The 71,788-nt window shown below is 40.5% G+C and overlaps 2 protein-coding genes and 1 long non-coding RNA gene across 4 annotated transcripts in view; all 3 read left to right on the top strand.

The window, feature by feature from the left end:
* HBS1L (HBS1 like translational GTPase) overlaps positions 1–25,747 on the top strand; it is an 87,438-nt gene extending 61,691 nt beyond the window's left edge. The window contains exons 6-18 of one of the 2 annotated variants that reach the window (XM_040239275.1): positions 1,007–1,269; positions 1,728–1,893; positions 4,846–4,963; positions 5,860–6,006; positions 7,908–7,982; positions 8,664–8,781; positions 9,167–9,235; positions 12,764–12,868; positions 15,871–15,961; positions 16,360–16,468; positions 20,398–20,498; positions 23,053–23,197; positions 25,086–25,747. In XM_040239275.1, coding sequence (XP_040095209.1) covers positions 1,007–1,269; positions 1,728–1,893; positions 4,846–4,963; positions 5,860–6,006; positions 7,908–7,982; positions 8,664–8,781; positions 9,167–9,235; positions 12,764–12,868; positions 15,871–15,961; positions 16,360–16,468; positions 20,398–20,498; positions 23,053–23,197; positions 25,086–25,097 — 1,519 coding nt within the window. In that variant the 3' untranslated portion in view covers positions 25,098–25,747. The remainder of the gene's footprint in view (positions 1–1,006; positions 1,270–1,727; positions 1,894–4,845; positions 4,964–5,859; positions 6,007–7,907; positions 7,983–8,663; positions 8,782–9,166; positions 9,236–12,763; positions 12,869–15,870; positions 15,962–16,359; positions 16,469–20,397; positions 20,499–23,052; positions 23,198–25,085) is intronic. The other variant, XM_040239276.1, reaches the window with a different exon arrangement.
* Positions 25,748–34,184: 8,437 nt separating this feature from the next.
* On the top strand, positions 34,185–62,186 carry ALDH8A1 (aldehyde dehydrogenase 8 family member A1). Its single transcript, XM_040239274.1, has 7 exons — positions 34,185–34,353; positions 39,677–39,824; positions 42,639–42,794; positions 44,408–44,557; positions 51,036–51,292; positions 53,215–53,376; positions 60,959–62,186. Exons 1-7 carry the CDS (start codon positions 34,216–34,218, stop codon positions 61,409–61,411), a joined length of 1,464 nt encoding a protein of 487 aa, XP_040095208.1. The 5' UTR covers positions 34,185–34,215; the 3' UTR covers positions 61,412–62,186.
* Positions 62,187–66,980: 4,794 nt separating this feature from the next.
* On the top strand, positions 66,981–68,964 carry LOC120863054. The gene is made up of 3 exons (XR_005720911.1): positions 66,981–67,256; positions 67,338–67,684; positions 68,510–68,964. It is a non-coding gene; the product is annotated as an uncharacterized LOC120863054 (long non-coding RNA).
* The last annotated feature ends 2,824 nt before the right edge of the window (positions 68,965–71,788 follow it).

The raw sequence follows: 71,788 nt of genomic DNA, 5'->3' as shown, positions 1-71,788 counted from the left end.
AGCTTTGTATTATAATCTGAAGTCAGGAAAGTTGATTCCTCCAGCTCCATTCTTCTTTCTCAAGACTGTTTTGGCAGTTTGGGGTCTTTGGTATTTCTATATGAATTGTGAAATTTTTAGTTCTAGTTCTGTGAAAAATGCCATTGGTAATTTATAGGGATCACATTGAATCTGTAGATTGCTTTTCGTAGTATAGACATTTTCACAATATTGATTCTTCCTATCCAGAAACATGGAATATCTCTCCATCTGTTTACGTGATCTTTGATTTCTTTCATCAGTGTCTTATAATTTTCTGTGTACAGTTCTTTTGTCTCCTTAGGTAAGTTTATTCCTGGATATTTAATTCTTTTTGTTGCAGTGATGAATGGGATTGATTCCTTAATTTCTCTTTCTGAGTTTTCATTGTTAATATATAGAAATACAAGGGATTTCTGTGTATTGATTTTGTATCCTGCAACTTTGCTAAATTCACTGATTAGCTCTAGTAATTTTCTGATACTATCTTTAGGGTTTTCCATGTACAGTATCATGTCATCTGCAAACAGTGAAAGCTTTACTTCTTTTTCAATCTGGATTCCTTTTATTTCTTTTTCTTCTCTGATTGCTGTAGCTAGGACTTCCAGAACTATGTTGAATAATAGTGGCAAAAGTAGACACCCTTGTCTTGTTCCTGATCTTAGGGGGAGTGGTTTCAAGGTGCTACTGGTGGTTGGGTGATGCCAGGTGTTGTATTCAAGTGGTTTCCTTTTTGTGAGCTCTCACTATTTGATACTCCTTAGGGTTATTTCTCTGGTAGTCTAGGTCTTGGAATCAGTGCTACCACTCCAAAGGCTCGGGGCTTGATCTTGGATTATTCTCTATGTTGGCATGTGACTTCACTACTTAGATTCTCTGCCAGCACTCCCAAGGAATATCCTAGCACCTCTGGGAAAGCAGCAGCTCTTCAAGGGTGGTCGCCAGCCTTGGTTTAAATATTCTTTATTCCTGTCTCTGCCTTCTGTAGAGTAACTGCTGAAGAAAATGGTCATAGTTTCCACACACCTCAAAAAGGACATTCTAGTGAAGATACCAACCTTGTTTCTTCTGATGTACTTGAGAGTGCTTCTAAATCAGCTCTTCCATCCCACACCATTCAAGCATCAGAAGAGCAGAGTTCAACACCAACACCAGTGAAAAAGTCTAGCAAGCTGAGGCAACAAATAGATATCAAAGCGGAACTGGAGAAGCGGCAAGGAGGAAAGCAGCTCCTCAACCTAGTGGTCATTGGTAATGCCTTTTGTTCCTCTGGATTGTCAGTCAGCTGCTCAAACCCAGTAATTGTCTAGTGGCAGCATGGGAATACGCTCCACTCTGAGTTTCTGTGTAGGTGTGAATAGACATGAAGCAAGAGGGCATTGAACCATAATGTTGAGTTGTCAAGGTCACTTGGGGTGAAATAATGCCAAGTTGCCAAAGAGGTCATTAGACTTGGTTGTGGCCTTTTCATTTTGTGAATATTGGAAAATGGCATCTCTTGTTGATCATTTTGATTTCCAGAAATCAAGGAAACTTTCTCCCCTCTAAAGAGATATGCTCTTTTTTCTCCATTACTTGGCAAACTATTATTTGATAAAAATTGGTGTCTATTGCTCTAAACTGTTGAATTACAAATTCATGCTATGCCTCAATGTGAACAACATCTGGAAAATGTACCTAGTATTAAAACTTGAATCAATTTTCTTTAGGTCATGTTGATGCTGGGAAAAGTACTCTGATGGGACATTTGCTTTATCTTCTGGGTGACGTAAACAAAAGAACTATGCATAAGTATGAACAAGAGTCTAAAAAGGCTGGCAAAGCTTCGTTTGCATATGCATGGGTCTTGGATGAGACTGGCGAAGAAAGGGAAAGGTAGTCATTATATATAAAATTTTCATTCTGAAATTGTATATACTCTTTAAATAATTGTGTAATATGCTTTGAGTATGGATGAAACAAATCATGAAATTTTTAGATACTATTTTTAGAAAACTCAGTTATCAGGGAAATATTTTTATTGTAGTTTTGGTTGTAGTCTACATACAGTGTTTTACTTCTTTAAATTCTATGGAAATAGTTTAAAATTATATTTATTTAAAAAATTGAAAGAAAAATACATACACATAGCAAAAGGCAGTAAAATCTCATAGTTAATTATTCTGTGGGAGAAGTTTTGCTTGTCAGTTCCCTGAGTATATGTCAAATTGTCTTGATTTTGAATTAACATTATGAGAAAGACTCTTAACTTAAAATTAGTATATATAGTGTTATATGTATATATATTCTTTATATATATGTAGAGTTATTACAATATCAGTTTATAAAGGAAAAGTAACTTTTTGTAGTATACTATCTTCTGTCTAAAATCAAAATGACTAGTAAATTCACTTGCAAGATTTAATTCGTCTTTATACTTTCTTACTATGTTTTTATGAGACACAGTCAACAAACAATTAGTTAAACCTATCTCCTGCTATACAAATCTAATCTAGTGGATTACTCCTGAATGTATAACTGTGTTCAATGCTAACTTTGGGAAGATTCTAGGAGAATATAGCCACTCATATTCCTCTGATCAAAGTATTTCTTTTGAGGTCTTTTTAGAGTGGTAATATATTCCATGTTAGAACTGTTAAGAATGGGGGACCCAATGGCACCTTTGTCTGGAAAGAAAGAGGATACCTTATAATTAAGTGAAATGGCAATTATACCTGCCATCTCAAATTAATACTCTACAGCCTTCTGAAAGTCGTAAATCAACTAAGAAATTACTCTGTGTCCTGTGATGTCTTCATTTTGAATATGATTAGAGAGTATTAAAAATGTGTGTTTATTTTCTTGGAGTATTGGGTAATCTACATTATAATATATAAGATAATTTTCAATAAAGTTGGTCACAATATTCCTTACCTCTTTTGATAAGTAGAATTTTACATCATAGTGCTTTGAATTTTGTTTTGTTTTTTCTTGTGTCTTCTTTATTCTTGCAGTATCACAAGCTTGTTTTCCAACTTAGAAAAAATAGTTGGACAGTTACAGATTTTTGGAAAATGAATATTGGAAAACAGTGGAATTTTGTATGATATCTGCATTAGGAGACTAAATAATATTTACCTGTCAGCACATCAAGTAGATTATTGAAGTATATCTATAGCTTTTTAGTTTTCTTTATACCATCTATCAAGTGGGTAGAGAGATTGAGAATTTTATCGTTTAAGTGAGAAGTGGCTTGTTTTAATTTATTTCATATGTGAGTTGAGCAGACAAGTGAGGTAATAATTTTTCTCTTTCTTAGAATAATTAATAATTTTAATGTATTTAAATAATCAACCTGCTGGTTGGCTGTTATACTTTTGCTACTGGTAGTTCTCTGTTGCTCAGCATGCTACAATATTTAGAACATTCCTTCCTCCTGTAGATCATAGAAGCTTCCATATACATAATGGGAGTTTTACCTTACCACTATATTCCTTAGTAACGTTTTGAAAATGCAGTGAATTGCATATCCCACCATGTTAAATGCTTGTAAATCCTCTTTCTGCTTGTGTGTTGAACAGAAATTAGTAGCCTGAGTGACATTTTCACATTCTTTTGGTTACACATGCAGAGTAAAGATAGGTCTAAAGCGTGTGGTCAAAGTGATCCAAGGAGGAGCTTAGGCTCAGTCTTGGTTCATCATATTCTCAGATAATTATTTGGGGATTATTAAAGAGAATTAAGTATCATTTTTACAAGCTTAAATGGCCCATGGTTTCAGATTAAACTAGAATAATGTGACTAAGGAGACCCACAGTTACCTTACTGCTAAGATGAACATGTAATTTACCAGCATAATTGTTGGGATACTGGTAGTAAAAGAGTGCTCATTCCTTATTGTGGAATTTTCAGGGCAAACCAGGATGAATAATTACCTAATTTATTGCCCACTTGACTTCACTTTTTAAACTCCTAAAGTTTAGAAAAACTTGCTACTTTTGTAGACATTCCTGGACTTTCTTATAGTCTGACTCTGTTTTTGTGGCTAAGAAGAGTACTTTGTTTTTGGGTTTCCCTGGTGGCTCAGAGGTTAAAGAGTCTGCCTCCGTTGCGGGAAACCTGGGTTCGATCCCTGGGTCGGGAAGATCCCCTGGAGAAGGAAATGGCAACCCACTCCAGTATTCTTGCCTGGAGAATCCCATGGACAGAGGAGCTTGGTAGGCTACAGTCCACAGGGTCACAGAGTCGGACACGACTGAGTGACTTCACTCACTCACTCAAGAAGAGTACTGTGTTGGACTCTAAGAAGATTACATGGGATGCAAAACCTCTGCTCTGTCTCTCTCAATTTTTAAGAAATTGTGCATCTCCTTTGTTATGTCTCGTTTGATATGTGTGTACCATGCTGACCAGCCTTGCAAATGAAAGTTTCACAAGTTTATTTCTATAATTAATGAAACATAAATGTAAGAAAATAAGGAAAAGGTCTTCTTGATAGTACCTCATTCTTCATTTTTATCTTTTCTCCTGTGTAGTATTTGTTTCCCACTTCAGAGATGTCTCTATATTTCTTTCTTCCTTCACAATTTATGCTGCTTCTTACTAAAAAAAAAGAAGGGAAACACCAATCATTTTGATTAAGTTCTTGTTATGTCCACAACCTTGTTTTGAAGCCATACCAGCAGAAATTCCAGATAGCCTAATTATTCAGAATAACAGACTGTATAATAGAATTCTCAGTATTACTTAAGAATTTAGACTGTTATTTTTCCTATATTATTAAATAACTTAATCTCTAAAACTTGATTATTTCTATAGTTGTTCTAACCATTTTATGTTTTCTTTAAGGGGGGTAACAATGGATGTTGGTATGACAAAGTTTGAGACCAAAACCAAAGTTATTACATTAATGGATGCTCCAGGCCATAAGGATTTCATTCCAAATATGATTACAGGAGCAGCCCAGGTACCAGATATTTCCTTAACCAAAGTACAGTGAATGTAAATAAATTTCCTGATGCTGAGGTTATAATTCTAGGATTATAACTTAAAATACTAAAGTTCTAGCTTTTTAAAAAATATGAGAAATACTATATTTTTCATTGTCTATTTATTGGTACTTGATAAAACCTTAGAATTCTAATTTATTACAAAGTAGCAAATGTGTAAAAGCCACGACTTTCTTTAGTAAAAATAATGGTAGGGGCTTGATAAGGCATAGCTTTATATTTCATTTATTAATAAATTGGAGTGAATATTTCAACATAAGCCTTTTTGTTACATTTATATTTGTATTCGAGTCCTGTATCTTTTTAAAGAGCTTATTTATGCAGAAATAGGGAACCTTGGGAGTTTTCCCCCTGTGGTCTTAATGGGATTAGAAAACAATTGTAGTTTGTAGATGTACATGATTCTTAATAAGGATACTGAAAAAAAATTCAAAGACAGTAACTTTAAATAATTAAAACAATGAAAATAGCATTAGATATATGGAACATTGATTTCTTCTATAATAGATGATTATTAGAAAATATGGAGAGTTCACAACACAATTATTTGTCCCTATTTACGTAGGTTTTAATTTTATGTTTTTCTTCTTTTGCCTAGTTATCATAATTGTTAGGTAATCAAACATGGGAAGGTTTTGTTCTTTATGACATTATTTTTTTGATCACAAGCTAGTACTTTCTTCTATTTAAAATTTTAATCCATCTGTGTGACTCCTTTGATTTGCTTGTGTTTGGTGTCAAGTTACAGTCTTCCTTTAGAATCTGACCTACAGGATAACTTCAGTAGTCTATCCTTTGAATTAAAATGCTGTGACATTGTTTCTAGCTTAGATTTTTTTTTTTTTTTTTTTAGGCAGATGTAGCTGTTTTAGTTGTAGATGCCAGCAGGGGAGAGTTTGAAGCTGGATTTGAGACTGGGGGACAAACACGAGAGCATGGACTCTTGGTTCGTTCTCTTGGAGTGACCCAACTCGTAGTTGCAGTCAATAAAATGGATCAGGTATTTAAAAGCTTTTTGAGTATTCATTTTAGATGCTGATTAAGATGATGTTCTGCCATGTTGATGACCTCAGATGTAACTAGTATACATTTTCTTAGCCCAGTTGTCATATTTTAAAGAATAAATACATGATGCTGATATTAAATGAGGTATTAGTAGTATTAAGCAAGAAGATAAATTTTTACTTTATCTTCTAATTCTATAAGAATTAACATAAATCTTAAAATCATTTTTAGTTATAAAAATACTTATTTATTCTGGTGTGAGGAAAACCTGAAATAAATATTTCCAGCCTCCCCCTCCTGCAGATTTTTAACTTTTCATTTTGTACTTCCATTCAGTTTATTTTTGCACATAAAAATCTTTTTCTTTACAACATTGGGTTCTAGTCTGCTTCATTATCTACTTTTTTCAAAATATTGGCAATATTCTTGTTTTTGTTTCTAAGTTACTAATAATTTTTATGTAAAGAGGTTTCTATAGCTTTCTTCTAGTATATTTTGAAGATATACTTTATTCAGACAGCCCCCTACTTTTGAATATTTTCAGTTTTGTGCGTGTATTTAGAAATAGTTTATTCTGTGGAAATTTCTGGGCCCAAGGATATATATGTTTTTTAAGTCTTGCTGTACATGATCAGAAGGGGTTCCCAGGTGGTGCTAGTGCTAAAGAAGCTGCCTGTCCATGCAGGAGACATAGGAGATGTGAATTTGATCCCTGGGTCTGGAAGATCCCCTGGAGGAGGGCATGGCAGCCCACTCCAGTTTTCTTGCCTGGGGAATCCCATGGACAGAGGAGCATGGCAGGCTACAGTCCTCATGGTTGCAAAAAGTTGGATATGACTGAAGTGACTTAGCACACACACATGGACACACATTCTTTGTGTATTTATTTATCATTTGTAGTTTTTTGAATTTATATAATTTGATTTTTTTAAGTTTTAAAACTGAGTAATATGTAAGCATAATTTATTTATTAAAGACATTATCGTTTCCTTTTAATTTATTTCTTTATGCTTAGGTATTTTCTTATCCTGGTATCAAATACATATTCACCTAAATTTTCTACATGTTTCTTTTATGGTATTATCATTACATATACCTTTTATTTTTTCCCCAACATTTTAGTATGAAAATATTCAGACATAAAGCAAAGTTGGAAGAATTTTACAGTAGACACCCAAATTATACCTCCTACATAATATTCTTCCACTTGCGTGATCTCATTTTTGTCTGTCTACCCCTGTATCCATCCATTAGTCCATCTTACTTTGACATGACTTTCCATGTAACTTACAAGTTATAGTCATTTTTACATTTACCCTTGAATACTATAGCATGGGAATAGTTATCTAGAATTCATATCACATATGAACATTACATGTACTAAGAAGTCTAGTTGACTTGAATAGGTGTCAATAATTTTGTCTTATTTCAGTTGGTCAAGCAGTCTTATTTCAGTTGGTCAAGCAGTTGGTCCAAGCATAAATTTAATAAGTATCTCACTTTTTCTGCTCACTTTTGAATTCACTTTTAGAGGCAGCCCATCCCAGTATTCTTGCCTAGAATATCTCATGGACAGAGGAGCCTGTTGGGCTACAGTCCATAGGTTACAGAGTTGGACATGACTTAGCAACTGAAAACAAAAATGAAATTAGCATACACAAAAAATTCTATGTTTTGGTGTTTGTTTCTAGGCTTTCTGTTGTAGGAAAAGCTATTTTTAGATCATTTTAATAGTAAGATCTGACATTCTGAGCTTTAATTTTAAATAGATTTCATATTTTCATAGATTTTATAATTTCATAGTCTTAATTATTTATATTATATTTCAGAAATTAAAAATTTTTAATATAGCATGGTCTTAAGAACAGTTTTAAAAATAATTTGGATCTTTGTCAGGTTAATTGGCAACAAGAAAGGTTTCAAGAGATTACTGGAAAACTTGGGCACTTTCTTAAGCAAGCAGGTTTTAAGGTAAGATCATTTTAAATTTATTTGGTTACTTTTCCTAAGTCTCATCTTACTGATATGAGAGAAAAAACTACTTTAGTATTCTTGTCTTGTTCAGTATGTTTAATTCTTTTTGTTTTTATTTCTCCCTGGTATTATATGTATATTATGTTCTTTAGATTACTTTGTTTTAGAAAATTGGCTTGGATTTAGTATAAGTAGAAGACTTTTTCTCCACTTATTAGATGTATAGGTTTAGGAAGGTCACCGAGGAGTGTAGAAACTAGTAGAGAGAAATTTTTCCAGCAACAGTGTGAAATATACCTATGTTACTAGGTAAAAATGTTTGAATGCTTTGGAACAGACTTGTAAGTTTCCCACAAAATAAAAAAGGCTGGAAACTGTTGGATCAGATAACATCAGGGCAGTAGTTCTGTGATTTAAGTTACTTTTTGAAAAGTACATTGTTACTTTTGCAAACTTGGTACAGTTATGGTAAGAGTGAACCTTTTAGCTTTTTAAAAATAATGCTGTATTGGGAATTCTCTGGCTGGCTGGTGGTTAGAACTCCTTGCTTCCAGTGTAGGGGACATGGGTTCAGTCCTTGGTTGTGAAACTTAAGATCCCACGTGCCTATGGCACAGCCAAATAAAAAAATAGAAACAATGTTGTGTTGAGTTTCATGGGTTCAATCCTTTTTTATAGGAAAGTGATGTAGCTTTTATCCCTACAAGTGGTCTCAGTGGCGAAAATCTAATCACAAGATCTCAATCAAGTGAACTTACAGGATGGTATAAAGGACTATGTTTATTAGAACAAATTGGTAAGACTACTACCATATTAATTTTAATACATTATAAACTTGATAGTAATTATTATTTAGAGTTTTTATAGAGGACAGTGATTGATGTGAAAATGGATAGCATTTACACTAGGAGTGAGATTACCAGTTTTAGAATTATATGAATATTCAAATTGGTGCCAAATTTTTCTTGTTTAATTAATGCCTACTCCACTTACCTGACGGACTCTTGTGACATCAAATAAATGTGTGAAAATATTTCATAAACTACAAAGTATTATATGAATCACAGTCAATTGGCTATTAGTATTAAAAATATTTTCTAGGAGACATACTATAGTGGACTCCACTGGACATGAATCAAAAATTACTGTTAAACGTTTCTATTTTTACCATTTTTTCCCAGATTCCTTCAAGCCTCCTCAAAGATCTATAGATAAGCCTTTTAGATTATGTGTATCTGATGTTTTCAAAGGTAAGTGCTACCTCTGTTGGCCTTCTTCAGTATGGCCCCTGGCTTTTCGTTCTCTCTCGACCTCTGTTATTGGACAAAATTATTATGTTGTCTTCAGATTCTCCCTTTATGCTGTTGCTGCTGATGCTGCTAAGTCGCTTCAGTCGTGTCCGACTGTGCGACCCCATAGACGACAGCCCACCAGGCTCCCCCGTCTCTGGGATTCTCCAGGCAAGAATACCGGAGTGGGTTGCCATTTCCTTCTCCAATGCATGAAAGTGAAAAGTGAAAGTGAAGTCACTCAGTCCTGTCCGACTCTTAGCAACCCCATGGACTGCAGCCTACCAGGCTCCTCCATCCATGGGATTTTCCAGGCAAGAGTGGTACATAATTCTAGTTACCTAATGACCCTGCCCAGAAAAATTTTCAATTTACTTCCCATTTTCTCATATCTTTACTCAGGCTTCCCTTGTGGCTCAGCTGGTAAAAAGAATCTGCCCGCAATGTGGGAGACTTGGGTTCGATCTCTGGTTTAGGAAGATCCCTTGGAGAAGGGAAAGGCTGCCCACTCCAGTATTCTGGCCTGGAGAATTCCATGGACTGTATAGTCCATAGGGTTGCAAAGAGTCAGACATGACTGAGTGACTTTCACTTTCACTTTTACTTTTATATTTTACTCATCTTCCGAGGGTTAAAAAAAACCTAGTCTTTTATCTTTCTAGCCTTGTAGTTTTGTTTTTTCTCCCATTAGATTCCTTTAGTTCTGTATCCTTCAGCCAAACTGGATCATTCAATGTTTCTTAATCATATAGGGTTTTTATTGCCACTGTGTCTACCCATCTTGTGCTCTTTTCTCTCTTCACTTGTGCATTTCCTACCCATATGTAACAGTTTCAGTCAGGAAATAGATACGACATATAGGTAAAATAGGAGGTTTAATACAGAGAATTATTAATATGATAAAAAAGAGTGAGTATAAGATACCAGGGACAATATGGCACCTTAGGACTGATGAAGTGAGCCCACGGAAGGACAAACTTAGAAGAGATGCTAGAGGAGATATTGTATTAAATATCTAAGAATACATCTAATTTAATGTTTACAAGACCTTACATTAAAAAAATATAACATGGAAATGAAATAAAAGGTCTTAATAAATAAAACAATATAATGTACTTAATGTATTGGAATAATCAGTACGGTAAAGATGTCAGCTGTTGCCCAAATTTTCATTACCACAGGCGTGAAGTCACTCAGTTGTGTCTGACTTTTGGCGACCCCATGGACTGTAGCCCACCAGGCTCCTCCCTCCATGGGATTCTCCAGGCAAGAGTACTGGAGTGGGTTGCCAGTTCCTTCTCCAGGTATCTTCCTGACCCAGGGATCGAACCTGGGTCTCCCATATTCCAGGCAGATGCTTTAACCTCTAAGCCACAGAGTAGATTTGGAACTGAGTAGCAATAAATTGATAATCTGGAGGTGATAAGTGAGGTCCTCCACACACATACCCTAAGGTGTTCCTCCATGGTCTCTGTGCTCTCATTGCATTTTCCATGCAGTGTTATACTTGTTTCTATGCTTATTATTTCCTTTAGATTGTGAACTCGAGAGCAAGTACTGTCACTTCTATTTCATTATTTGCAGGACCTAGCTCAGTGGTTGGCACATAACACATACTTAATAAATGTTTAATGAGTAAATGAAGGTGCTTCACAAAAATCATTCAATGAAATTGAAATTTATTATTATCATCTTCCAGCATTCTAGTAGAAGAGAAATGATGGTAATATTTTTCAAAATGCTACTATTATCTATTTTAAAAATAAGATGTGCTTAATTCTTTTTTTGACTAACAGCATTTGCTGACTCTACTTTTTTACCTCCTCTTCTTTCTTCAGGCTGCTTCCTGGCTTCTGCCTGCATTGCTCTCCTCAGAGTTCCCACTGAGATTATCAGTGACTTCTTGGTTGCCAACGTCAGTATGCATTTTTCATTTCTGTCTTACTTCCATCTCACTTGAATTTGGCATTTCTTCTGAGGCTGCTAGCCACATCCACCCTGAAACTTTTCCCCCTTGGTTTCTGTGGCCCACTTTCTCTCGCTCCACTGTTCCGCCTCTCTCTGTCTCCTCTGGCCTCCTCTTTCTCTGTCCTTTTATTTGTGTTCTCTCACTTCACTTCTCTTATTCTACATGCTTCCTTTTGACCAACATCCATGATTTCTTCTATCTCCTACATCTTGATGCACCCCAGATCTTCAACCCAAACCTGTTCTCACCCTGCAGATACATCTGCTAACTGCTGCTGGGCATCTCCACAGAGAGTGTGCTCCCAGGGTCCCATTCTCGTGGATTTGGTATGATTGGGGCCCCCTTGAATGCATCTTCTTCACCTGTCTGCCTTGCAGACACTTCAAATTGACCAAGGCTAAAATCAATCTTGTTCTTTAATTTTCTATCTCAAAGATTAATACACATCATCTCAGATTTCTCTTATTTTTGCCATTATTCCCCACTTACCTTATCATGTTAAATCTGTCATACCTTATTCTCAGATTCTTGAGTTTCTTCTCTTTTTGCAGTCAACATGTGCATTTCAGTCAACCTCTCCACTCTGACACAGAAATACCATGATATCACTTCTCCATTTCATAATTCTTTACTAGTTTCCAGTTACTTAACTGAGGATGAAATTCAAACCCTAAGCATGATTTATGAGGCACCAGTATTATTTGCTCCGTGTCTGCATCCTTTGCTTCCTCTCTTGGCTTTCCCTCATTATTCCATATGGTCCCATAGAAATTCCATATAAATGATACATGGGTCTTAGCACACCCCACATTCGTTTATGACTATGCCTTTGCACATGCATACAGGCTGCCTGGTAAACTCCTGGTTCTTTTTCTTCTAAATGCCTGGCTTAAGTGTAGTCATTGCCCATTATCATGGATTCTTTGATGCGCCTTGTTTTGTTTCTGTTGCACATTATAAATAACTTTTGTCTTGGGACAGTGTAATTGTTTTTGCCTTTCTCTCCACTGGTGTAAACTCCTTCTAGGTAGAGGCTTATATTTTCATCTCTTTATTTCCAGAGTTTAGCACAATGCCTGGTATTTAGTAAGCATTAACAAATATTTGAAGAAGGAATTCCTACTTTTTCTAATATAAATATTTTTATTTAGAAGAAAATAGAATATGGTGTGCCATATTTAGTAGATACATTAAAAATTCTGAAATGATCATTGCTTAATGTTCATTGAACTACTGCTTTCATATAACTAGTAGGAAGTGGGAGACATAAGAGAGGCAGGTTTGACCCTTGGGTCAGGAAGATCCCCCGGAGGAGGGCGTGGCAACCCACTCCAGTATTCTTGCCTGGAGAATCCCATGGACTGAGGAGCCTGGTGGGCTACAGTCCATAGGGTCACAAAGAAGCAGACACAACTGAAGTGACTTAGCACAGCATACAGGGAACCAAGTGTGGCTAGCAGTGTTAAGCATCAGATGATACTGTTAAGTAAACCATAACAATATTTTGGCATGTTTTGCAGATCAAGGATCTGGATTTTGTGTAACTGGTAAAATTGAAGCTGGTTATATCCAAACTGGTGACCGACTACTAGCAATGCCTCCTAATGAAACTTGTACTGCAAAAGGTATTCCTCTGCAAAATTTTTTTGTTAAACAACCCTATATTGAGACAGCAGATTTTTTAAAAGTAGTTTAGTTATTAACTCCAGAGTAAATAACCTCTTACTGAAATTGTAACTGACTGTCAGAATGATACTAACTGTTGAAGATAAAAATGTGAAAACATTAAACGATTTTTTTCAGTTGTGACTATGTGTGTATAAATGTACATATAACATTCTTACTGTGGTAGCATTTTTCTTTTTTCTTGACATTGATTTGAAAAGCCTGGATAGGACTGAACCAGATGTATAGACACCTGTCAGATACATTTAAAATAGTATTCAGTAGCAGAAATTAAGTCTGACCCCATCCTGGTACTGAATAGTCAGTGGCAAAGCAGACTGCTACAGTCTGTTGTTTTGAAATGTGTATTTCAGAATTACTATGTTATCAACCTATATCATGTTTATACCCCTAAAAGTTTTTTACAGGAAGACCTAAGTAAGAAAATAAGATGCAAATGCAGAGAATCCTGATGTTGAAAAGAGAAATTGAGCTAGTTTTAAATGCCACAATTATTGCTTTTGCATGCATGACCTTTCATGATAGCTAGTAACTGTTTCTTCTAATCATTTGACCATATGTACATATTCTTCTTTTTTGAATTCTGCTTTTAAGTTTATAATTCTATTCTTACCTTAATCTAGCTTCCAACTAAATCTCTGACTTCAGCGTTAAACTGAAGATCTTTATATGTAAATATTTGTAACAATTTTAAGCTAATTATTACCTACTGGTAAAGTTAAAATTAAAAAAAAAATTTTCTACTTTTCCTTCTGTTTGTTGTTGTTCAGTTGCTGAGTCATGTCCTTCTGTTACTCTTATTTATAGTTTATAACCAGAGTTGTACCTAACTAGCTTATGAATTCAAATGTATATTTTTTGAATTGCTCTGTTTACTTTAAAAACTGCTTCCTTAAGGATTAGAAGAAATTAATGAATATCTGCTAGGTAACAGAGTTTAATCTAAATTTAAAGATGAATAAGGGGATGAAAGCCAAAGTTATTTTACACTTTTTAAAAATGAATCATTTTTCATAATCCTGTTTTTGCAAATTTAAATCTCTGCTTTTGTCTCTTAAAGTAATCAAGAGCTGAAATACTTTTGAAATACTGATTTCTTTATATGTTAAGAAGCTTTTTAAGAGTAAAAATTTTTTTAATATAATAATTTAGACATGAATTCAAACCATGATCATAAACCATGGTCATGGACCTTACAGATTGGCTCCTTTTTGAACTCCAGAATTATAATTTGATCACTTTTGAGAGTTCCGTGTTCTTTGGCTCTTTCCATCCTGTTTCTACCCCACAAGAAAAATTCCAACCACTTATCTTTAATCCAGTGGTTCTTAAAGGGAAGCCATGGCAGAAGCACCACTTCACTTTGTGAGAATCACCCTTCTCACCTGATTTCTCACTCTAATGCTTTTGCTTGATTTACTTGATTGTTTAATGCACCTTCTATCTGAACACTTTAGGTACAGCTGTGGCTCACTAACCAGTAATATCCTAAAAAAGAGAACTGACTGAATCTGCTACTAACAAATGGAAATTCTAAATTACATTTTCACTTAGAGTGTTAAAAAAGAACTAACTCCAATGAAAAATATTCTTAAGAAAGTAAATATCATGGTACAGGACAGTATAACATGTTTGGGGGAAGGAAATCAGATTATATATTATCTTGAGAAAATTTTATAATTGAACTTCTAGTATGAAAACTCTTAAATCCTAAGCTGAAGGCAATCTTTAGTCTATGTGAGTAGCTCCTGATTTCAATTCCACATTTCAAACCAAAAATCACATATGGTCATTTTAAATTTACATGAAAAAAACTAAATTTAATTAGTTTAAATTGTAGCCAACATTTAAAAATATCATAATTGTTAACATTTTTGGAATCAGGAACCTCTTTGATACCTTGATGAAAGTTATGGCCCCTCTTCTCAGATTAATGCAGATGTATACCTACATGAAATTTTGAATAAAGCTTTAGGTTGTCTCAGAGCCCTTAAAGTTCTCCTTGAACTCCCAGAGAGTCTCAAAGAAACTCACTTAAGAGGATGCTACATGGGAAAGGTAAGTACTTTGAGGAATAGATGGGTGAATTGTAATTTACTAAAAACATGTCAATCAAGAACTATTCCCCAATGGTTGGCCTACATACTTTTTTCCGCAGAAGACTCAAGTTACAATGAAAAGGAATTTACCCCACAGAATCAGAAAATATGAACAACTTTTAAAAAGCCTTTTTTAAATACCTGAGTATTACTGCCCTTTGCATTTGTACTCCAGAATTTTCCCTAGGTAATAAAGGCATATAGCAACAACTGGGATCATTTAAAAATTATTTTACACTATGAATCTCCTTTTCATATAACTGTTTATTGCTGTGGATCTCTCTCTGAGAAGCAGTTCTCTTGAGCTGGGAATAGTGAAGGGGCATGCTAAGGGCACCATCTGACTGAGTACTGACACCCTGTAGGTTACTCAGAGAACATAGGAGATTGTTGACATGGTTGTCTAATTAAAGCAGTGCTCAAGAGAATAAAATACTGTTAAGCATCTCCCCCAGTCTCATCTTTGATGTTATTAAAAATAATTGGAACTGTACTTTCATGCCTGCATCCCTTAATGTAAGAGAAGTATTGCAGTGGGGCCTATGTAATGAGTATACTAGTTGTGTAAATGAGTTTTTAAAATTTTGGTTAAATAAGTAGAAATCAGCCTTTTATGGACAAATGCAAGTCACTCTGTGTTTAGGGTGGTGGTCCAGAAGAGTCAAGTCTGGAGGAAGTGTGTTTTCCTCAACGCTCACAGTTAACACTTCTCACTCTCAATCCATTCATATTGAAAATGATGAGTAGTGACTGATGAGGTACAGATCAGCCAGACTCCTTTGGTTGTTATGGTTTGATATTGAGGTGTTTCACTGTATGCTTTAGTTCTTACTCATTTCCAGGAATCACTCTGCACGATGAACCTGTCGACTGGGCGGCAGCAGGGGATCATGTTAGTCTTACGTTGGTTGGAATGGATATCATCAAAATCAAGTGAGTGACAAAATGAGTTTAAGCAATCATTGTTTTGAATATAGAACCTCAAAACACTTAAAGTTTGCAGTTCACCAGCCCAAATGAAAGAATGAGTGTTAATTCTCAATCTCCTTTGGCCAAAAATAGGCACTTGTGGAAGCATAAGAATAAGTAAAACCTACTAAAATTTAAATTAGTACATATCAGCATATATACCTGACATGTTCTTTGAGGGAAAACTGTAGTGTGTGTTAATAATGGTGTAAAGCCATGCTTTAACCTAGAAGGGAATATTTAAAAGTCCCTAATTTACTTGATTGTTTTACTTTGTAAATGGTTTTAGAGGTATTCAATATGTATTTAATTATTTGCCCAACTTCCTACTCTCCTTTTGTTTTGTTTTGTTGTTGTTACAGTGTTGGCTGCATATTTTGTGTCCCCAAAGAACCCATTAAGGTGTGCACTCGTTTCAGAGCCCGAATCCTCATCTTTAATATTGAAATTCCTATCACTAAAGGATTTCCTGTAAGTTTCAAAATGTTTGTTATTGTTTTTATAAATTCACTGTAACTTTGTCCTAAGAAGTGGTAACTGTCTTTATAACTGATGATGCTATTGTTATTTCCAGCTACCATTGTATTACTCTAATCCAGAAAAACAAGAAATTAGAATTTGAAAATCATGTTTTGCTTTTTATTTTGATCCATAAGTCTGGCATTTATTTTCAAAGAGGAAGTGAGAAGAAATTTAATAATCAATAGGATACAAACTGATGATAGTAAAAAGAAATTCACTTAAGGAAATTAGTAGATACGTTTTGCTGAGTTCTAAAGATTACTTCTTAGATTGTGTCTTTGTTTTTTTGAAATTTTGGAAAACACAAAAATAAAAACAATAATATTCTATAATTGCATAACCTATAAATATCTACTCTCTACATTTCAGAGTATTTTTTTGTGTACATTGGTATCTGGTATATTCTGGGGATACTTGACATAAGGTAAACTTTGTGCTGAAACTGTGAGGTTGGTTTGCAGGTCATCATTGACTAGCACCATTTGAACATACACGTTTATGGGGAGAGGGATGGTGGTGGTGGTGTAGTCGCTAAGTCGTGTCCAATCTTGCGACCCCATAGACTGTAGCCTGTCAGGCTCCTCTGTCCATGGGATTCTCCAGGCAAGAATACTGGAGTAGGTTGTCATTTCTTTCTCCAAAATCAGCTCTTACTATGGATCTATATATTATATTGATGGATCTATAAATTATGTATATATGGATCTGTATATGTATAGATGGATCTATATATGTGTGTGTATGTATATATAGGGTTTCCATGGGATTGCAAAGAGTCGGACACAACTGACCGACTTTCACTCACTCACTCACTCACTCACTCGTGTGTGTGTGTGTGTGTATAAAACCATGGATCAATATACTATATTGTTACTTATCCAGGAAAGGTCTTTGTTTTATGTGTAATTTTTTTTTCAGATATTTGGGACCATGCTCTGTTTATAGTTTGGTACCTTGCTTTTGCTGTTTAACAAATGGGCATTTTTCCTACTACGTTTATCTTTCTTTTCTTGATCAGCTTATATAGTACAGGTCCTCCACGACAATAAAAAATGTTTCTCGGTGGAATTAAATGGCTTGCCTTTGAAAATGTAGACAGATCATTTTCTCCATTTGATGCATCTCTGAAATAAAAGTAAGGCAGTAATAGTAATTGACCTTTAAACTTTATTTAAATTAGTGATAGTATTTTAAAGATTGGGAATAAATTTATTTAGCTCATTTAAATCTATTTTATACCTCTGTGCCTTTGAGATAAATATATGCTTTGCTATAATTCTTTATAATTTCTTTGTAAACTTGATCTTATGAAAGTTTATTTGTAAGGTATCATTTAAGCATTTTAGTTTTATAATCATATTTCATTTCTCTCATGCTAAAAAAAAAATAGGAACAAGTTTCTTTCCAAATACTTGATTTTTAAATATTCAGAAATCACATGTTGATAGGAAATAAATTGCTGTGAGTGACTTGCACTCATTCTTAGAAAGCATGCTTGCCCAGTGAGAAGCTGGAGAGGTTGGTTACTGTGTTTTTACTCATGCAGCAATAATCTTTGCCAATGGAGAGGTAGAGCGGTCAGGAAGTCAGTAATTACTTTGAATAGTAATATTGTCTTCCTGTGTACTGTAGTTTTTTTTATGAATTAAACGTTTTTCAGTGCCGCTTTATGAGATTCCACTCACATATGTTGATTTACAAATACCGAGATAAAATTTGTCTCACAAAACAATGGTCACGTTTTGTCATTTAATCCATTCTCTGTGGGAAGAAACTCACAATTTTTAAAAGTTTAACCAAGAAAAGGCTTCCTGAGCAATTAAAATATCACCGTTTAGGGACTAGTTCTTTAATACATATTTTTTGTTTCTCTTGTTTATATGGTAAACTCTATATGAAGGAAAAAAACATACAAATGGATTAGACTTTAAATCTCATGTTTTTATTTTTATTTTTTTATTGTGATAAAATATTTATAATGGAAAATTTACCATTTTATCATTTTTAATACAGTTCAGTGTCATTAGAGTACATTCGCCTTGTTGTGTAACCATCGACATTATCCACCCCTAGAACTTTTTCCTTATCCCAAACTCTGTACCCATTAAATAGTCACTCCTGCTATTATACTTTCTCCCATCCTCTGGTAACCACAGTTCTATTTTATTTCTCTTGAATTTGTCTGTTCTGCATCCCTCGTGTAAGTGGAATTATACAATATTTGTCCTTTTGTGTCTGAGTTGTTTCACTTAACATAATGCTTTTGAGGTTCATCCATGCTGTAGCATGTATCAGAGTTTTGTTTCTTTTTAAGACTGAATAATATTTCATTGTAAGTATATACCACTTTTTGTTTATCCATTCATCTGTTAATGGATGTTTGGGCTGTTTCCATCTTTTGACAGATGTAAATGATGCTTCTATGAACATCAGCATACAAGTATCTGTTTGAGCCCCTGCTTTCAGTTCTTTTCGGTATATATCTAGGAGTGGAATTGCTTGATCATGTGGAAATTCTGTGTTTAACTCTTGAGGAGCCACTAAACTTTTCCACAGCAGCTATACCAATTTTGCATTCCTACCAGCAGTACACAGGGGTTCTAATTTCCCCTCTGCCTCGTCAACATTTATTTTCCTTTCTTGTGCGTGGGGGGATGACTTTTTGTTTGTTGTTTATAATAGGTAAACTAATGATTTTGAAGGATTGTATCATTGTGGTGTTTGATTTGTCTTTCCCTAAAGGCTATTGATGTTGAGCATCTTTTCATTTTTTAAAAATATATTTTAGGTTTTAATTCCATATCAGTGTATCATTTGCAGATACCCTCTTCCATCCTGTGGGTTTACTTTTTACTCTTATATCCTTTGATTCACAAAAACCTTAAACTGTGCTGATGTCCAGTTTATTAACATTCTCTTTTTCATTTTTGCTTTACTTTTGGTGTCATATCCAAAAAGTCATTGCCAGATTCAACACTAAGACGATTTCCCTTTCTGTTTTCTTCTAAGAGTCTCATAGGTCTAGTCCTTTTTTAGGTCTTTGCACCATTTTGAGTTAAATTTTGTATATGGTATAAAGCTTCATCTTCATTTTGTTGGATCTTGATATCCCATTTTCCCAGCTCTATTTGTTGAAAAGACAGTTCTTTTCTGTTAGTGGTTTTGGCACCATTATTGCTGCTTAACCTATTTGATACTAATTTCCTTACATGTGAAACATGAGAAATAATAGCTAATATATAAGGTCATCAGTTAACTTCAGCTTTACCATGTATTGGGCACCACTTTGAAATAACGTTGTCTGGTTTTCCTCACTTGGTGACAAGGGACCTGAGGCTGGGGATATTGGGGGTGGAGGGGTGGGAAGGGTTTTTACAGGACTTGTCCCAGCTCACATGCCTAGAAAGCGTGGAGTAAGGATTCAAATTCAGGTCTGCCTGACTTCAGAGCCTGTCTAAACATCCATTTAATACTTTAGTCTCATTATCCAACAATGAGTAATATTACTGCTGAATGTTACACAGTTTCCCTTCCCTCATTTTTATGATGAAATAGTTCACATTTGCTGAACATCTACTGTACCAGGCACTGTCTCTGATGTTATTTCATTCTCATCATAACCATGTAAGGAAGGTTATGTAATTTACCCACGTTTCCACCGTAGTGGTGGAGGAACGATTGGAACTGCTCCCCATGAACTTACCCCTCGTGAGTTAAGGGACAGCCTGATGAGAGTGGTGGGGCTTCAAGGAAGCAGCTGGAGATCCCGTGACTCCAGGCAGTAGTTCTGAGGCTGATGTGATGCAGTGTGAGTGCCAGAGTAGAAGGCCAGAGATGCTGCAGCCAACAACTTTTTTGTGTTACAACTTTTTTTTTAGGTGCTGTTACACTACCAAACCGTCAGTGAACCCGCTGTTATTAAAAGATTGATTAGTGTCTTAAACAAAAGCACTGGTGAAGTCACAAAGAAAAAGCCTAAGTAAGTGTTTTAATGTATAAATAGCAAACACAATATAAGTACATTTCTTACAGATGAATTCATTTGTATAATATTTCTCTTTGTGGTAAGTGAATTCTCTTTGTGATGAGTCTATTTTAACTTGTTCCAGAAATCACTTTTTTAAAGGACTGGATGAAAACACAAAAACAAATATTTAAGCTCCTATTTTAGGTAGGAATGCTTGATATAATTTCTGTTACATATGATAGTGATGGGTGTGAATTGTAAATAAAAAAGTAAATATAAGTTTTTATTTAACTATCAAGACCTAGATACTGATGATGTAAAAATGAAGGCATTTAAAAAAATCAGTCTTATATTTTTGAAGATGAGTTTGATTTATGCCTAGCCACTTGTCCCAAATTCCAACTGATTGTTCTTCTATACTATCTTGTTACCCCCTCCTGAGAATCTTGCCCTGTGCTAAGAATGCCTCAAGGAGAGAGTGACCTACACAACTGTTTTTTTTCCCACCTGGGAAGTATCCCTTTTTCCTCCTTAAAGTCACCTGGTGCCTCGGGCTGAGGTGATCACAAGTCGGTCCCCTCTGATTACCGTTAGCATCTGTGTCTGCGTGTGGACAGTTCCCCTTTGGCTGGGATAGGCTTGGGATTTTTCAGAAGTGCTTCCTGAGAACCTTGAGTTTCTTACTCTAATTCAACTAAAGACTGACCACAGTTTGGCTTGGCTGCTTCAGCATTGGGGTTTTCCTTACTTCAGCCCTATGGGGAATCCCACCCAAAATCCCCTTTTTTAAGTCCTGGGGTATTCCTCCTCATTTGCACCTGTGTAAGAGGCCAAGGTGGTTAGAGGGTTAATTTAGGGTTGGTTGCAAGTAGAAGACAGAACTTCACACTACTCTAACACCCATGTTTGTTCTCAGTTAGTTAGAAAAAAGAGGCTACTTAACCCCTCTTTTAAAGATAGTTCTTTATTTTTAACCTGTATCTCTAGCTTCTAGCATGAGTGCCTGCCGTAACATACTGAGAATTGTCATAGAACTAATCATGACTGATGTTTCTTGAGGACCACTTTTTTCTTGGCTCTGTCATAAGTGCTTTTGTGTGGTTTACATTCTCAGCTACAATATGAATCAAGCATTACTATGTTTCCCGTTTTTCAGATAAGGAAACTGAGGCTTAGAGAGATTGTATAATGTGTTCAAGATCACAAAGCTAGCAAGTGGCAGGTTCAAGATTGTAATCCAGTCAGTTCACATAAATTATGTTTTTTGCTAGGAACTAGGCTGTTGGACTGAGATAAAAGTGATTTGGAAAGTTCTCAATCTGATACTGACTCATCCGATCTAATCCTGAATTTTCCTCTCCCTGCTCCTGCTGCAGAGTCCTAGCTCAGTGATGCTGATGCTAGGTCTTAATATATTATCATGCTAGTTTTTCCAATCACCATATCTGTAGCTTTGTCCTTTTATTTTGCACCAACATCATTTACCCTTTCTGCTTTTCTTCCACTTCAAGCATGTTGTAGACTCAATTGATTTATATGGGTTGGAGTCAGACTTTCTAGAACCAAACTTAACTGCAAATTATGAATATGTTAGATGTTCACCATCCTAACAAATGGGACCTTAAGCTGAAATTGCCCAAAACCAATGTTTAGAATTTTCGGCATACTTTTTTTGAAACCTTGGTTTATTCTATCTTTCTGTCCCTAAAGCAGTCTTTCAGAAGGGGAGTTTTTGATTGCTGCCCTCTAGCCTTCTAGAATACATCAAAATTGAATTAGAGAATGTTTCAGAATGTCCCCTTTGGGTTCTACTTCTTTTAGTAAGCTGGTGGGGCCCATGCACAAGGATTTTTATTTGTTTGCTTATTTGTGTGGAGCTGTTTACGGTCAGGCCCATGCCTCATCTGCCTTCATTTCCTACAAACAGCATGTTGTGGAAAAATCTTATGTGTTTTTATCTTGAACCTCTGTTAAAGAACCACTGTTCCCAGGTGAGAAAAGAGAGAGGAGGGAAGGAGAGAGAACGCTCAGATACTGTGTTGGCACTAGGAAAGTGTCCTCTTTAAAGATAACTTTTTAACACATAATCTTCCAATTAGCACTTTACTGGGGAAGACACAGGACATTGCATTCCACTTTTAAAATGCAAATGCATCATTTTCTTTCATTTCATGAGGGAATGAAAGAGAATGCTTTTGTGCAGAGGTCCTGAGTATTTTAGATTATAGGATCCTTGAAGGGGTAGAGTTGTATTTGGAGGACTGTTTAAAAAAAATATGTGTATATGTATGTATGTGTGTATATATATATGTGCATACACATGTATGAACTAGCTAATATTTCTTAAATCTAGAACTACTCTTCTCATTTCTTTCAACCAACCACCCCAAATTTAAAAGCATATATTTTCATTTAAAGAAAATGAATGTATCCCTTTTTTCTTTTTAAGTTTTTTAAAAAACTAAGTTGATTTAGAGATGGAATGTAAAATGTTTATTTTGCAGGTTTTAGTTACATTTTTTACCTCTATTAGATATCCATTGGTTTCTTTTATTTTTCATGATAGATTGTTGACCAAAGGCCAGAATGCGTTAGTGGAGCTACAGACACAAAGACCAGTGGCTCTTGAGCTGTACAAAGACTTTAAAGAGCTGGGGAGATTTATGCTGCGCTACAGTGGTTCTACCATAGCTGCTGGTGTAGTGACTGAGGTATTTTAAAGTGACTGATTATGTGTCCATGGTTATTATGTCTTTTCTTTTTCTACTTTTAAGAATGATTCCTGAGATTTTATGGCTTAAGGGGAACAGTTATGATATTAGAACGGCATTTTAAAAATTATATTAAAAAATTAAAAGAATGATGAGAAGAAAATGTTTGGTCTTAAGATCTTCTCATAGTAAGACTTCCAGATTATCTTCTCCACCAGTAATATTGCTCAAAATTAAAGGAAATCCATTGAAAAGTAGATCTGTAAGTATGCAATACAAATCATGAAAATATAGACTTTAAGAGTCAATGAATTGGGGTAGTGGTTTTGCTTAACAGAAGCACCCTCATTACTTTTTTTCTTTAAATAACTAGCTCTTAATGCATTCATTCAGAAAGTTCAGTTAACATACCAGTAGTGTTTCTGAAACATACCTAATCTGTAAGGATAAGGTAGGTACAGCTGAGTTTTGGAGAAGATAACCAGAAATGAACCAGAATTTCATTAACTTTAATTTTTTTCCACAGTATGATATGTTAATATAGATCTTATGAATACGAGCATGCCTCATTTTATTACACTTGGCAGATATTGCATTCTTTTAGAGATAAAGGTTTATGGCAACTTTGCCTCAAACAAGTCTATGCGCACCATTTTCCCAACAGCATTTGCTCACTTCATGTCTCTGTTTCACATTTTGGTAATTCTTGAGATGTTTCAGACTTTTGCATTATTTGTTATCTTTGTTGAGCTTCCCTGATGGCTCAGATGGTAAAAAATCTGCCTTAATGCAGGAGACCTGAATTCAATCCCTGGGTTAGGAAGATCCTCTGGAGAAGGAAATGGCTACCCACTCCAGTATTCTTGCCTGGAGAATTCCATGGACAGAGGAGCCTGGTGGGCTACAGTCCATGGAATCACAAAGAGTTGGACACAACAGTGACTTCGACACTCACTTGCATTATATTTGTTATGGGTGTCTGTGATCAGTAATCTTTGATGTTGCTGTTAAAAAAAAATTATGACTACCCAAGGCTCAGATGATGATTAGCAATTTTTAGCAATGAAGTGTTTTTAAGTTAAGGTATGTACATGTTTTTTTAAACATAATGCTATTACATTCTTAATAAACTATAGCATAGTATAAATGTAACTTTTCTATGCAGTGGGAAACCAAAAAAAAAAATTCCTATGACTCACTTTATTGTGATTCTCACTTTATTGAAGTGGTCTGGAATCAAACCCACAATATCTCTGAGGTATGCATGTATTTTTAAAAGGGGCTTCATTACTTCTTATGATTGTTTTCTGCATAAAAATTACTCACTTCATTTAACTGGATGGATACTTTTGACACGGGCTTCATGTTGCATCAAAATTCAGTTATACATACCTGTGTCATAGAAGGCTCTGGAGTTCAACATAAGCCCAAGTTTGAGTTATTGCTCCACTAATTCCTAGCTGCAGAAGCATAGCCTTTCTCCTGTCATTAATTCATCTATGAAAGCAGGGTAATAGAATCCACTTTTTGGAGTTGTGAAATGAAATGATCTGTATAAAGCACTTGGCACAGTGATTGGCATTTAGAAAGAATTCAGTAAATGTTACCTAATATCTTTGTCATTAGCCTTGCATTTAATTTCTCAAAATATTCTTTATAAAAGAGCATTCTAAAAATAAGATGCAGCTTCTTGTGGAAAATTATGGAGAGATTATAGAAAATCTCAAATAACATGACTAGGAAAGGAGAAAAGTTGCAGGAAAAACAAAAAGTTCTATCTGATACAATGATTACTCCACTGCCATTTTCCTTTTGTTTGTTGTTGGTGGTTCCTTTTGTGTAATGTGATTGGTTAAATTATAGCAAATACTTTTTTTTTCTTTTACAGATAAAAGATTGATGGGTCAGAATTTCTACCATGTTTCTAAATGTAATGATAGCTAACCTCCCTTTTGAAAGACTCCAGTGACTCAGTTAAAGCAACGATGTGCAATTGATACATTTTTTTAAGTGATAGAGAAAATTAAAGCTATGATCAACCACAAAGAAGTATTCATCAGCCCTACAAAAATTTCAAGTTGCTAACTGACAAAGAAAGGCTAATACTGCACTTTGATTTTAAAAACTAGCTTTCTCCTTTGAAATATTAGTAATGGATTTATCTTACCGAGATTTATGGAAGCTATCAGAAATATGTTAGAAGATATTGAATCATCATGAAGTGAACTCGACTTCCAGACAAACTACAGATGTTTACAGTTTTCTCTTTTGATTTCAACTCTACAAGACACATTTTTAAGGAAAAATAGCTAAAATGGATTATTGAGGTAGTTAATATTTAAGCTGAATAGTTTTTTAGTTAACTCTAAGAAAAGATTTGTTGAAGGTTATAATTAAGGTATTTGGTGTTGAGCATAAGAGTATTCTTCCTTCAGCAAGCAACCATTTGAAAACTTAGTTTGGAATTAGTGGAAAATGTTCCTTTGGTAACAGAGATAATATTTAAGATGTAAAGCTAGCTAATAAAATGTCTTAGTTTGAGCATAACAACAAAACGTGTTGTGGTTTCATTGTTGATGTTTATGAGATTTCCAAATAGGACTTGGGTTTTATGGAATCTTTTTCGCCTACGAGTTTCCCGACCCTTTCATGTGAATTCTTGCTTTTTATCCTAACAGAGCAAATTTAATCTCATCCATTTCTAACCATAACTTTATTTTCCCATTCTCACTTCCATAATTCCATGTATAATGACTCCATCTTGTATACTTTATAGATTATAAGTCCCCTATGAGTAAGAGTCATGTTTTTCTTTAAAGTTTGAGCAGACTCCAAGATATTTAGTGAGCAAGTACTCATTGAGCTCCCTCCTGGGTACAATTGCTTTGGAGTAGATTTTGTCCTTAACTGAGCCTGGGACCCTGATCTGATGGATCATATGATAGAATTTTTTTTTTTTTAAACTGGGAAATGATGTAATTTGTATATTGATGGCTTACCATATTCAATAGCATTTCTTCTTAATTGAAGAGTAAGTCTAGTAAGATGTACAGACCATAAATGTGCTGCTTGGTGGACCATCATAAGATGAGTACATTTTTTTACTGAAAAATATATGTGTAGCTGTCACGAGAGTAAACTTAACTAAGGCAAGAAAGTGTTTTATTTATACACTATGTTAATCAGAAATTTAACAGATACATCTGACAGAATGGCTCAGCAGGTAAAGCATCTGCCTGCAATGGAGGAGACACTGGAGATGTGGGTTTGATCCCTGGGTTGGAAAGATCCCCTAGAGAAGGAAATTTCTACCCACTCCAGTATTTTTGCCTGAAAAATCCCATGACAGAGGAACCTGGCAAGCTACAGTCCAAAGGGTCGCAAAGAGTCAGACAGCTGAGTGACTAAGCACACTGTGGATAATCTGATGGAAACCTAACTTTAAGTGAATCAAGCAAAAAAGAAAGACTGGCAGAGCCCTGGCTTTTCAGCAGCAGCCCTGGCTTTCAGCCCTGGCCTTGCTTGAGTCACAGAGTCGTACAAAACTTACCTGTACTCTCCCTTTTCCAGTGGGGGTTTTACCCTCAGACTCCGGACGGAGCCCCTGTAGTTCCACATGTCGGTCCCCAGACCCTCCATCAAGCACACAGACAGGCTAAAACATGTCTTTTCCAGAAGGCCTGAAAACATCTTACCGTTGACTGTAATTATGTTTAATTTCTTTCCTTGGAGAATCCTTTGGCTATGATGTAAATCTCATCCAGAGCACATAGCTGAGGATTGTGGAAGGGATGGAAGGAAATTCAGGATGCTATGAGGAAGGGGAAATGGATTGGGGAGCGGGGGCGGGGGTGGGATGCAAAAACAGACATCCACTCTGTATCATATATAAGGGCACGATAGTACAGCATTAAGAATTTTAAGTAAAAATTTAGCATAAAACAAGTAATAGTAGCAGTAGTAGAAATGAGTTTATTTCTTCATTCCATTGTGATGGAGTGATCCTTTTATTTACATTATGTTTATATGAATTGTTGAGGGGGTGGTGATATTAAGAGGACCCACTGTGACAGGTTAGTAGTGACAGGGTGTCCAGCAAGCATGCCCAAGCTTGGTTTGGTCTGAAATCCTTCCCCTGAGACTTACTGTACAAAAGAGTATGTTCATTCTGGGTCATTTTGCTTCAGGTACTTCTTGTCTCCGCTTCTCCTTCCTATTTATGGTCACTCTTTCTTCACACATGTGGCTTTGTCTCCTTAACTCTTCATGGGCCTCCACTGGATCAGTTGCCTGTTTGGTAACCAGGCTTGAAAAGATTTTGGATCCACAGTTTGACTTGATAGTGTTTTCCCACACATTCATTCTTGAATTTTAGAAACTCGAATATTGGTTTAGAAAACAACTTCTGGACATAGTCCTTTTTTCCCTCCCGTGAGTACACAAACTAGTAATTTTAAGCATTGCTAAAATGTAATCATTCACTCTGGAAAATTTGGAAAATAAAAGTGGAAGGAAGAATAAAATTGACCCATAGTAGTATTGCCTAAATATTATTGCTGCTGACGTTTTGATGTATTTCTTTTCTGTCTCTCATGCATACTTTTTGGAGTTGTGATCATTAGGCTCTTTTCATTTTATAACGTAATCAAGATTTTTTTGATAGAAATATAACTTTAAAATTATTTAAAAATATAAAATTACAAACATCAGTGTATAGGAGTTAGTCAGGATTATGGTCTTGTTGAGTTACTAAGTCGTGTCTGATTCTTTGCAACCTCATGGACTGTAGCATGCCAGGCTCCTCTGTTCTCCACTATCTCCCAGAGTTTGCTCAAATTCATGTCCATTCAGTTGCTAAGGCTAACTATCTCATCCTCTGCCACCCCCTTCTCCTTCCTTCAGTCTTTCTCAACATCAGGGTCTTTTCCAATAAGGAAGCTCTTCACATCAGGTGGCCAAAGTATTGGAGCTTCAGCAACAGTCAAGAGTTATAAAAAGCTTCTAGATAAAAAGACTCGATAAAAATTACTGGGTCACTGTTTTCCAGCTTCCCTCTAAAACATCCAGAGAAATCTGTAAATATAAAAACATTCCTTCTTTCCTCCCTAGTGTGAGTTTGCCTTATTCCAGGCACAGAAGAGAGCTCTGCAGCTTAGGTCTTTGTGGGGCTGACAGTTTAGCCAGGGGGTCTTGGTACTACGAACTGCAAGTGAGAATTAATATATGAAGGCATTTAGGAAGAATGCACCCTAAAAGCAAGGCAGGAGGGACTAGGTGAAGAGGGGAGCCTGTTATCATTGAAGTAAGATTGTACTTAACATAAGAGAGCCTCTTGTGTTAAAGTAATCCAACCTGTAAACCACAATCTCCGACCAGTTCAGAATTAGTGGAGGGAGACAGGTCATGTTTTGCATTGGCAAAATCATCCACGAGGGCAGCTTTTAGACACAACAGCAGCAACTTAAGATCCCACCAACACTGAAAACCATCCTTTAGAACCCACCCACCTCCAGGAACAAGAGCCACACCAGTGAGAATCTTAACAGTGGGGCCACAGCTGGCACAAGTCAGCAGAACCACACTGACGTGAGGGCCGGTCCAAGTGGCAAGACGAGGAGGCCAGCAGCGGCTCTCGTTGAAGATACTTAGAGCCCTTCTTGGAGGGCCTAGGATCTTGCTGGCAGAGCAAAAGTAGAATGGATCAAGTAATTTACCGCCTGGTTCTTTGAAAATTCCAAAGGTATTCAAAACTTTTAAAAGGAAAAAGATATAGACTCACTAGGGATGAGATGAACCATGTAACCATATGTGATAATAATTAATCAGAGCACTGTGGAACATTAGGTCCTGATCCTGTGTTCCAGCTCATCGCCCCTTTCTCAGGGAGCCCCTGGCCTCTGACTAGTGTAAGGAAAATGAGTTGCTATTAATATGTGCTTCCATGGGACCTGTCTCTCCTTGGGATACTTTCAGGGTTCAATTGTATATTGATTTGTATGATTAGTTTTTGTTTTCTCCTTCCACTGAAATGTAAGTTCCAAGAGGAAAGAGACCTGTTTTCCTTCTGATTCTGTTTCAGCAACTGCTGTGCTCCTTCTTATGTGCAATTGTTAAATGAATGAAAGAATTAATCCTGGTGGTACTGTTGTCAATGATTCTCATTTCTTTGCATCTGTATTGTCAGAGGATTACAAGCATTTGTTTCTATTATAATTGTGTGAAGGGGCTATTTTTTTATAGTGAAGGAAAAAGAAAATCTGGTAGAAGCAAACTTGAAAGCTGCTCTTGTCTGCTGTCTTGTCTGGTGAACCACAGCCCAAATTTGATGTCTTTCCTAAACTGGGGTGACCCTCTTGAGCCTGGAATGTTCAAATGTGCTTGCATTTCAGAAAGGTAATGAGCAATCAACTGGCTGCTGGGGATTCTCTTAGCTCTCAGGTGAACTGTAAGATGGGGTGGGTAACTGACAGGTTCGTACTTCCCAGTTCTGGGCTTGGGTATATTTCTGTTTATTTAAAGATGGTTCAAAACTCATGTTTAATATATAACAACTGCAGTTAAAATCTGTAGTAACTGAGCACATGCAGACAAAAACCTTTCAGGTGGATTGCAGGACCCAAAAGTTTTCTTTCAATAACTGGTACATGGTATCTATAAGATATTGATGAGTTGAGAAAAGGAGACATTGATGAGTTGAGAAAAGGAGATATTGATGAGTTGAGAAAAGATCAGGACAGATTAGAAGAGACTACATGGAGCCTAAATCATAATAGCAAAATTTAAATATTCAACGAAGCCTGTAAAATAGATAACGGTTGCAGGAAAATTGATAGTACAGAAGTTGTCCTTGAAAACCACCCCTAGAATGCAGATAAGTGAAAATAATGAACAGGAAAACCCAAGATTGCACCATATTTTATGTAAAACATCACAAAAGAATTACAACCAGATTAAACAAGACAAAATTCTCCCAAAATTCATCTTCAAAGAAACAAAAAATTAGCCTTAGATTTTCCTACAATACTAAATTCCAAAATACAAAAGGACACAGAAGCTAAATACATAAAACTTAAAGGGACTGTAACCCACACACTGATTATTCAGCTATGACATTATTTATAGGTTGGGGTAAGAATCTCAAAAGATGTCCTGGGAGAGGGGTGAGGGGTTGGGGAGGCAGGATTTAAAATGCTGAGATCATAAAGAGGTAGCTCACTTAGACTGGGGATATTATGGTAGACAATTCCTTAGCAAGCATGTGGTGATGCCCGTCATTTATGAATGTCATCAAAGGCCACAGGACACAACTATAGTCAAAATTATTTTATTGACACTTGTCACAGTCAGAGACCACACACCCTGGAGTCTAGGTACTTCACAATAAGAAGATGTTAAGAATTGAGCACATGTAGGTAATTAGAAGGGAGGGCTCAAGTGAACAACAGTTTCTTCTGGATTGGGCACTGTCAGAAAGGGGAGTAATTCTATAGTTGATCAACTTTCATCTAGGAAGTAGAAGAAAGGAGTAAGGTAAAGTAGCAGCAGCCATCCATGTTAGCCTTAGAGGGCGATGTTAATCTGCTCAGGCGTGTCTAGTGTTCCTTAACTCACTTCATCAGGAGCGTAGAATAACCTTGTCTGATGTCCCAGATTTAAGAATTAGCAGTGTCCCAATAGGAGAACACCATAGCCCAGCTGTGAGTGCCAGGTCAGCTTTTAGCTTTCAGAAGATCCCACTTCCCTTATATTGAAACCAGTTAAATTAATAGTGAAATAAATATGGTAACACTATTTATAAAAGCCAAGACATGGAAACAACCTAAATGCCCATCGACTGATGAATGAATAGAACTGTGGTATGCACACATGATGGAATATCACTCCACCATAGAAAAGAGTGAAATAATGCCCTTTGCAGATGGCCCTAGAGAATATCATACTGAGTGAAGTATTAAGACAGCGAAAGACAAATGTCATATCACTCATGTGAAATCTAAAAAAGTGATACAAATGAATTTATTTACAAACACAAAACAAACTATGATTACCAAAGGGGAAGGTGGAGAGGGATGAATTGGAAATTAACAGATACACACTTCAGTTCAGTCGTTCAGTCATGCCTGACTCTGTGACCCCATGGACTGCAGCATGCCAGGCCTCCCTGTCCATCACCAACTCCCGGAGTCCACCCAATTTCGTCCATTGAGTCGGTGATGCCATCCAACCGTCTCATCCTCTGTCACCCCCTTCTTCTCCCGCCTTCAATCTTTCCCAGCATCAGGGTCTTTTCCAATGAGTCAGCTCTTCAAATCAGCTGGCCAAAGTACTGGAGTTTCAGCTTCAACATCAGTCCTTCCAATGAATATTCAGTACTGATTTCCTTTAGGATGGACTGGTTGGATCTCCTTGCAGTCCAAGGGACTCTCAAGAGTCTTCAACACCACATTTCAGAAGCATCAATTCTTTGGCACTCAGCTTTCTTTATAGTCCAACTCTCATATCCATACATGACTACTGGAAAAACCATAGCCTCAACTAGACGGACCTTTGTTGACAAAGGAATGTCTCTGCTTTTTAATATGCTGTCTAGGTTGGTCATAACTTTCCTTTCAAGGAGCAACTGTCTTTTAATTTCATGGCTGCAATCTCCATCTGCAGTGATTTTGGAGCCCCCCAAAATAAAGTCTGCCACTGTTTTCCACTGTTTCTCCATCTGTTTACTGTGAAGTGATGGGACTGGATGCCATGATCTTAGTTTTCTGAATGTTGAGCTTTAAGCCAACTTTTTCACTCTCCTCTTTCACTTTCATCAAGAGGCTCCTCTTCACTTTCTGCCATAAAGGTGGTGCCTAAGGTTATTGATATGTCTCCTGGCAATCTTGATTCCAGTTTGTGCTTCTTCCAGCCCAGCGTTTCTCATGATGTACTCTGCATATAAGTTACATAAGCAAGGTGACGATATACAGCCTTGACATACTCCTTTTCCTATCTGGAACCAGTCTGTTGTTCCATGTCCAGTGCTAACTGTTGCTTCCTGACCTGCATACAGATTTCTCAAGAGTCAGGTCAGGTGGTCTGGTATTCCCATCTCTTTCAGAATTTTCCTGAGATTATTGTGATCAAAGGCTTTGGCATAGTCAATAAAGTAGAAATAGATGTTTTTCTGGAACTCTTTTGCTTTTTTGATGATCCAGCAGATGTTGCCAATTTGATCATAAAAGGCTTCCCACATGGTGTTAGTGGTAAAGAACCTGCCTGCTAATGCAGGAGATGCAAGAGATGCGAGAGACACAGGTTCCATCCCTGGGTTGGGAAGGTCCCCTGGAGGAGGGCATGGCAACCCATTCCAGTGTTCTTGCCTGGAGAATCCCATATACAAGAGGGGTGGTCCATAGTCCATAGGGTCGCAAAGAGAAACAACTGAAGCTACTTAGCAGCGTATATAAAATAGATAAGCAGCAAGGTCATGCTGTGTAGCACAGGGAACTCTATTCAGTATCTTATAATAATCTATAAGGGAAAAGAATCTTAAAAAGAGTAGACATCTGAAACTAACACAACATTGTAAAGCAACTATACTTCAACATAAAAAGAAACTGTTTTGGGGCTTCCCTGGTACTACAATGAACAAGAATCTGCCTGCCAATGCAGGGGACATGGGCTTGATCCCTGGTCGCGGAAGATTCCACATGCAGTGCGGGAACTAAGGCTGAGAGCTGTAACTACTGTAGCACGTGTGCACCACAATAAGAGAAGCCACTGATGCCAGAAGCCAGTGCACTGCAACTAGAGAAAGCCTGCATGCCGCAACAAAGACCCAGCAACCAAAAATCAAATAAGTAAGAAAAATGCCATATTAAAAAATTAAAAAAGGAACTGTTCTCCAGTCGGCTTGGCAACATAGCTCCTCTTAGTCTGTCGCATTCCCTGCTTAACAGTGACATGTAGCATCTTTTCACAGTCTCATTAGCCTGCTCTGTTCCCTTTGCTGTGAGTTGCTTTTTCCTTTCCTTTGCTTGAGGCTTCTCTGGAGGCTCAGAAGGTAAAGGATCTGGCTGAAATGCAGGAGGCCTGGGTTTGATCCCTGCGTCAGGAAGATCCCGGGGAGAAGGAAATGGCAACCAGTATTCTTGCCTGGAGAATTCTATGGACAGAGGAGCCTGGCAGGCTAAAGTCCACAGGGTCATAAGGATTTGGACACGACCGAGAGACTAACACTTTCACACTATCCTTTGTTTATCTTTTCTATGGGGTTGTTCATTTCTTTTACCTATTTGCAGAAATTCTTACATCATGGACATGAATCCTGGTTGTGTTATACACATCATACGTAGTTTTGGCTGATGTCATTATCTTCATAGCATGTCTGGGAAGACGTTGCTGCTGCGACCACCCTGGTTTCAGGATGGACAGTGTAGTGACAAGACAGTCAAGGTAGAAGATGGTGGGTGGTGGAAAGAGAGAGTCTGCCCTCAACCGCCTCTGATGGTGAAGACAGTGACGGACGTACTGAGGAAAAAGCAGGCAACTTGGAGACAAAATGACTGTTTACCCTTACCAACGATGCCATTTGGGACTTCACTTCTCTGAAGCTGGCTTTTCTACAAAAGAGGGGAAATTTGCTTGCTATAGGTTTTTGTGTGGAACAAATGAGTAAATTCGTATAAACAACCTGCCTCAGGGCCTGGCACTATCGGTCTGGCACCCAATAATATGATACAGACAGATGCCTTTTGGCCATCTTGAAGGATCATGAACCCATAGATGATGCTCCTTTAATATATTTTTATTATCCATTTGTCACAATGTCCTGGTCAGCTGTGACATACTCTGGAACTCTTCATTCAAAGCTTGGAGACTGAAATCCTCTGACTGCAAGGTCGCCGCCCGCTTTCAGTGATTGGCAGATGAGGCACTAGGGCCGGAAGTGAGGAGGAGACTAAGTCAGGAGTCCTGGAGTGCGGGGGCGGTAACCTCACCCAGCAAAGCCAAGGGGAAGAGCAGGCGAATTCTTCACTATGGCTGAAAGAGAAGGTCTTCTGATGCTGGAAAACTTCATAGGTGGAAAATTTTTACCTTGTAGCTCATACCTAGATTCCTATGATCCTTCCACAGGGGACGTGTACTGCCGTGTGCCAAACAGTGGGAAAGAAGAGGTGAGTACATTCAGCTGGAGGAGACTGAAATCTACTTAGCCTGGCAGTGACTTATGGTACTTAATTTTCGAGGAGCAAAGGGGATTGCTAAATGTTAGCCGAAGGAAGATTTTTAGTTCTAAGGTTTATTTTGTAGCTGGGTGTATATGATGTATGGAACAAATCTCAGGTGATCATATGCAGAAATGACTAATAATCTAGATAACCTCACAGAGAGCCACAACTCTCAGACATTCCTCAGTGGCTGCTAGTAAAAAGTGGTATTTATAAGAATTATCATATTACTAAGTGTTCCCTTTCTCGATCAAGTTTGCCTGAATTTGCCACTATATTCATGGATTTCCAGAAAACATGTTACTTCACTAAAATAAAATTTTCAAACCCAGGGATTGCTTATCCTCTAGTAATTCTTCACATCTTCAAATTATCTAATAAAGTGAAAACCGATCATTTGAATGATGAAATGCAAAATCAAATTCCTACATATTTTTGGAGTTAAAGTTAACATTACTTTTTCTTACTCAAAGGAAACACACACACGTTAAAACTTTTCCCAGTAATGTAGAATTAATATTATTCAAGAGTTTGTAAGATAATTAAGATATATTTGATTAGTATCTTATTGCACTGAGAAAATGAATATATTTGAGGTGATAAATGTGGCTGATGAATGTATACTCATCTAAAGCCTAATAGATTTTAATTTATTTTGTAAAGCACAAATAACTAGATTATTTAAAAGATAAGTGTAGTCTTTATATATATATTAACAAATAAGTAGTATATGCAAGGCATTTTTTTAAAAACGGGTTAAGATATTTTTCTCTATTGTTAATAATATTGTAAATCTGTTTTGTATTAAAAAAAAACCTTTAGACTTCTGGATTAAAGTTTGCAAATATTGACTAGTTTGTTGGTTAAACTGTAACCCACAGTTTTATCTGTTTCAAATGAACTGGGATTACATGGGGAAAATCCAGCTTTGTGTTTTCCAGTTCTCTCTGTCTGAGTCCTTTCTGAAATAAAGTTAAAAATGACAAGTACATCAAATTCAGGTAAAATCTTTTCTGCAGCTAATGACTCAGCCTTTTCAGATGAGAAAGAGAGGGATCAGTACACCTGCCAGCAAAGGAATGTACATTTTGGATTTCCCAGTAATCTTGCTTGCAGACATTGCATCTGATCCCACAAATCTCATGTTTTTCTGGCTTGAAGAATATGGTTGTCATGCAAGCTACAAGCCCAGTGTCCCCCAAAAGCCACTCACAAAAAGTGCTGCGATGCTGCCAACGGGGCTCGTGTTCTTTCAGCATTTACCTTGTGCTGTGCAGTCACTAAGCCATCGAACAAAAATTGTCCCAAATCAGCACTGTAACACCTGTAAGTGAGACTCTATCATCATCCTTATCTTACAAATGACAACGTGCTTATATCAGTGATCACATGTACACACACAGGCACACACTTTTGTAGCTTTTGCATTGTAGTGTTCAGTCATAAGTGCAGATTGGGGCTCGACTGCCTGGCTTCAAAGATCGGCAGCACCGCTTACTCTGTATGGTCTGAACTTAGCTGAACCTCCCTGTGCCTCACTCTCTTTATGTATAAAATGGGCATAATAATAACATCTTTAGGGTTGTTCTGAAGATTAAACAGGCTGACATATGTAGAGCCCTTTGTGTCTAGCATCGGTAAAAGCTTTCCAAGTATTAGCTTTTGCTGTTATTATTGTATATAGTGGATTAATACGTGCTCTATATTAAATAGACATAGGACATGTGACCGAAGACAACTTAGAACATATGACTGGACTTGAGTTTTCTGCTTTTCAAAAAGATCAGAGTTTTACATGGACAATTGGAAGAAGACTAGATTTGACACTGACTCTCCTCTTGTTGGCTGGCAGTAGGGTGTCCCCGAGGCTACAGCTCCTGGTGGAGATTTGAGATTTGGTTTCTGAAGCGAAACCACCCAATTCCCAGAAATTTATAATTAAGATGAGAATCACTTTGTATCCCTTTCGCTTATCTGAAAGTGACCTTGTTTACGTGAAGAAAACAGGAAGGCGTGTCGATCAGATTTGGAGTGAGGGGGCAACTGGACTGTCACATTCTGTGATGCAAGAACGGCTTCCCTGGTGGCTCAGTGGTAAAGAAGGGGCCTTCCAGTGCAAGAGATATGGGTTTGATCCCTGGGTCGGGAAGATACCCTGGAGAAGGAAATGGCAGGAAAGATGCTGTGATGGCTGGAAGACTGTGGGAAAAGATTCTGAGACTGAGATGGGTCCTGTGGTGGAAGAAAATGTGAATGATTATAAGTGCCATGCAGGTGAGAGAAGAGAGGAGTGAGACACAGCCTCTGGATTTGCCGTCTCTGGAAAGGGCATTGCTTAGATATTGCTTAATGCATTATTGACCGGGGGTTTTTACAGAACCTAATGCCTATGGCTGTGGGCTTCCCAGGTGACTCAGTGGTAAAGAATCCACCTGGCAATGCAGAAAAGGCAAGAGATGCAGATTCAAACCCTGACTCGGGAAGATCCCCTGGAGTGGGGCATGGCAACCCACTCCAGTGTTCTGGCCGGAACACCCCATGGACAGAGGAGCCTGGTGGGATACAGTCCACAGGGTTGCAAAGAGTCGGACACAGCTGAGCATACACACACAATGCCTATGGCTGGTGATTTGTTAGGTGAGTGAATGTTGGATCACAAGGATATTTGTCTTTTTCTTGGCCTAATATTTACATTGTCTGAATCAGAACTATATTCTGAAGAACTGTCATCTTCTGAGACACAGTCAGACAAAGTATCTGTATAAAATTCACTAAAAAATTGTTCTTCACTCAGAATGTCACGATGCGTCATTTTTGAAAATTTTACAGAAATAAAGTTGCGTTTATAACACACACAGGATTGGAACAAAAACCCAGGGAAGCAAAATGTGAATGATAACAACAGTCACAGTTGTATAATGATCCCTCAATCAGTTTTAAGACAGGAGAAAGGCAGCAGTGGTTTACTTGCTTAGTTGTGTCCAACTCGTGTGACCCCATGGACTGTAGCCCGCCAGGCTCCTCTGTCCATGGAATTCTCCAGGCAGGAATACTGGAGGTTGCCATTTCCTTCTCCAGGGGACCTTCCAGACCTAGGAATCAAACCCAGATCTTTTGCATCCCAAGTGGTCTCCTGCATTGCAGGTGGGCTTTTTACTCACTGAGCCACCAGGGAAGCCCTGAAGGGGCTGAAGATGCCCTGATAATTCATTCTGCCTGCATGAACGGGCCTTGCTCACATCTTCCCATTCATTGTTTGCTTTGGATTTAACTCTAAAACCTGGTCCCCAAGCCATCTGTTCAAATTCTTCTCCAACAGAGGACCCTTCCACTGGGTGGAGCTAGGCAGAGGGAGGGACTGTGGTTATGCCATAGCAGGCCAGCTGTGGTCTTGGGAGCTACCAAGACCTGAATTTACATCCTGATTTTGCCACTTATTAGCTGTGTGACATCTGACAAGTTACTTGAGCTCTCTGTGCTCCAGTTTGTTCATCTGTAAAATGGGCTTAACAATACTCATGTTACAGAACTTTAAAGGGGGTTTAATGAAATAAGTTGTGCAAAGCATTTAGCATCTTCGTTTATATATAAAAAATAGTCAATGCATAACTAATATGACAGGTTATTCCAAGTCAGAATGACAGTCTGGGATGTGATTTCAAACTTTTAGACTTTATCAAATATGTCAAAACTTCTTTAAGAGTTTAGGGATTCAGTACACCCTTAAGTTTTCTCTCTCATATGATATTGAAAAACTTCGGTATTTTGAAATTACTGAAAATGTATACCAGCTATTGAAATAGCTTCTTTCGATTATCACCACGTTCTGGATAACTTGATTGAAATGGAGAATTTGGGTTATTTTTTGTGATGCCCTGCTTTGCTGGTTAAGTAAACAACACTTCATGGGCAACTCAGCACTGAGGAGTGTTAAATATTTGGAAGTTCAGTTCAGTTCAGTTGCTCAGTCGTGTCCGACTCTTTGCGACCCCATGAATCGGAACACGCCAGGCCTCCCTGTCCATCACCAACTCCCGGAGTTCACCCAGACTCACGTCCATCGAGTCGGTGATGCCATCCAGCCATCTCATCCTCGGTCGTCCCCTTCTCCTCCTGCCCCCAATCCCTCCCAGCATCAGAGTCTTTTCCAATGAGTCTGCTCTTCGCATGAGGTGGCCAAAGTACTGGAGTTTCAGCTTCAGCATGATTCCTTCCAAAGAAATTCCAGGGCTGATCTCCTTCAGAATGGACTGGTTGGATCTCCTTGCAGTCCAAGGGATTCTCAAGAGTCTTCTCCAACACCACAGTTCAAAAGCATCAATTCTTCGGCACTCAGCCTTCTTCACAGTCCAACTCTCACATCCATACATGACCATTGGAAAAACCATAGCCTTGACTAGATGAACCTTAGTCGGCAAAGTAATGTCTCTGCTTTTGAATATGCTATCTAGGTTGGTCATAACTTTTCTTCCAAGGAGTAAGTGTCTTTTAATTTCATGGCTGCAGTCAGTATCTGCAGTGATTTTGGAGCCCCCCAAAATAAAATATGACACTGTTTCCACTGTTTCCCCATCTATTTCCCATGAAGTGATGGGACCAGATGCCATGATCTTCGTTTTCTGAATGTTGAGCTTTAAGCCAACTTTTTCACTCTCCACTTTTACTTTCATCAAGAGGCTTTTTAGTTCCTCTTCACTTTCTGCCATAAGGGTATTTGGAAGTAAGCAGGAAAAAAGTGAGACATATACAGACCTGGATTCTGGACTCATCCAACCCTCGAGTGGTTGTTCAGTTGCTCAGTTGTGTCCGACCCTTTGAGACCCCATGAACTGCAGCATTGCAGGCTTCCCTGTCCTTCACTATCTCCTGGAGCTTGCTCAAACTCATGTCCATTAAGTCAGTAATGCCATCCACCCATCTCCTTCTCTGTCATCCCCTTCTCCTCCTGCCCTCAATCTTTCCTAGTATCAGGATCTTTTCCAATGAATCAGCTCTTCGCATCAGGTGGCCAAAGTATTGGATCTTCAACATCAGTCCTTCCAATGAATAGTCAGGGTTGATTTCCTTTAGGATTGACTGGTTTGATCTCCTTGCTGTCCAGGGAGCTCTTAAGAGTTTTCTCCAGCACCACAATTTGAAAACATCAATTCTTTGGCACTCAGCCTTCTTTAGGATCCAACTCTCACATCTGCATGTGATTACTAGAAGCTCTTAGCTTCTCCTCAAGAGTAACAGGGTAAGGTGACCCTCTTCTGTTTGCTTCTGCAAGGTTGAAGCCGCGGTGGAGGCTGCCAGAGCAGCTTTTCCAGGCTGGTCCTCCCGGAGCCCCCAGGAGCGCTCACAGGTGTTGCAGCGGCTGGCGGATTTGCTGGAACAGTCCTTGGAGGAGCTGGCCCAGGCTGAGTCCAGGGACCAAGGTGAGAGGGGTCTGCGCCAGCCTCTTCCCTCTTTCTCCTGCCCGCTCTCTAGTGGAGCCAAGTTTAGTGCCCTGTCCTGTATGGAAATGCGCTTACTCAGATGCCGGCCATTCACAGCCTCCTTCCAAGCTGTCAATTGATCTCTTACCTCTTAATCATATGAATAGAACTCAGGACTCTTTCATCACGTGACCCCTTGTGGGCCCATCAGGCCCGCCCATCCAGTGCTTCTCATGGCCTCGGTAAAGCTTGGAAAGCCCGACCAGCCAAGGCCTCTGAAGGCTGAGGCTTGCAATTGGCCCACTTCTGCCTCATTCTGATGGTCAGAGCAAGTCAAGGCTGAACCCAAGTTCAAGAGGCAGGGAAATAAACACACTGTTGGTAGAAGGAACTACAGAGATCTTATGGCAAAGGGCATGGATTTGGGGAGAGAGGGCTGAGAGTGCAGCCCTCCACCAGTTCTTAGTAGAGAGTTTCAAACCAAAAAAAAAAATTTTGTCTCTTCTTTTTTTTTAACTGCATTATTCATTTGTATTTTACTAATTTTTTTAATGGAAGTATAGTTGCACTGCTACGTTTAAAATGGATAACCAACAAGGGCCTACTGTATAGCACAGGGAATTCTGCTCAATGTTATGTTGCAGCCTGGATGAGAGGGGAGTTTGGAGGAGAATGGATACATATATATGTATGCTCTGAATTGCTCTGCTGTGCACCTGAAACTATTACAACATAATCAGTCAGCTTTACTCCAGTGTAAAATAAAAAGTTAAAAGCAAACAAAACAAACAAAAATTGAAATATAGTTGATTTAAAATTTTGTGTTGGTTTCAGGTGTACAGCACAGTGATTCAGTTATATATATCTATATACACATTCATATAAGTGTGTGACTGCTCTTCAGATTGTCGTGTGTGTGTGTGTGTGTTGGTTGCTCAGTCATGTCTGACTCTTTGCAACCCCATGGACTGTAGCCTGCCATGCTCCTCTGTCCATGAAATTCTTCAGGCAAGAATACTGGAGGAGGTTGCCATGCCCTCCTCCCAAACCAGGGGATCTTCCCGAACCAGGGATGGAACCCATTGCAGGCAGACTCTACCCTCTGAGCCACCAGGGAAGCCTATGTGTGTGTGTGTGTGTCTGTGTGTGTGTGTGTGTGTGTGTGTTAGTTGTTCAGCTGCTCAGTCATGTCTGACTCCTTGCGACTCCATGAACTGCAGCACACCAGACTTCCCTGTCCTTCACCATCTCCCGGAGCTTGGTCAAAACTCATGTCCATTGAGTTGGTGATGCCATCCAACCATCTCCTCCTCTGTGATCCCCTTCTCCTCCTGTATTTAATGCTTCCCAGCATCAGGGTCTTTTCTAAAGAGTCGGCTCTTTGCATCAGGTGGCAAAAGTACTGGAGCTTCAGCCTCAGCATCTGTCCTTCCAGTGAATATTCAGGACTGATTTCCTCTTGGATTGACTGGTTTGATCTCCTTGCAGTCCAAGGGACTCTCAAGAGTCTCTGTGTGTGTATATATATATATTCTTTTTCAGATTCTTTCCCTTTATAGGTTTACAAGATATTGAGTATAGTCCCCTGTGCTCTACAGTAGGTCTTTGTTGGTGATCTGTTTTATATAGAGTAGTGTGTATATGTTATCCAACCTCCTAATTTATCTCTTTCCCCACCTTTTCCCTGTGGTAACCCAAGTGTGTTTCCTAAAAGCAAAGATAATTTGAAGGGCACACAGTCAAGTAATGTAGAAAGATTTCCAATATGTCAGTCACTGTTCCACTCCCAACACAATTTCCCAAGTTTTAAAACTGCTTCCCAGAAGTCATCAGTCATCGTAATGGAGTAAACATCTGCAAATCTCTGTAAAGATATGTTAGGATACACGTGTATGTATAAATATGTATATGTATGCTGCTGCTACTAAGTTGCTTCAGTTGTGTTCGACTCTGCAACCCTATAAGCCATAGCCCACCAGACTCCTCCGTCCATGGGATTCTCCAGGCATGAATACTGGAGTAGGTTGCCGTGCCCTCCTCCAGGGGATCTTCCCAACCCAGGGATTGAACGTGCGCCTCCTAAAGTCTCCTGCATTGGCAAGCAGGTTCTTTGCCACTACTGCCACCTGAGCATGTACGTACGTATGTATTTATGTACATGTGTGCTGTAAAGCGGCCTAAAGTTAGAAAGCATCTTGACCCCAAACCCGTAAGTAGAAAATGCTTCCTGACGTGGCAGTCTCCAGCATCACTAAAGATAGCTAAGGGACAATTCAGGTAAGTGTGTGTCTAGGAAGTGCGGGGGGCCCGTGATGGTGAGCAAGGGCCACACAGCATCCTCTGCTGGTTCCCATCAGCGTTCTTCCACATGCTCATCTTAATGGCTCCACTGTGTGCTGAGGAGTTAATTAATATCATCACATGTGTTTTGGTGATGTGCAAACACAGCTGTCTTAACACCCATTATTCCAACCCCTCTGCCGCATGTCTGAAGCTTGGTGATTCTGAATTGAAAGAGCTGGTTCGGGTGAAGTGGTAGCATCTGGAATGATGATAGCTATGAATCGTTCAGTCTAATAAGCAAAGATTATTTGACTCACTTCTAACCACTTATACTTCATCTTATAATCTCACATCTAATTATTTCATAGTCTTATTAAATCATGATCAACATTCTCTGTAATCAAGCAATGCCCATCCCAGCCTGGAAGGAACAGAAGCTGCTTCAGAGGGAGCTGGGATATGTGTGCGGTAGCGTCTCCTCCAAGTTCGAGGTGAAGTACACTGACAGTGCCTTCTGCTGACTTCTTACAGGGAAAACCATAACCCTGGCAAGAACCATGGACATTCCCCGGGCTGTGCAGAACTTCCGGTTCTTCGCCTCCTCCATCCTGCACCACACATCTGAATGCACACAGATGGACCACTTGGGCTGTCTGCACTACACAGTGCGGGCCCCTGTGGGCATTGGTAGGTGCTGTGCAATGACAGCTGGGCCACAGTAGCACATAGAGATGCTTGGTCAGCCCTGTAGAAGTGATCAAAAGGAACAGACTTTAAAAAAAAGAAACTTCTGCTTTATCTGAAATTTAATTGACCTTAAAAATCTAAATCTAGTTTATTTTGTTTGTGTCAAATTCCCTACTTATCCCTACATTGTTCTTGAGGAATCTCAGGGAAAGGAATGACACTGAGAATAAATTCATAAACCAGGACGTTTTGTTCCTTGTAATTAAAAAAAAAAAACTTTCAGGAAAGTAGTGCGGTTAAGATCATAGTGGGGTGTCACTTTTGTGTGCTTCAGTATTGTTATCTGGAAATTAGGAGAATAGTTTAATTTTGTCTATATATGTTGTATGTGAATTATATAAATTAATAGATGTAGAGCACTTAGAACAGTGCCTGGTACTGTGATGAATAAGCCTTGACTGTATTATCTATTGATACTTATCTCTGTGGTTTCTGCATTTCAGAAATATATGCAATGACTCAAGGTGTCCACTAGATGTCACTGTTTCCTCTGAGAAAAAAACCATCAACTCCATATTTTACTAGTTCCATTTTATGATAGGATAAAAGAAGATAAGTTAAAGGAAAGAAAATGGGACATTTTGCCACTTTGATTATCTGAACCCTTCGGAAATAACATTTTCAAGGCAGTATAACAAAACTTTAGTCTCCTTCTAAGAAGTATACTAACACATTATGCTGCAAAAATATTCTCTTACTCCCTGAAGAGCAGATTTTTCAGTGGCAAATTTAATAATATATAAAGTATATTTACTTTCATAGCTCAGGTTTGAGAGTAGAATATAAAATAAAGTGACTCCATTTACTTATTCATAACATGGGTTTTATTTTTTATGTGTTTTGTGGTCAGAAGTCTGGAAGGCTTCTTACACGAAGACACATTCTAAATGTTATAGATGTTACTTAGCCAGCAAACCTATCTGGTTAGGATACAGGTGAGAACCTAGAGATAAGTTATTTATTAAAAAATTCCCTGGGTTAGCTAAAATGGATTTCACATCTCAGAACCTATTTGCTCTTATTTATTACAAATAATTGTGAACAATTTAAGATCTTATTTCTCAATCCACAACTAATTAGAAAAACAGGTGGAAAAATTTAGAAGAAATAGTGCCTAGACCATTTAAAGATAAAAAAGATTGTTGAGACAGTGCAAAGATCAGTCTTCAAACCTCAAAACTGATCACATTCTGAGACTGTTTAGGGAGAGGTGACAGCATTTTAGCCCTGGTACTTATATTGTTCTTGTTCATAAATATAATTGAAAGTCATCAAGAAAAGAGTAAGCTGTATTGATTATAGTTTTAAAGGTATGGCTGCTTGTAATATATTTTAGACTAATTTCTCTGAAATTCTACAGAAATTCTACAAAAGATTGGAGATTCTTTTGTGGAATTTTTTGAAGCATTGAAATTGCACAAGTGATTGGGATTTTGGAAGAGCAAGCTGACATTTGGTGTAGCACGAAGGAGTTTTCATTAGTAAAGCATGTCTGGCCCATCTGCTTTGAAGGGTATGTCATTGCTGGTGATGCTTCTGTTCTCCTCTGTTAGCTGCTCTGATCAGTCCCTGGAATCTGCCCCTCTATCTGCTGACCTGGAAGATGGCTCCAGCGATCGCTGCTGGCAACACAGTGATAGCTAAGCCCAGTGAGCTGACTTCCGTGACTGCGTGGGTGATGTGCAGACTCCTGGAGAAAGCAGGTAATCAGTGTTAGGGTGTCAGACGAGAGGCACATGATTGGCTTTGGAGATGTATGTTTTGTAGGCTTCAGCCACTGTAGGGTCACTGACATTTTTAAAATAATGAAAAACATTTTTTATTGGAGTATAGTTGCTTTACAATGGTATGTTAGTTTCTACTGTACAGAAAAGTGAATCAGATGTACATATACATACATCTCCTCTTTTTTAGACTTGCTTCCCATTTAGGTCACCACAGAGCACTGAGTAGAACTCCTTGTGCTGAGGTTCTCATTAGTTATCTGTTTTATACATAGTAGTGTATATATTGGAGAAGGAAATGGCAGCACTTCCCAGTTTTTGTACCTGGAGAATCCCCATGGACCAAGGAGCCTGGCAGGCCTCAGTCCACGGGGTCACAAAGAGTCAGACGTGAGTGTATATATGTCAATCCCGATCTCCCTTCCCCTCTCGGGGTCCATACGTTTGTTCTCTATGTCTGGGGCCACTGACATCTGAAAAGTTATTTTGAATAGACATCTGCTTGGCAGATCCCAGGGACATCTTTGGTTATTTGTCGTCCATAACCTGTTCTGAGAAATATGCTCTTCTGAGCGGATCCACGGGCTTCGCTCCCACTGCTTCCTTTATCCTTGCCCAGAACCCACTGCTGTGGGACAGACCCAGAGCACAGGATAGCGGCCCAGCGGCTGGCTGCAAGAGCCCGACCAAATCCGGCCCCAGCCTGCCCCAGACAGTGTCTCCAATCATCAGTTTAAATCCTGCATTGGCACCACTGGGGGATCTTGGTGAAAAGAAAATGTTGCTGGATAGCACTCTGATTTGCATAGGAACAGAAGGCCTGAGACAGACTGCCCAGTTTCAAGAGAATTGAATAGACACCCCTTAGTTTTCCCTGCCCTGGAACCCACTACCGTGCGCATGATGATGCCTGCGGCTCCTTGTCTTTCTCTTGCTGGTGGTTTAATGGCCACGTGTGTTCCTGGCTTCATTCCAGAGCGTTGAGCCGACACCGTGCCAGGGTTGGAAGGTCACAGGCAGGAGGCTCTAGCTTGTAACCCGCGAGGAAGCCCCTCACTGTGAGGCCCTGAACTCATGTCTCTGGGTTGGAATGATCCGCAGGCGGGATGGGGGAACAGACTGCCTTTCGGGCCCTGTCAGTCTCTGCTGTGCTCGCTTCCTTCCGGCCCCCAGAGAAGGTGCTTCCCCGCTCACTCACGACCATAGAGGGGGCAGTTGCTGAAAGCCTAAAGCCTAAAGCCTAAAGCCTCTCTCTCCTAAACACCTTTTCTCTCAAAGCAAAAACATACATGTTGGCTTCCAGGATAGCTAAGCCAGTTCCTGACTCCAGGGTATAGATGACAAGTTAAGTGGTGCTTGTTTAGGGAAGCGCATGGGGCCTTGTGACCCTGGTTTAGCTCCCTCCTATCCTATGGAGGAAAGAGGTTACCCAGCCTAGGTCTCTGGGTTGACGTCAATGGCTGCTCTGGACCTCTGGAAACGTCCTTACCAAACTGGTAAGGATGAAGTGGACATCCTTACTGCCTTTGCATCCCAGAATGTGTCATCCTTTCCTTACAAAGCTGACCGTGTTCTATCCCTTTCTTTGCAAAACTGAGTCTCTAGTATCTGCAACGGTCCAAGGGCTTTCTTCCCTGTCTCTTGCTCGCTGGTTCTTTGGTGTGAGACAGAAGGGGGGCCTCTGCTCTGCTTCATCCTGTGTTGGGAGGATGCATGAGGAGGTGGGGAGGGACCGTAGAGCCGCATCCTGGACACTTCCCTGTCCTAAAATCAGCTACGTCTTGATCTATGAGGATTGCTCTTGTCTAACCACCCTCCCCTTTCAGATAACTCAGAACCCAGTCTGCACGAGAGTTTAATGTTTCCATTTATTTGCACAGCATTGCACTCTTATTCCTATGGGTGAATGAACCTGTTATACCAAGATGGTCCTTCTCTCCCTCCTGCTCTGGGCTGGTTTTTCCAAACTCTCCTCCTCCAACAAACACTGAGAGTGTGATGATCCAATCGCACCTGCCATGAGCCCTCAGTCTCTCCACTGGGATAGGGGTGTCAATCTCATCTACTTACTGCTTAGAGCACTCTAAGAGAAACTTCCAACTGTGTAAGAAAGCTAAAACCACCTGCCAATGCAGTCTGGATATTGCAAGATCTAGCTCTTCTAGTCCTGAGTGTTCACACAGACTTGGAAGATGAACTTCCTTTGAAATAAAAAATCATTTAAGATGTTTTAAAGTACACCATGAATATCTGCAAGTCTTAGAATATTTGTTTTTATCTTGGATGCACCAAATGTTTGCCCTCATTCTTGAAGTGGCCACTGGTGGTAGATTTCTGGCCCTTCCTATTAATTTTTGTTCTGCTCTATTTAAGCTTAAAATTTTCCTTGTCAGCATCCAGCCATATCCTGGCACTGGCAGGCCTCCCTTCGCTTTGCTGTCTCTTAGCCACCTACTCTGAATTTTAGTGAATTGTTATTTGCCAATTAAACTGTCTTCCCTCTCTTATAACCAGAATCTCTTAAGGGTAAAGGGTGAATGTCTCTAGAAAAGTTTCATTAATGTTTGGATCAAATGGCAAAATGGTTTTGAGAAATACAAGCCACTAGATACATAACTCAATTTATTAACATTGGAGTTCAAGGAAATGTAATCAAAATGTAAATTCCGTTGTGAAGAAGGCACTCTGCCTGCTGAAATGAACTCATTTTCCTGTGATGATAAATATGTGGTATTTCTATGTTTTCTCTCACCCTTTTAAAAAATGCTAAAATAAGCATTAGAAGTGTTTTGAGCCATTTTTTTTTTTTTTGCCTTCAGGATTCATAAAGTCCAACAGTCCACATTCTCTGGCTCTCAACTCTTTATTTGAATACCGGGCAAATATCCACAAGCTCGATAGTGATGGAGATGCAGGACTCATGAGAACGTGAATGACGGGAAACTTTGTCCTTGTTTTCCCCTATCATCAGCTGGCAGGACCTCTCCCTCAAACCTCCTTTTTGGCCCAACCCATGGCCCAGCTGCTCTCATATGGTGTCTATGATCCAGGATGCACTTGAGCTGGATTTCAAACAAGTATGCAGGCTGAATGTGAAGGTGGGACCATTAGAGGGAGACTCTGCCAGACCCCTGTCTCCTTAGGGGCTCACCTGGATAGCACCTCAAGGTGATATGGTGAAGGCTGTGCTCTGTGGGAGGGGGTTCTTGATGATCATGGATCATCAGTGAGAACCTATCGTGTATACCTTAAGAGCATATTCTTGAAGAGATGATTTTAATCCAAGAGAGTATGTCTAAGTCGGAGCAAGGGAACTATGATAGGAGCAAGAGAGTAGTTACCTTACAAAAGAGCATTTCTGCATCTCCTGTTGTTCAAACCTGCAAACACAGGGAATATACTCAGCTCAGTTCAGTTCAGTTGCTCAGTCGTATCCGACTCTTTGCGACCCCATGAATCACAGCACACCAGGCCTCCCTGTCCATCACCAACTCCCGGAGTTCACCCATACTCTAGTCCATCGAGTTGGTGATGCCATCCAGCCATCTCATCCTCGGTCGTCCCCTTCTCCTCCTGCTCCCAATCCCTCCCAGCATTAAAGTCTTTTCCAGTGAGTCAACTCTTCGCTTGAGGTGGCCAAAGTACTGGAGTTTCAGCTTTAGCATGATTCCTTCCAAAGAAATCCCAGGGCTGATTTCCTTCAGAATGGACTGGCTGGATCTCCTTGCAGTCCAAGGGACCCTCAAGAGTCTTCTCCAACACCACAGTTCAAAAGCATCAATTCTTCGGCACTCAGCCTTCTTCACAGTCCAACTCTCACATCCATACATGACCACTGGAAAAACCATAGCCTTGACTAGACGGACCTTAGTTGGCAAAGTAATGTCTCTGCTTTTGAATATGCTATCTAGGTTGGTCATAACTTTTCTTCCAAGGAGTAAGCGTCTTTTAATTTCATGGCTGCAATCACCATCTGAAGTGATTTTGGAGCCCCCCAAAATAAAGTCTGACACTGTTTCCACTGTTTCCCCATCTATTTCTCATGAAGTGATGGGACTGGATGCCAAGATCTTCGTTTTCTGAATATTGAGCTTTAAGCCAACTTTTTTACTCTCCTCTTTCACTTTCATCAAGAGGCTTTTTAGTTCCTCTTCACTTTCTGCCATAAGGGTGGTGTCATCTGCATATCTGAGGTTATTGAGATTTCTCCCGGCAATCTTGATTCCAGTTTGTGTTTCTTCCAGTCCAGCGTTTCTCATGATGTACTCTGCATAGAAGTTAAATAAGCAGGGTGACAATATACAGCCTTGATGTACTCCTTTTCCTATTTGGAACCAATCTATTGTTCCATGTCCAGTTCTAACTGTTGCTTCCTGACCTGCATACAGATTTCTCAAGAGGCAGGTCAGGTGGCCTGGTATTCCCATCTCTCTCAGAATTGTCCACAGTTTATTGTGATCCACACAATCAGGCTTTGGCATAGTCAATAAAGCAGAAATAGATGTTTTTCTGGAACACTCTTGCCTTTTCCATGATCCAGCGGATGTTGGCAATTTGATCTCTGGTTCCTCTGCCTTTTCTAAAACCAGCTTGAACATCTGGAAGTTCATGGCTCACATATTGCTGAAGCCTGGCTTGGAGAATTTTGAGCATTACTTTACTAGCATGTGAGATGAGTGCAATTGTGTGGTAGTTTGAGCATTCTTTGGCATTGCCTTTCTTTGGGATTGGAATGAAAACTGACCTTTTCCAGTCCTGTGGCCACTGCTGAGTTTTCCAAATTTGCTGGCATATTGAGTGCAGCACTTTCACAGCATCACCTCCAGGCAAACCCTAAGAGTTTCCTGGACACAATTGATTGCACATAGATTTTTTTTTCTGAACACTTAAATCTTCCCAAAGTCAAGAACCTTTTCTGAATTGAATACTGTACACATTCATGCATTCATTGACTTAATAATTACTTACTAACCAACACCTAGTTTTGCCTTCTATTGGTTGTTATTTAACCCTGGGATTAAACCTGAGTCTCTTACGTCTCCTGCATTGGTAGGTGGGTTCTTCACCACTAGCACCACCTGGGAAGCTCGCTCTTAACCTCACTTTGCCTCAATATTCTCATGAGTGATGTGAGGATATTAATATGATGTACCTCATGGAGCTATTGGGAGATCTAAAGGGTGTAACCCACTTTAGACTATAGTGGGTTAACTATAGTGTAACCCACTATAGTTACAGTTGATTCACAGTGAGCACCCAATAAATGGGAGCATTTACTGGTATTATCTCTTTACATTTTTATTTTTATTATTACTAAAATTATTTTAATAACATATATATGTAGCATTATATCTTCTTTTCTCATTGATCTATTTTAAATGTGATGCATTAAAAATATTTTTCTAGGGATTTCCCTGGCAGTCTGGTGGTTAAGACCCTGCATTTCAAATGTAGTGGGTGCCAAGTTCGATCCCTGTTTGGGGAACTAAGATCCCATATACCAACAGCATGGCCCAAAAAAGATTTTTTTTTAAAAATTGAGTATTCATTCTATCTGGCAAAGTTAGGCCATGGCACAAGGGATACAACCGAGGGCAAAACACAGGCCCATGTCTGCCCTTGGCTGGTGCCCCTTCTAGTGGTGGATGTGTAATGAACAGGTAAATCCATGAAGCACGTAATGAATACATGCAGATATAGGGCAGTACGTTTTTGTAATAGAAAAGCCTGCAGCACCTACTTGGGGGTGTTCTTGGACACTCAGTCTTAGAGGGTGATGGCATCCAGATCATGGGGAACAGGACCTTCAACTCAAACGTCACCTTCCCTGGGGGACCCTCCCTCTCTCTCCTAGGGAGGTAGCCGCTCTCTTCTCTGGCTTCTGCAGTGTGGATGCTCCCTGAACTTAACCTTTGCTCTGCTCTCTCGCAGGGCCTAGCCTGCCTGAGGGTATCTCTGCATCCTCAGCCCCTGAGGCTTAGTCAGTACTCTGGAATGAATTACATAGGACGTTTAACCCTGCATTTTCTAGGGCAAAGCACCCAGAGAAATTCCAGCTGGGGCATAATACAGGCAGAGATGATGCTGTCATCTCTGTTTTGCTATTGACTAGAGACAACCATTTGGAGAAGGAAATGGCAATCCACTCCAACACTCTTGCCTGGAAAATCCCATGGATGGAGGAGCCTGATAGGCTACAGTCCATGGGGTCGAAAGGAGTCGGACACGACTGAGCGACTTCACTTCACTTCAGAGACAACCGTTAACGTCCCTTCTTAGCCCCATTCAAGCTACAGAAACTAACACAACATTGACAGCAATCATTTTGCCAAAAAACCCCAAAAACACCACCCCCAAAACCAAACAAACAAAACACTTTGAAGGAGAATCTCTATGTAACCTGAAGCCCTTGACACGCTGAGAAGAATAGCTGTAACCGGTACTGCTTCCCATCCAGGTGTTCCCCCAGGTGTGGTAAATATTGTGTTTGGAACGGGGCCCAGGGTAGGCGAGGCCCTGGTGTCCCACCCGGAGGTGCCCCTCATCTCCTTCACCGGGAGCCAGCCCACTGCCGAGCGCATCACACAGCTGAGTGCCCCCCACTGCAAGAAGCTCTCGCTGGAGCTGGGGGGCAAGAATCCTGCCATCATCTTTGAAGATGCCAACCTGGCCGAGTGCATTCCGACAACTGTCAGATCCAGCTTTGCCAACCAGGTATGTCCTCTTTTTCTTTTTTTTTTCCTCCCCCCCTTTTTTTTGCTTGTTTTTAACTCAGCAGCCTTGTCAAACTGCATCACAGTGAAAACCAGGTTGAGTAGGTCTGTGCAGGGCTATTTCAGTGAAAGGAGAATGGTTACATTGTGTTACTCTTTTGACCATCTCTTCAGTCTTAATGTCACTTGGTGGCATTGTGGCATCACAGCTCCTGTTTAGCAAGCTCTTCTTCTCCAGCTGTTGTTCAGTTGGACCTCAGTAAGGTCCCACTCTTTGTGACCCCATGGACCTCCCTGTCCTTCACTATCTGCTGGAGTTTGCTCAAACTCAAGCCCATTGAGTAGGTGATGCCATCCAACCCTCTCATCCTCTGTCACCCTCTTCTCCTCTTGCCCTCAGAACTTTTATGGGGGACCAGCCATGGGCCAAATGATTGCTTTCTGGCTTCTCTCTTCCTCTATTTATACTTTTCCCAGGCTTTTCTTGCTGTCCAAGAGTCCTGTTTCTTGGAAACCTTATTCTCTGCCCCCACCCAAAAGCACCTCAAATGCATTCACACATTCAAATAAATACTTGAACCAATCTCAAGCAAGTTTCTTACCTTAAAATCATGGAGGAGCCTCAAGCAACTTTGTATTTCCCGATCATTGGAAGAATTGTGAAGATTCAATATCAATGTGATAAAAATATTTATTTCTGTGTACAGGTGCAATCATACATACACAATGCTGACAAGTCCAGATGTGGTTTGTAAACTATTACATGTTATGCTCAAATAATAGTAAGAATGGCTTTTCGCTCAGAAACCTGTTAGTGCCTCTCCCTGGAACACCCAGTGTCTCTGTTTGGAGGTCCAGTATCATCTGAAACTTCACCTGAACAAAGCAGAACTTCTGATTCCCCCCCTCCTTTCCCTGCACCGTCTCTGTTCTCCCTGCCTTGTGTTTACCTTTCTGAAGAAGAGAATACCATCCACTGTGTGCTTGGGCCAAAAATCTGGGACTCATCCTTGTTCTAACCTCCTCTTTTCCTTCCACCTCACTCATCCACCAATAGGTCCTATTGGTTCTATCTTTAAGGTATATCCGGAATCTTCTTTGGAGCATCTTTGCCAGTTTCTTTACCCTTTTGGAGTCCCCTTGCCCCTTTAAGAATCTGCTGATCTCAGTGGACTCCTATCACTTCTCTCCTCTCCATTGATTCCACCTGGTCCACTTACCGGGATGTCTGAAAAGCTCTCCTAACCCACTCTCATTCTCTCCAATTCTATCCTCCACACAGCTGCCAGAACGATCATTTAAAAATGTAAATCCCGTCCACATCTTGCTGCTTAAAGCTGTCCATGATCCTTTCATGACACTGAGGATAAAATGCAAGCTCCTTGTGAGCCTGTGAGCCTATAAGATTCTGTATGCTGTTGCCTCGCTCCTCACGTCCTGCCTTTATCTCCTATGTTTCTCTGATCCCCATCCCTGCCTCCACGCCCCACCTCAGTCCCATTCACCTTCCTCACTTTCCTCACCCACTCCAAGCTCATTTCTCACTTACTGCTGAGAATCCTGTACCTCTATCCATCTGGCTCCTTCACATCAATCAAGGGTCAGTTCAAACATTCCCTGTTCCCTAGTGTCATCCAGGACTCCCTTTAATAAAAGAGAGTAAAATTTCTCCCTCCCCACTAGTTTCTACTCTTATCCTCAGCTTAGTTTTCTTGTATTGTTTTGGTCATGTTTTGTGTTATTTATTGAGCTTTATTGCGTTGTTGCCTGTCTTCCCCACAAGGCAATGTATTCCAGATAGTGGGACTTGGTCTTGTTTACTGCTGTTCCCAGATATGTGACAGGCACTCAGGAGTGCAGGGTGATCTGTCCATGCAGTGGAGCCCCTGACTTTTCCTTGTCTTCATGAGTCATTCTTGGCAGGGTGAAATCTGCCTCTGCACCAGCAGGATCTTTGTCCAGAAGAGCATCTATAGTGAATTTTTAAAGAGGTTTGTAGAGGCGACCAGAATGTGGAAAGTTGGTATTCCTTCTGACCCATCGGCTGACATGGGCGCTCTGATCAGTAAAGCTCATCTGGAGAAAGTAAGTAAAACCCTCTGGGTAAGTTTCAGAAAGAATTCTTAAAAAAAATTTTTTTTAAATTTTGTATTGGGGTGTAGTCAATTGACAATGTTGTGACAGTTTCAGGTGAACCGCAAAGTGACTCAGCCATACATATACATGTATCATTCTCCCCCAAACTCATTCCCATCCAGGTGCCCTATGACATTGGGCAAAGTTCCCTGTGCTATACCGAAGGGCCTTGTTAGTTTTCCATTTTAAATATAACCATGTTCCATGTACTATGTGGGGTTTCCCTGGTGGTTCAGATGGTAAGGAATCTGCCTGCAATGCGGGAGACCCGGGTTTGATCCCTGGGTCAGGAAGATCCCCTGGAGGAGAAAATGGCAACCCATTACAGTATTCTTGCCTGGAAAATCCCATGGACAGAGAAGCCTGGCAGGCTACAGTCCCTGGGGTAGCCACAAAGAGATGGCCATCTATACAGGTCCTTGTTGATTATCCATTTTAAATACAGCAGACTATACATGCCCATCCCAAACTCCCTAACTATCCCTTTCCCTGGTCCTTCCCCTTGGCAACCATAAATTCGTCCTCTTAAATCTGTGAGTCCAGGAAGAATACTTATGGGGAGAGAAACTCAGTGCCAAGGCATAGCACCATCTTTGAAATACTGTTAAATTACCACCCTATTCTTTTTTAAAAAATTCTGATCTGTGGGAAATTGTCTCTGGGTACCGAGTCTGAAAATGTTAAAGATAGATACACAAATGTAGTCAAGTTAAAGCAGCACCTACATGACATAAATAAACCTGGGAAGTCAGCATGGAGTCTGACTTCCATAGAGCCAGTCAGTAGAGTGAGGAAAGCAAATTTCAAAGCATAAAGGTCAGCTGATGCGAATGTTGTGGGCTGAGGGTGGCAGGGATTTCCACAGGTAAATGCTCCCAGTCAGTTCTCAGGCAATAAGGTTCTGCCCCTGGGTAATAGCAAACAGAAGTTCTGGAAATGTGAATCCAGTCTGAACAATGTAGACTTTAACTGGTGGGGTGACTTGTGGGGTCTTTGTGGGAGAAGCCACTGAAGAAGGTGTTCTCTGGGTGCTTTGTGGAATTGGGGTCTTTAAGATCATTTTCATTTTCTGATAAAACTCCCACAGTAAGTCATAGAATTTTGGAGTTAAAAGATCTCATTTTGAGCTATGGTAACTAAGACCAAGCAAGGGTAATGGTAGTACGCCCCCATGGGTTAACCAGTGAGGGCCAGAGCCTTTACGTAGATCCAGCAGACTTGCCCCTCTTGAATTTTGACTTTCACTATACTGTGAAGCACTGATTCCCACAGGTAGGAACATGCAGTGTCAGTCTTCCCGGTCTCTTCTTATTTCTTTTGTTTTCTCAATAAAATAGGAAGCAAAGTGAGGAGGGGAGATGGTGTGGAAGGTTTCAAGGAGGAGGATAAGTTCTGAGATAGTCTTCAAGGAGATCAGGAGAGACAGAAATGGACTTGAAGTGACAGTATTGTTAGCGGGGCAGCTCCAAGGGCTCCCCTCAGAGCTGTGATCACTTGTGGTCACGCTAACAAAGCATATGGTCATTGATTTAAAGTGAGGCCAGCCAGCATAGCTGTGTCTTCCTGCAGTCAAATTCACCTGCACAATTGCAGGCACATAGGTAGCAGTCCCCAGAGTGCCCCTGGGGGGCCCACAACTATGACTGTTCCCATCTTGTGAAGCAAGGTGTCAGCCGATGTAAGAGGCTCCCTGGTTCTCTCTCATCTGACTGTTCTGAACTCAGCGATCCATGCTGTAAACCCACGCATGCAAATAAGTGGTGAAAAATAACTTTTGCCTCTTTCCGAATGCTTCCTGTGGAGAAAAGTTACCTTTCCAGGAGCATCTTTCATTAAGCTCAGGCCATGTGAAATTAAAAGACGCTTGCTCCTTGGAAAAGAAGTTATGACCACCTCAACAGCCTATTAAAAAGCAGAGACGTTACTTTGGCAACAAAGGTTCGTCTAGTCAAAGCTATGGTTTTTTCAGTAGTCACGTAGGATGTGACAGTTGGACTATAAAGAAAGCTGAGCGCTGAAGAATTGATGCTTTTGAACTGTGGTGTTGGAGAAGACTCTTGAGAGTCCCTTGGACTACAAGGAGATCCAACTAGTTCATCCTAAAGGAAATGAGTCCTGAATATTCATTGGAAGGACTGATGTTGAAGCTGAAATTCCAGTACTTTGGCCACCTGCTGCGAAGAACTGACTCATTTGAAAAGACCCTGATTCTGGGAATGATTGAGGCGGGAGGAGAAGGGGATGGCAGAAGATGAGATGGCTGGATGGCATCACTGACTCAATGGACATGAGTTTGAGTAAGCTCTGGGAGTTGGTGATGGACAGGGAGGCCTGGTGTGCTGCAGTCCATGGGGTTGCAAAGGGTTGGACACGGCTGAGCGACTGAGTTGAACTGAACTGATGTGGTGTCTGTGCTTAGGCGCTTAGTCGTGTCTGACTCTTTGCACCTCCATGGACTGTAGCCACCAGGCTCCTCTGTCCATGGGATTCTCCAGGCAGGAATACTGGAGTGGGTTGCCATGCCCTCCTCCAGGGGATCTTCCCAACCTGGAGATCGAACCCAGGTCTTCCATATTGCAGGTGGATTCTTTCGTGTCTGAACCACCAGGGAAGCTCAGGCCATGGCACCATCTAAGGTCCCCTGTGCAGTTCACCAACTCACCGGAGACTCAAAGATCGCTTCATCAACTCGGCAGAGAGACTGTTTTTCTATCCTAGGCACTGTCATAATCATTAAGTTCTCCAATGAGGGGAGGTGCATCAGTGAAGCAAATCAGAGTATTTGACTTTCCTGTAGCAGTTGAATGATGTGTAGCCCCTCTATGTGTGTGCATGCACACACACACAAACTCTCTTTTGTGTGTGAAAGAAACCAGCACCATTCACAGGCTCCTATTGGTAGTTACCACTTTTCTTGGTTATATTCTGATTATTTCTCCCTTTTGTCCCATATCGTGAACTCGGACCAAATACAGACTTGCTGGGTTTCCCCGTATTGTAGGTCCTGTGAGCGTTAATGCAATATTTGTGATGCTCAGCGTATTCCTGCTGGCTTAAAGGGGCCGGCCTTCTCTTTAGCCGCCCCCTGCTCCCCGCACCCGCCTGAACTCCACCACAGGCTCTCCTCCAGGAAACTCTGCTTTCCAACAACAAGCAGCCTCTGGCTGTGTGAGCTACTCTACCCCATGTGGGCAGCAGGACCTTTGTCTACTGAGCTCTGGTTCCATTCGGAGGAGAAGAGTAAACAAAGCCAGCTTCTGACCCTGTTGTTGCACTGTTCAGTCACTCAGTTGTGTGTCTGACTCTTTGCAGCCTCATGGACTGCAGCACATCAGGCTTTCCTGTCCTCCACCATCTCCTGGAGCGTGCTCAGACTCATGTCCATTGAGTCAGTGATGCCATCCAACCATCTCATCCTGGTACCCCCTTCTCCTCCTGCCCTCAGTCTTTCTCAGCATCAGAGTCTGACCCTGTGGTGCCCTTTAGATGATGCCTCATGATGACAAGACAGTCAAGAGGAGACCACTTAAAATCTAGTTGTGTTAAGCTCAAACACACTGCCCTTTTAAGACATCCATCTTGAAAAGAGGGTACCTCATGGTCAGGAAGCAACAGTTAGAACTGGACATGGAACAACAGACTGGTTCCAAATAGGAAAAGGAGTGCGACAAGGCTGTATATTGTCACCCTGCTTATTTAGTAGAAGAAACACAAGCTGGAATCAAGATTGCCGGGAGAAATATCACTAACCTCAGATATGCAGGTGACACCACCCTTGTGGCAGAAAGTGAAGAGGAACTAAAGAGTCTCTTGATAAAAGTAAAAGAGGAGACTGAAAAAGTTGGCTTAACGCTCAACATTCAGAAAACTAAGATCATGGCATCCGGTCCCATCACTTCATGGGAAATAGATGGGGAAACAGTGGAAACAGTGTCAGACTTTATTTTTGGGGGGCTCCAAAATCACTGCAGATGGTGACTGCAACCATGAAATTAAAAGACACTTACTCCTTGGAAGAAAAGTTATGACCAACCTAGATAGCATATTCAAAAGCAGAGACATTACTTTGCCAACTAAGGTCCGTCTAGTCAAGGCTATGGTTTTTCCAGTGGTCATGTATGGATGTGAGAGTTGGACTGTGAAGAAGGCTGAGTGCCGAAGAATTGATGCTTTTGAACTGTGGTGTTGGAGAAGACTCTTGAGGGTCCCCTGGACTGCAAGGAGATCCAACCAGTCCATTCTGAAGGAGATCAGCCCTGGGATTTCTTTGGAAGGAATGATGCTAAAGCTGAAACTCCAGTACTTTGGCCACCTCATGAGAAGAATTGACTCATTGGAAAAGACTCTGATGCGGGGAGGGATTGGAGGCAGGAGGAGAAGGGGACGACCGAGGATGAGATGGCTGGATGGCATCACTGACTCGATGGACATGAGTCTGAGTGAACTCTGGGAGTTGGTGATGGACAGGGAGGCCTGGTGTGCTGCGATTCATGGGGTCGCAAAGAGTCGGACATGACTGAATGACTGAACTAACTAACTAACATGGGGTCGCAAAGAATCGGACATGACTGAGTGACTGCACGCACACACACGCACGCACACACACACACACACCCCTCAAAAATTTCTAAGGTTCTACTGGAAGATGTTGCAGTGTTAAATTTTTTTTTTCACAGTTAAAAACTTAAAAATAGTATTTATCATCAGCCATTTATTTTTATATTTTAGGGAAGAACAATACAGATGGTATTTCCATTATTCTAATGCACACAAAAGTGCAGGTAGCTGTGGGGTTCCCCTTGTTTTGTGGGTCCATGGGGAGATCTCTCAGCTCTGCTTGTAGTAACCCTCACACACACTCAAAGTCTCGGAACCATCCTGCTGAGGTTTAGAGGGTCCCTGGACACCTGCCATCCTCACTGCTCCGCCCAGAACATGTGTGCCTGGATGCCAGGAGTCGCAGCTTTACCCTCTGGGTCTCTCACCACATGAACCCCGGGAGGTGGGCTTTAACAGCTCAAGTCTTGTGAGGGGACCCTGTGTGTCTCTGCCCTTTGAGAAGGAGCCAGTGGAAGCAGCTCGGGAAGCATATGTGTGTCTTTTTCAGGCTGCAGTTCTTCTCAGTTCAGTCTGCCAAACCTTATTCTGGGATCAAGGAGGCAGCAGACAGGCTCCACTGGTGGTCGTGTTTCCTCGCCTTTCACCAGGAAGCTGTGGGGGCTGCGAGTCAAGGAGAGGCCGGCCGCCATCTTGGCGTCCCAACCCTCCTCTTCTGCAATGGGTCTCTGACTTCTCCAAACCGACGTAGCCACGCGATCTTTGTGTCCATCCTACTTCTGTGGGATTGTCACAACAGATGGAGATGCGGCGACCAAAGAACCCAACTGGAGCACGTGACGGATGTTCTGTAATGGCAAAGGGCTCCTAGGTGCAGGCGTGTCTCCTCAGGTTCCCAGTGACGGCAGGGGAGGCCCGGGAAATGGCAGGTGACTTTATCCTCAGGGGATGCAGAAATGTCTCCCTTGTCTCTTTCACAGGGTTGCTTTTCGTTTTTGTTTTTCTTTTTACTCTCTGGAATCCTCACCTACTTGACTGTCTGGAGAATCTGGCTCTAGGCCAGCCTCCCAAAGATGCAAGTAACTAGAGAAAGAGAAGGCTGGATGTTGACAGTGAGGCTGGAGGAAGCACAGAGGAAGTTCATGGGTTTATCCCCCAGTAAGGCCAAGCTTTGGGTCTAACTAAGGTCCACTCTTTTATTTATTTATTTTTAAACCAAAAACATTTTGTATTGAGGTATAGCCGATTAGCACTGCTGTGACAGTTTCAGTTGAACCGTGAAGGGACTCAGTCATACATATACATCATTCTCCCCCAAACCCAGCTTCCTGTCCTCCTTTGTCAGTTAGGAAAACTGGCACACAGAGTAGGGGACATCCTTGAAGTCTCACAGCTTGCGGATGTCAGATTGTGCATTATACGGTCATCATCACCGTCACCATTAACACAAACAGCAGCATCTGACCTTCAGAAATTTTGCTATGTGGCAGGTGTCACGCTAAGGACTTTAAATACATTATCGTATTTAGTCTTTGCAAGAACCTGTGAAAGAGGTGGCGCAGTCAATCCCATTTTTCTGATGAGGAAACCGAGGCCTAGAGCATTTGAATCCTTCAGCTGGTAAGGACTTGAGATTGGAGCACTACTGGACTCCTAAGCCCGCTCTTCCAACCTCCAGGCTTTGATTTTTAAGTCCAAAATTACCAAGTGCTTGACAATTCTCTGCTCTCTCCTCTCAAGGAAAGGTATTAGAGGAATATTTCATTCCATTTTGTATCACCTTTATCTGTCACAAGGTTGTTTTTCTGAGCTAGGAGTGTAGATATCATTGTGTTATCTGGGGATATTTTCTCTAGAAAAGAAATTCAGTTTCATGTGAGTCACCTTATATGCTAAATTCGATGAATTCACAATTTGAAAACCGACACTTCCCTTCACATTTTATTATCCTAAAAGCTTCAAAGAGAGAATTGTGTAATTTTGCTTAGACATGATCATCTGAAGGCAGAGTGCTCCTTGCACTGTTTGAATTGCTGCTGAAAATCCTGGCTCTACATCCAGCCGGGCCTCTGGAGACTCACCTGCACACACCCTGTTCACACAAAATGCTGCCTCTTGGCATCTTTTAATTAATGTGAGTGTGCTGCTTCAAAAGGGGCAAGAGAGTAGGAGAAAGAGAATTCTATATTGTTTATCAGCCATATGAACTATGTATGCTTTCGGAGATTCACTTATGTCATCAGCAAATAGAGGACAATAATATGTAGCTAGCTAATAGAGTTTTGAGAGAATTATGTGAGAATGTGTTAAAAGCACTTATCCACATGCCTGGCTCTTAGACATTAAATAAACAACTCTCCTTATCTTACCTGTGAGGGCTGACTGGCCAGATGATGGTTAGAGCATGTCTGCCCTCAGGCTTTCCAGCTGAGTGGAAATATAATCAACCTTAGATTTTATGGGGGGAATAGCCTTATATGTCTTTCCTGTGCGTGCATGCTCAGTTGTGTCTGACTCTTTTCCACCCCATGGACTGTAGCCTACCAGGCTCCTTCATCCATGGGATTCTCCAACACGAATACTGGAGTGGGTTGCCATTTCCCACTCCAATATGTCTTTCCTGCTGCTGCTGCTGCTAAGTCGCTTCAGTTGTGTCCAACTCTGTGCGACCCCATAGATGGCAGCCCACCAGGCTTCCCCGTCCCTGGGATTCTCCAGGCAAGAACACTGAAGTGGGTTGCCATTTCCTTCTCCAATGCATGAGAGTAAAAAGTGAAAGTGAAGTCGGTCAGTCGTGTCCGACTCTTAGCGACCCTATGGACTACAGCCCACCAGGCTCCTCCATCTATGGGATTTTCCAGGCAAGAGTACTGGGGTGGGGTATGTCTTTCCTAGGTGCTTGAAAAATATTGAATTTTCTCTGTGCTATGTGAAGACAAATGATAAGTTGTTACAATGTTTTTTATCTGCCCAGGTCAGAAGTTACATCAAGAAAGCTCGCATGGAAGGGGCCCAAATTCTGTGTGGTGAGGGAGTGGATAAGTTGAACCTTCCCCCCAGGAATCAGGCAGGGTACTTCATGCTTCCCACGGTGATAACAGATGTTAAGGACGAGTCCTGCTGCATGAAGGAAGAGATATTTGGTCCAGTGACGTGTGTCGTCCCCTTTGATAGTGAAGAGGAAGTGATTCAAAGAGCCAACAATGTTAAATATGGACTGGCTGCTACCGTGTGGTCAGGCAACGTGGGGCGTGTCCACCGGGTGGCCAAGAAGTTACAGTCAGGCTTGGTCTGGACCAACTGCTGGCTCATTAGAGAGCTGAACCTACCTTTCGGGGGGATGAAGAGTTCTGGGGTGGGCAGAGAAGGAGCCAAAGACTCTTACGAATTCTTCACTGAAGTCAAAACCATCACTGTTAAACACTGACCTCGGCCAGTGCAGAAGCTGATGCCTGGCTACAGAGAATCAGTCGTCCAGTGTGGTGAAAAGAAATCCCTCATAAATTTCAGCCAAGTCTTGACTCAGCAGAAGATTCTCTCTATAGCTTATCCTCTGTACTCAGTATTTTTACCGACTGGTGAAAAGATGCTTGCTCTTTTCAGTGAGGAGTCAAAGAAGAGAAGATCTCTGAGTAGGAAGGCATACAAAGGAAGCCACACAAACATTGGGCTCCTCCTATGTTGTGTTTTTATTGTTTTTTTTTTCATCATTTTGATTCAATTCTTAAAAATTCACAGATAATTAGTTTCTTTTTTTCATTTGCAAGTATATGGTTAAAAAAAAATCTACAAAGTCAAAGAGAAACGCATCACCATAATCTCTAACTTTGGGGAGATTGCAAAATGGTCTCTCCATCCATCAGCCACTAGCATGGCTCATTAGGAATTGACTGTACCTCATTATGCAAGGGGGCTTTGAATGTTGATGATGTAATTTATGTGGGATTTGTCAGAGTAACCATATATGGTTGGTCCTACTAAATATATCTTTATGAGGACAAAGAAAAATGAAATAATGATTACTTTTGGAAGAAACTCAGAACAAGGAGAGTTTGATATTTTCCTACTATGGAGTCTAATCAATTCCAATTCAAAGTGTATGTATCTCAGGAAACTTAAAATTTTCGAATATTGTATGGCTGAGTCTCTTTGCTGTCTACCTATAGCTATGACAAAATTGTTAACTATACCCTAGTATAAAAATGTTACTAATCTTAGAGGAAACAATAAATGTTAAATAATTTTAGCAAGCAGTCACCTTCTTCATGAATTGTCCTTTATTCTTATCTTCATCCTCTTAGGAGCATAGACTTTTTACCAAGTATTAGTGGTATTCTTAGCTCTTTTTTCCCGAATCTCCCAATGTTCAGAGGAGAAATCTGAGATTTGCAGACATTAAGTAGCACACCCGAGGTCCCACAAATGATGTGGGGAAAGGAAGGACTTGAATCCAGGGCTCGCAGATGCCATACCCTATGATTTCTGGCCATTTCATGCTTACCTTGGGTACTTCAGAAAGATGAAGTCCTTAGGCTTCCCTGGTGGCTCAGATGGTAAAGAATCTGCCTGTAATGCAGGAAACTTGGGTTTGATCCCTGGGTCAGGAGAGCCTCGAAGAAGCAAATGTCAACCCACTCCAGTATTCTTGCCTGGGGAATCCCATGGACAGCGGAGCCTGGTGGGCTACAGTTTATGGGGTCACAAGGACTTGAACACAACTGAGCAACTAACACTTCACACTTCAGTGGTTTGTAGAACACATCATGTTGGGTCTCCCCTCTGTATCTCCCTCCTGCTTTGCCTCTCCCTCCTCTCTCCTGCCTTACTCCACTCAGCCATGCAACCCAATCTATGCAGCCAGCCCTTTCCCAAGTTCTGGTATGGTCCTTCCCACACTGACCAAAACTATCTGTTCACCTGTCTCTCTTCCTGATGGGATGGGAGTTGCCAAAGGTCACGGCAGACGTTCCTCCCCTCTGAAGTCTCAGAGTCACAGTCCAGTGCCTGGCTGTGCACAGAGGGCACCCAGAACGAGTCACAAGATGCAACGAGGTCTTCCTGGGGCCCCAGTGTATTGGTTGCATGATGTACGGGGGATTGGGGCAGGTGTACAAAATAATTTTATCATTTTTTGTGTAGGATTTAGCATACGTTGGCTTGTTTACAAATGCTGAAAATTATAAGTCCCTTGAGGTCACGTGATAGTGTCAGATTATAGCTGGTTCTTAGCTTCTACCTTCTACCCCCTCTCGTTTCCTCGCTTTCCCTCTTCCCTGGCTAGGGTCCCTTAACCTTGATCAGGTAAGTCTAGGACCAATTGTGAGTGTCAGCAGGAAGAAATTCAGTAGCTCCAGTGTCTAAGAATGTATATCTTCACTCTTGTAGTTGATCTGGCCCAAGCTTCATCCTTATTTCTAACACCTAAGCCCTATCTTCAGTCCAAATTTTGACAACTGAAGCTCTTAGCTCCTGGTGCCTGAATACCCATCTCCCAACATGCTGGTTTTCTGTCCAGGAATTGGTCCTCTCTGGAATTTGGAGTCAGCCCTGTCCAGGATCTGGATCCTGCCTTGTGGAGGTGCCTGCTTCCTGCCGACAGACATCCCGGGGGCCATTTCACTGCTTCTGTGTCTCTTGTGGTCTCTAGAAGCTCCCCAGGGCTCACATGTCAGTCTCATGGATGCAGATTTGACCAAAGGCTGTTCTCCCTCAACTCACCACTGCCTTGGTTCTCAGCTCTTCAAACCATTAGATACAATGTCTTAGCACCCCTGTTAGACCTTTCCTCATCAGTTCTGTCCCAAGTGGGTGAGTTTAGTTCTAAGACCTTATCCTTCTCGCCATCTCATACCCGCTAAGGTACCATTTGTGTCTGTGCCTGCCCCACTACAGAGTTCCACCTGAGCGGAGTGCTGCCTTGGTGTTTGTGTCGGGGGAGGGTGGTGAGTTTGCTCAGAACTGAAATAAAAAATCAAGAGAGATGTTGGCACAGAGCCTGAGATAACTAGGTCCCTTTGCTTGCCACGCAGAGGAGGCGGAAGGAAAGGCAACCCCACCTAGCAGTGAAATCCACCAAAGAATTTCACTTTCCATGGTGAAGTCCTCCTCACTTTCATAGTTATGAGGATACCAGCTGGACTGTCCACATACCCTAAAAAGAAGCCTGTCTCTGATCCCCTCACACACAGACATGTAAAGTTAGTCCCCCATTCAGTGATGAATTTCATGGGTAAATTGTCCTTCCAAACTGCAAAGAATAACTTTGCGAATTACCTATAATAATCAGCCAGCATGCTTTTTTATTAAAAAACAAAATTACTGACCAATCAGGGATCATCAAATATTTGGTAAAAGAGAAATATCAAGATGTGTGAAAAGTGACGGACCACAGGAGAAATGCAAAAGGAAGATGACAAAAAAAATTGCATTAGCATCTTCAGAGAGGTCTGAGACAACAGTGGATTCACACAGAAGATTAGGCAGCTGTGAAAAAAGAGCAGGCAGAAAACAGGAAAGAAGCCACGACAAATTAAACATTCCCCAAATACATTTAAAAAATCAGTAGAATTGAATCACTGGTTTGACTGAAAACTAAATTAGTATCTGGAAGATAGAGTTGAGAAAATAGCTCAGAATGTACAGAATGACTGAAAAGGAAAATATCCAAGAGCTGAAATGGCAGATAGATCTAGAAACTTATTAATATGTAACTAATCCACACTCAGAGAACAAAAATGAGTAATGAAATAAATTAGAAAAGATAATTTCCCTGAACTAAAAAAAAAAAAAGATTTTCAGATGGAAAATATTCACCAAGTGCCAAGCACTAGTCTGTTGAAAATCTGAAATTCCTAATATAAAGCTTGTGGAGAGAATTACCAGGATATCTACCAAAAAAAAAAAAAGAAGCCACACAAAGTAAAAAATACAAAAAAATGCCCTAGAAGACTGTCATCATACTTTACATTAATATTATTGATGCTAGAAGACAGTGGAACAAGACTTCAAAGTTCTCAGGGAAAATTGTTTGAGCCTCATTTAATAGCCAGCAAACTGTTACTTCAGAATTAAGGCAAAGTAAGTTATCCAGTGACTCAGAAATTTTCTCCTATGTCCTCCTCCTGGAATGACTTGGGGATATAGAAAAAGAAAACTGAATGCAATGAGCAGAACTGTCTGAGGAATAAAATGGAAAGACATTTCAAGTTATCAGCTGTTAATCAGGCCTAGAAAGCAGTTGGCTCAAATTAGAACAGGGGAGATAGGAGACAGTGAGTGGAGAACATTGATTAAAAATATGTTTAATAATCTGGACGGTCTTAGACATGTAAAAAGTACATGTAGGCTATTCTATCCATTAGAATAAAAGAAACAAAAAGCTATTTAGATAGCATGATAAGACAAGGCGAACTAAAATGTGACATGACTTGGAAAAATTGAAGGTGTAAGCGTAAAAAGAATCCATTTTCCCATTTTTTTGGTATGGAAATTTTTGGTAACATAAAAATCACATTTCTATCTTTATGGGCCTTACACACTACTTAATACTAAAATTAATATTTATATATTTTGAATATATAAGAAAGATTAAAGGCAAAAGGAGAAGAGAGTGGCAGAGGATGAGATGGTTAGACAGCATCACTGACTCGGTGGACATAAGTTTGAGCAAACTCCAGGAGATAGTGAAGACAGGGAAGAAAGACTGGCCCGCTACAGTCCATGGGGTTGCAGAGTCAAACATGACTTAGCCACTGAATAACAACGTTTTGAATATCTCAATATCTGTTGCTGCTGCTGCTACTGCTGCTAAATCGCTTCAGTCGTGTCCGACCCTGTGCGACCCCATAGAGGGCAGCCCACCAGGCTCCCCCGTCCCTGGGATTCTCCAGGCAAGAACACTGGAGTGGGTTGCCATTTCCTTCTCCAATGCATGAAAGTGAAAAGTGAAAGTGAAGTCGCTCAGTCGTGTCTGACTCTAGCGACCCCATGGACTGCAGCCCACCAGGCTCCTCCGCCCATGGGATTTGCCAGGCAAGAGTCCTGGAGTGGGGTGCCATTGTGTTACTGGTTTTCAATTTTTAAAGTCAAACTATTTTGGAAACTTAACTAAGTTAAGCTTGGAAGGTGTCCTCCAGTGCCCTGAGTGTGCCTGTCTGCCCAGCATGACGTTCTAGAGGCTGACCCAGGAGAACCCTCTTCCCATCTCACCCGTCCTTTCCCTCCTACAAACACAAGGAAGATAAGAAGCCCTTCTGGCCCTCCGTAGTGAATGTTCCCCTAAGCCAGAGTCTAGACTTTTAAAAGAAATCTCCAAAGCTTGTGGTCCTTTCTTCTGGATTTGCTTAACTCCTGACAATTTGCTTAATCCTTTTCTTGGAGGTGTCAACAGCTTCCTGTGACCCCCATTAACAGTGGGTGGATCCACCCCAGAATGTCTCATTGATGAGCCCCTCATAGCAGGCTTTGCGGATGGCCCGTTTCAGGGCGTACTTTGAGGAAGACATTGTGTTCATGTGTGTCTAAAGCAAACCTCTGGAATGTGTCCCGGTGTTCGTTCGTCTAACGGTCCCGAGCACTCACACCGTCAGTTTCTGTTGCCACGCTTGTCACTGCCACCATCAGTACTGACTCACTCAGGGACCTTGTGCAAATCACTGGCGTCAATAGTCTGTGGCTTCTGCCAAACTAATGCTAGGTAGCTCTTCTGGGAAGAGTCGTATTTCTGACTGCAGCTGGCCATTCATCAAGCGTCTGGAATTGGCCCTAATCTTGTCTGTTGGCCCCGGATATGCCATCTTCCCGCTCTGATTAAGCTTTCCCATCCCACACCTCATTGCCTCCTCATCCACATTCCTCGGCCCAATCTTTATTTCAGGAGATATCATTGTTCTCCAATCTCATATAATTACCATTGCAGTGTGACTCAACAGTATCCAATGAAGCACTGAAAAATACTCCTTGGAACAGAAAGGACTGGGGGAGTCATTGAATCATAACAAGGTAGAGTTGCCAGGGACCTTGAGCTCACCATGTCCAGCTCCCGCCTCCTCCCACATGGACAACTGAGGCACGGGGGATTATCTGACTTGCCAAAGATCTTAACAGCAAACAAAGCCTCTCAGTGGAATTAGACATACAGAGATAAAAGTATGGGAGGGATAGAGGTATTCTGAGGACAATGGAAAGAATTGCAAGTTCTGATAAGTATTTTGGATTTCCAACAGATAATAAGCAGCTGGCCTCTGTCTCCACTGAGGATAAGATATGGGGATGTGTGTATGGGGGGAAGGTTCTTAATTACAGTTTGAGTTTTTATGTAAAAGAGGTACTTCATTTCAATGTTTCTTTTTCAGAAATAGGGAATGGTGGAGGAGGGTGGGGACCCTTTTCTGGACTCTAAGCAAGGGTGGTGCCCCTGTCAGGGGCAGAGGAGCGGCAGGGTGAGGTGGGGGAGCCCTGGACAATATTGCGCAATGTCTGACAGCAAGGGCGGCGTCCCGCGCACCAGGTGCCCGCTGCCTGTGTGGCTGAGCGGGCCCTGAGTGCTCTCCCCGAAACCTCTCAAGGGGTCCGCTTATCTGATTACAAGGTCTGCTGCTGGGAAATGAACAGCAGGGACGGATGAGTCCCTAAACAGAAGAAATCTGATTTTCCTGCAACATCCCTTCGAAATCAAAGCATGTAAGAATCATCAAGACAGGTAAAAACTTGATGATCACCTTATTTATCTCTTGGGTGGGGGTGGGGTTGAATTTTTAAACCATTTCTCTGATGTTTCAAGTTCAGCAAAATACATGCTTCTGGAGTTCATTTTTGCATTCAGTTCAGGTATCTTCTGGGAAATACACTCACACTCAGTAGTAATAAATCACCAGGAAGCAGGTCTAAGGGGTTATTTATAACTCCTCGGGATCCCATGGCCCCTGGCTGGCACTTGGGCTGAGTTAGTGGTCTGCGGTCAGACTGCGGTTCCATCATCAGGATGGACATGCCCTGTTCCCGGTGGAAGCGACAGAAAACGCTGATGAAGCACTTGCCCTGAGCTGTGACTGCACTCGCTCCGCCCTCTGCCCTTCCTCTGATGGCCTAAATAAAGCCAGAGAGTTCACATCGCCTGGACAGTGGTTGCAGGGAATGTACTGCACCCTTTCCTCAGGATGTTCTTAGTGCATCCTAATCTTGAGTAAGACTAACTCCATGAACTTTAAGGTTAGAAACAATTAGACAAGAAAATCCCTTCTTTAGATTTCTTGTAACTGTCAAAAAGAGATGACTAGTGAAAACATTGCCCCATGCCAGACTTCTCACTCTTGTGAACCTTTGAACCATATTGTTTATTAGAAAGAATATGACAGTCTCCTGGTGTGATAAGGTGAGCCATTACTATTTCTGCCTTTTGACTGTTTCTTTATGCTTTGTTATGCATCACAACTATCCACATAGCCCTAGAAACCTAAATAAATGCTGTGATTATTCCAGACTGTTCAGCACACTGACCCTGTCATTCACCTCTCCTTCATTACAGGAAAATCCTGCTTCTGTCCTCATCAATCCATTTTGGAAAAATGACTTAAATCTTGGCAACTATAGATAGCTTTGTATATCCTATATGGATTGCTTTAGAGGTCAGGAATACAGAAGGCAGCATTTAATTTTCAAGTTCTGAAGGATGTGAAGATGGCCTAGTCCTGTTTCCTCCCCCAAGGACTTTTTTTCATCATTTATGTATTTTGAAACATATGTAAGTGTCCTCTGTGTGTTTTCCATGCAGTGCTCTGAAGATGAGTTTCAACATTGTTTCATTCTCTGCGGAGTGTAAACTCCTGGAAGGCAGGGGTTGTATTTTATGTTAGATGAATGCCAGGATTTTTCTTTATTCCTGCAAATCCTAGATCAGTGCCTTTGACAGCGTGGGAACTGAATACAAGTTTACTGTACTTAGACTGAATTTAATAAAAATAAGCATCATTGTGTGACTATCTCACCTGTCTTTGGTTCTGGAGAAATAATGCATGGTTTACAGTGAGGCTGAGACTGATTAGCCTACAGTTAGGCTAATCTTGACTGATTTCTGGGTAGGCCCATCCATCCCACAAACACGAGTACAGAAATCAGGTGTCCTGGCCCATCAGACAACATAAAATCTGAAGCCAGGCTGCTTGTTTCTTGGCAGAGGGTTGTGGCCCAAGTGGTAGGTAATGGGGTCAGGCCCTCAGACCACTCAGGAGGTGTGGCCTGGCCCAGGTCTTGTTCAGGTGCAGAGTATTCAGAGAGTTCCTCTAAACCACCACTCAGGAAGGGCGTAGGCTTCACTGTGTGGCTGAAAGGCAATGGTTGTACCACCACTGCCTTAGGTCTCCTGGAATGACTCATCGAATTTCTGTAATACTCTCCAAAATGTGTGTTTGGCATCTGAAGGAGGAAGAAACACTCTGTACTTGAAGATGCAAGAGAGACTGTAGGTACTGAAGTCAATCTAATGACAAAATGTTAAATTGGCAGCATGAGCTATGGTTTTGTGGGAATTTAAAATCAGATATGTATTGACTCAAGTGTTTTGGGTTAAACTCACTAAAGCAATAATTTGTACCTTATAAAATGAAGCCTTTTGGTGGGGTGATCTGGCCGTTCAATGAAGAGGTGACATCATGGACCAGAAAAGTCCCTGGGGCCAAAGTTTGGACATGTCATTCACAAACTTCTATTTTCATCTCCTGAAAACCCTAAAGCCATTATTTTCCTTCCTTCAACCCTTTCTTCCTACGATGGTTCCTTTATTGTGGCAAATGCAAATTCTGAATTCTATCCGTGGGTGAGAAATAAAAATTTTCACCTTATTTCTGTAGCATAGAAAAAAAAAAAAAGAAAAACTTTTCCTATATATTCTTAGGTTTATACCTGGGGCCTATATATTAAACTGACAAGAGATTAACAAGAGCAAAGGCATCACAATTTTAATTTTTTGAGTATGAGGGCTCCAGAGAAAGGAAATGAAGCCCTCTAAACTATACTTGGGGGGAAGGGCTTATATGCCATCTTAACAAAGGTGATAAATTGTGGAGAAAGGACTGAGCGAAGAAGGAAAGAGAGTTAGGGCTTCCGGGAATGGTGAATTGTGGGAAGGTAAATACACGGGGCGGGAAGTAACTGTCTGCGCGCTCAGTCGCTCAGTCGTGTCCGACTCTTTGAGACCTCACGGACCGTAGTCCCCCCAGGCTCCTCTGTCCTTGACATTTTCCGGGCAAGAATACTGGAGCGGGTTGCCATTTCCTCCTCCAGAAGTGAATGGTAAATGAGGGTTATTTCTTAAGGTTTGTTCACCCAGACTCATCTAGTCCCTGTCTCTGTGATAAAGGTTGTTCTCTTTCTGGTCTGGGAGACGGAGGGAGACTCCTTCACACAGGAATTTATGCCCTGTTTTTTTTGGTAAACATTTTGTTTGCAGTTCAAAATAATCCCTATACCAAAGCAGTATACTTCAGTGTGGCATATACTGTGCTTAGTCGCTTAGTCACGTCTGACTCTTCGCGACACCATGGACTGTATCCTGCCAGGCTCCTCTGTCCGTGGAATTCTCCAGGCAAGAACACTGGAGTGGGTTGCCGTTCCCTACTCCAGGGGATCTTCCCGACCCAGGGATCGAACCCTGGTCTCCTGCATTGCAGGCAGATACTTTATCATCTGAGCCATCAGGGAAGCCTGGCATATGTTGATCCCCTTTGTTTTACTTATTTATTTGGCTGCGCACACGATCTTTGTGTCAGGCAGGCTCGGTAGTCGTGGTATGCAGGCTTTCTAGTTGTGGAGCAGCAGGTATGTTCTTAGTTTCCTGACTAGGGATGGAACCTTGGTCCCCTACATTGCAAGGCAGATTCTTAACCACTGGACCAGCAGACAAGTCCCTCCCCTTTATTTTGTATATTTCCCATCACTTAAAGAAAAATACGCCCACTACAGCTAAGTGAAGAAATATTTGGATTTATGCTTGGATGAGAATATTCTGGGAGAAAAACATACCCAGTTGGAGGGCAAGTGATGTGGATGCTGTGAGTAACTGGGGTTTTTAAACTGGGTTTTCAAGGCCCCGTGGACTCAGAATGGCATCTGAGCAAGGGTAAATTGCAAAGGCTAGTACAGATTCTGCACTTCTGGGTTCCAGGCTTGTTCGAGAACAGAAATGAAGAAAAGTGGGTTCTAGTGGGTAGAATCATCATTTTAAGAAGATCTATGAAAAAAGGAGTTGGACTTACCCACAGGGACTTGACCAAGTCTAACTTTTATTAGTCTGTTATGGTAAAGTGGAAGGAAGTCCAGGTCCTGAGTGTGAAATGGAAGTGGACATTTTTTCATAGTTTTCTCAAGATTTTGTATCTCAAAGGAATCTTTTCAGTAATAACTTAGAACAGAGATTTCATCAATGATTTAATTCTTAGTGTACTATATTTTCAATATTTAATGGGAATATTTTGAACATCCTTGCTATTTGTAGGGTCATACAATGGAACTCAAAAAGAACAGTTTCTGAGTCTTTCATTTCACAGAGGTTTTCAATGAGGGAGAATGAAAAAAGATGACTAAACAACAGAAACAGAATTAAGTAACACAAACTCGTGTAAATACATACAATACAAAGCAAGGTGGATATTATCACAAGGCGGTATTCTCCAGGGAACCCATCAAGAAGATCTGGAAAAGCACAGGTTTTGTTGAGGGGTGGGACACTGAAATGCTAGAAAAGGAAATGTATTTCCAAGCATGGAGACAGTTTAGTAAAGGATTGCTGTTACCCGTTTCCTTAGGATGA

Source organism: Oryx dammah, unplaced genomic scaffold (assembly GCF_014754425.2).
Source record: "Oryx dammah isolate SB20612 unplaced genomic scaffold, SCBI_Odam_1.1 HiC_scaffold_4, whole genome shotgun sequence".
Classification (NCBI taxonomy): Eukaryota; Metazoa; Chordata; class Mammalia; order Artiodactyla; family Bovidae; genus Oryx; species Oryx dammah.
This window is presented reverse-complemented; position numbering and strand designations above follow the sequence as displayed.

What these genes read in the sequence shown, in the direction of transcription:
- ALDH8A1 (XM_040239274.1), top strand. Translation starts at nt 34,216, where the DNA reads ATGGCTGAAAGAGAAGGTCTTCTGATGCTGGAAAACTTCATAGGTGGA. An exon ending in CAGACTCCTGGAGAAAGCAG is followed by an intron (nt 44,558 to 51,035) that starts GTAATCAGTGTT and finishes CTTCCCATCCAG; the next exon opens with GTGTTCCCCCAGGTGTGGTA. An exon ending in GTAAAGCTCATCTGGAGAAA is followed by an intron (nt 53,377 to 60,958) that starts GTAAGTAAAACC and finishes TTATCTGCCCAG; the next exon opens with GTCAGAAGTTACATCAAGAA.